Below are 72,089 nucleotides of genomic sequence, written 5' to 3'. Positions count from 1 at the left end.
ACACCTCTGCGAGGGTGGCCTCCCTGCCTCCCCCGTGTGCCCTGGCCAGGCCTGCGGCAGGAGGGAGCGTGGTGTGAAGGGAGGCTCGCCTGCCGCACCATGACAGATGATTGACTCGAAACAATATCTAAGGCGATCAGGATAAAGTGCTGGCCATTTCAAGGCTCAGCAGAATTCAGATTCTAATTAGACTTCTCACCACATTCCAAATAAAAATGGTTCCCCTGGTATCCTCTTTGCCTATCAGGTGTCTCTCCCTGATCGCTGGAACAAAACGCATAAAGAAAGTGATTAAAGCCATAACAAAGGCATAAAATTGGAATTATCGCTGCCACCACATCTGGGAGCATGGAGTGTCACCACACCGCCCCCTCCTCCCCAAACTCGTGCACACGGAGAAGTGCTGCCCCACCACGGCTCCTGGCTGGGCACCCTGCAATGACAGCCATCAGATGGGTGAGGAGTCCCTGGATAGGGTCTCAGGGGTGGGGGCCTGCCTGGGATGAAACGAGGGGGTCCAAGGAACCAGACATTGGAAATAATGAGGTAAATGAGGGGGTTCAGCCTGGAGAACAAGGGTTGAGTGCAACAAGGAGTTAGGGATAGGACCAGATAATGGTCACTGTCCTAAATGTCATTTACTAATTGGGAGGTGACTTGGGGCTCTTACATACACACACACACACACACACACACACACACACACACACACGTGTGCAGTTCACAACATGTTATAAATATTCTCATGTGGTATATATATGTCTGTTAGGAGACCCCCCTCCTGCCAACTGACCAAAAGTCTCCAACTGACCCATTGCCCAGGTCACTGGACTCTGTTCATTTTTAATCCTCTTTCCCAGCCTACTTGCAACAGGGGGCACCTGTCTCTATAGACTACCAAGTATTGGTCCCCTACCTATGCATGTACTGCCAGCACACAATCCGGAGACCTCAGTCCCCTACAATACACATTTGCACACATGCACACACATGCATATACACACCAGGCCTATGACAATACCCTCAAACAGTGCACACACTCTGGAATATAGCAAAGGTCCCCCATCTCAGAGGTGTCCCCTGACCAGAGGGGTCTTTCTGGCCTCTCCAGCGCTCCTGCCTTCCTGCTGCAACCCGCATTGGCCCCCCACAGCCAGCCCCGTACCAGGTACCAGGCAGCCTTGTTCCCTGTGTGGGGCGGGTAGGCGGGCGGGAGGTCCAGAGGAGGGTGAAGGAGTGGGAGCGGGGCTCTGAGCGGGGACGATATAAAATTAAAAGGTAAAAAGCAGGAACGCAAATGGAGGGTGCTTTCAGCTTTCACATTATTAATGACTCTTCAAAAAATCGGCGAGTTTTCCAATCTTCTCTGAGAAGCGCTTGAAGGAGCTCACAGATGAAACTGACCTTCAAAATGTTCTTTGGTCTTTAGTTAAGAAATTCGCTCGCCATTATGGCATCATTAGGGAAACAAGGATAAAATTACTCCATGGTTAATGACCTATAGTATCTCCCCACCAAAATTTGTTTCAGATCTAATAAAACTGTGCTTAACACACTCGGATGAGTTATGAGGACTGTTCTGCAGGGTATTAAAATGTGGAAAATAGATTTTCCGAAGCTGGGGGGACTGGACTTTTTGAATCAGATAGCAGAATGGAATTTTCTGGGCAATAAATTCTTCCATGTCTCAATTTCATCTCGCGCTCTCTCTCTCCTGCCTGGCTCTGCCCCTCTCTCTCTTTCTCTCTCTCTCTGCCTCACACATACACACACACACACTCTCCCTTCTCTCTGTCTCCCTCTGTCTCTCTTTTCTTAACATCCTGAAGCAACACAGAAACCTTTAGAATTTGAAGCCTACCTAAACTTTGAAAAAGCAGAGTGGCAAAGGCCATCTGTGTGTGCCAGTGGCAGACTACAGATGTGCACACACGTGTTTGTGACCCACCTGTCTCAAGAGAGTGGGGGCAAGGAAGTGACCTCCTCCACTGCCTCACTCAGGTGACTCTACACATACCCAAGGTGGGAGCGACACCCTCTGTCTCTCAATTGCTGGCTGAGCTGGAAGGTCTCACCCTCTGCCCCCAAACAAGGACACACCCATGCTAGTGACCCTTCCTAGCACATTCCTCCCTCCATCCATGACTTTAATACACACCCATGCCAGGTGTCAGCTGGAGAATACACCTGTTCCTGTCCACCCCAAACTTCATGGTGATGGGAGTGGGTGGCTCCAATGGCCTTGTGAAGGGTCAGAGCTGCCCTGTTTTGCACACATGCACGCACATGAGCACATGCTAACACTAGCAATGGGGCACACCCACATGCCCCAGCCAGCCAGGCTGGAGGAGGCTGAGACCTGAGCCCCGGGCCCAAGCAGTGGCCGGAGGTTTTCGGGGGCTGGATACTGCCGCGGAGAGAGGTGGCTGGCGAGGTAATGGCATTTTGCTCTCTTTAAACTTTAATCTTTCCTATTAATTCCCTGCAACTGGAGAATGTGTGAGAGTTAATGTTCCGTGAACGTGTTTCGCACTCGGCAGTCTCTTCGAGCTAATTACCTTCAGGTGCTAAATGGAGGGAAATTGCAATCCATTTGGATGTGAAAAAATTTCGCCTTCCCGTCCCCTGTGAGACATCCTTTTTCCTGAGTGCTGCAGAAAGAATGCTCTCTGGGTGGGAGTTTTTTTCCTAATGTTTTTTTTCTTCGGCCCTCTCCCCCGCCCCCTTTCTCCAAGAGTCTGGGTTTTGCGGGATGATGGTGGTTGGAGACGGGAGGAGGCTGGGCCTGGGCACAAGGTCTGATTCTGGGTGGAGGCCAGGTGGGAAGGGACTTGCATGTAGGGGAGACACCCCAGCTGAGAATCTGGCCCCCGCCCCTTGGAGGCCCTGGAGTGGAAGTGTATTTACACGCTTAATAACACGCTTATTACCAGTGTTTCTCAGCTGCTAGGTTTTGAATACAGATATAATAGAATTTTACAAGCCACATAAAAGCTGTCCTTCTCTTGGACCCTGATCTGGGATGGCTGGTAGGGTAGAGGGCAAGGAATGGAGAATAGATATGAGCAGGGGCCTTGAGGAGGGAAGGAATGAAAATGGGCCAGAGGATGACAGGAGAGGAAGATGATCTGGATGGGAGGAAGATGGGTCTAGGCACGGGCTGTATGAAGAAGACCAGGAGGGAGGTTCAGACCGCGACTCCAAGCCACAGAATGCCTGGAGCACCTAGTGACCAGGCACTAAGACTGGGGGAGTTGTCTCTTGAAGTACTTTGGGTCTCAAGAGAGTACACCGGTCTTCCCTTCAGCCCCACCCTTGACCTCTAATGTTGGAACCTCCACTTGAACAAAGTTTCACAAAAAAGGACATCTCATCTGACCACCTCCCTCAGCCCTGGACCAACCCACTAGCCTTTGTAAACACATTCCTTAGCCTAAGTCGGCTTCTCCCACCCAACAAGGAAATAGTCTGGCTTTAAACATATTAAATCCCTCCCACATAAGTGGCACTGCACTTGAAAGAGGAGTTGGACCTTCATGGTGGCCCTCTGTTTTACCCTTCCCTTGGTTTTTTTCTCTCTCACTTCACATGTGCCCTATACGTGAGGGGACAGCCACACAATAAAAGAGGCTTTATTATTTTCAGCAATAAAGAGGCTACTTCCAAAGAATATATCTAGAAAATATCAAAGGGGTTTGGGTTTATTTATTTTTATAAGCTTAAATTCTAAATTTCAAATATGCATCTTTATTTTTTTTAATTGTGTTGTCCTATCACCTAACTTTAGTAATTATCAACATGTGGCAGATTTTATTTCACCTACTGCCTCTGCTTCCTCTTCCAGGATAATTTGGAGGCAAATCACAGACACCAAATCAGTTCATCAATAAATATTTCAATATATTTCTAAAATTTAAGCCCTTCAACCACAAATAATATCATCTTACTTAGTGAAAAGTAACTATAATTTCTTACCCTTATCAAATAGCCATTCAGTGTTCTAATTTCCCTAAATCAAATTCTAATCAAGGTCCACCCAGTGTATATGATTGATGTTGCTAATTTTCTTTTATAAGCCAGGTTATACTTTTTTCTTCTTCTCTCTTTCTTTCTTCTCCCCCCCACCCCCCTTTTTTTTTTTTTTTTGATGAGGATTGTTCTTGTTTTTTGCCCAGGTTGACCTTGAACTCCTGAACTCCTGGACTTGAGTGATCCTTTTGCCCTAGCCTCCCAAGCAGCTGGGACTGTAACCTACCTCACTCAGCTTCTTTCTTTTTTTCTTGCAATTTATTGAAGAAAGTGTGAGCCATTTGTCCTGTGGAATTTTCTTCATTATTGATTTTGCCAATGGCAACCCTGTGGTATATTTAATGTTTCTCTGTCCGTTCAAATCAGTAGATCCTAGAATTGCTTGGCTTTAGGTTTGAATTTTTTGGCAAGAATATTTTACAGTGTTGTGAACTTCCTATTTCATCACCTCAGGACCACTGAATTTCTCATTGTGTTTCTTTTTTTTTTCATTGTCTTTTTTTTTTTATCATATTAGGATTAATCAGTGATTCAGACTGATCTATCCATTATAAAGTTCCCTTCAGTTTTTTCCCTCCATCAGCTTTTCACCTAATGATTTGAACAGCCATTTACTATCACTGACTGCTAGATCTATTATTATTTTATTATGGGTTGTTGAATTTGCTTTAAAACTGTTTTTTCCCTAACTTATTATTTTGAGAAACTTTAAACCTACAGAACAGCTCATTGCTTAATGAAATACCTGTGTACTATGCTATGACTCACTAATTTATACCTATTGCCCACATTTATTTTATTTCTCCCTTTCTGTTTCTGAAACATTCCTGTGTTAATTGCTGACAAAATGACATTTCACCTCTAAATACATTAGCATTTATCTTTTAAGAACAAGGACATTCTTCTATGCTGCATAGTGCAATTATCACTTTCAGGAAGTTAACATTTATCAAATATAGAGTCCCTATTCAGAATCCCTTGATTATCACAGTAACATCCTTTATAGCTACCCCAACCCTATTCCAAGATGTTGTAATGCATTTAGTTATGTTGTCTATTTAAACTGCTTTATTCTAAAATAGTTCCTCAGTTTTTTTTTCTTTCATGAATTTGGTAATTTTAGAAAGTCCAGGCAGAATATCCCCAGTTTGGACTTTTCTGATATTTCCTCATGATTCAATTCAGGCTAAATATTTCTGGTAGGACTATCATCACATTAGAGATGTGTCCTTCTTAGCTATCACACTGGGGGCACATGATGTCAGTTTCTGCCACTATTGGTGAAGATAAATCTGATCATTTTTAACTAGATGTCTCCATCGTAAAGGTACTTTTACCCCTTTGTGGTTAAGACATTCTCTGTTGGCGGGGGGGCAGGATTTGGATGCTGCAGGAATACCCTATTTTCTAAGCATCTTTCATCCAGTTGTTTTAGCATCATCCATGGATGATCTTGCTTGGATCAGTTATGATTCCAGTGTTTACAAATTTTCTAATTCTATAACTGCTTCTGCTTTTATTGGTTGACATTTTTTCTTGTATTGGTATTTATTTTTAATAAGGGAGGCTGGTTCCCATGTAGAAGACTTGATAAGAATGGGGAAGCTGTGCTGTCAGGCCCAGGCAAAACTATGGACTCTGAGGTACCATGTTCACAGAAATAATGCCACCGACCAACAGCCAAGGTATACCAGTGGCCAAGTATACCTATGGTCTGTAGGGGACCCCACCCAATATAACCTGATGGTTTCTGGTTTATTGCAAAACAACCTGCAGGATCTGATATATCCAGGGTCAATGAGAATACCACCTAAAATAACAAGTAAACTCATGCTACACACAGGTAGAATTCAGGATCAGGTACACCAAAAGTGCCCAAGGAATACAGCTGTACAGGATCAAGTATAGCCAGTGTCCTCAGAGAGCACTGCCCCTGGATGCAGCTCCAAAATGCATAAAAATAATTATGTTCTTGCTCTGATTCCTCAGTTAGTTATTTCAACATATTTTAAATCCTGAAGTGGTTACCAGTTGCCTGCCTGGCCTGAAGCTGTTAATGGGACACTTTGGTGAATCTACTGCCTCTGGTTTAGGAGTACAAGCTGCCTGTTAGGCAGGGAATGCTCAGGTCAGAACCTTCTAGCTACTGCTCCTGGGATGAGGGAAGATAGTCCTACTCAATGGATGATGGGCAGACTCAGTATCTGCATTGGGGTGAGCTGAATTGCTGCCATATTGGAGCCCTTAGTTCACAGTGAACCAGAGCTTCTGAATGGTAAGTGTTTGAATCAACAGGTGAGACAATTTTACTGAAGAGGAGATACCTTCTTTAACTAAGCCATGCTAATAAAACTGTAATTGGGCAAAAGCAACTTGAGCTATCTTAAGCTTGAAGGGATATTTACTGACACTATCTATGAATATTTTATACATCTAGGTTTGGGAAGAACAAAAACCAAATCCTATTGGCTTCTCCTTCATGATGCTGTTAATGTCACTCTGCTTGCAAGTATCTAGGTCTCTTCCCTGTCAATTTAAATTCCCAACTCCCCGGAGTGGCAATCTGATTGGTTCACTTTGTATAAAGTATCTGATGTTAATTCAATCAATGTGACCAGATGTGGCAGTTACCCCAAAAGGTTCATGACATAGAAATAAACACAGATTCTCCAAAGGATGTGCAGATAGAAGCTCTTGAGAAGAACAGCTCCATTATCAAGAACAAGGCCTTGGCCCTAGGGTGTTTTGGCCAGAGTTGAAGGAGGAAACCAATAAGACCACGTTGCCAAGTTCCATGGATAAATCACAGTGTGATAGTCCTGGAAGGACAATGATATACAAAGGGAGATGTGTTCAGAAGGTACACATCTGAGTGACTGGTTAAATAGAGGTTCTGATCCATCTTCACAAATAGGTACTTCTGTGAATAGTAAGCCTCATCTAGTTCCTGCCACATTGCTTTCCTGTCACCTGATCCACTAAAAGATATACACCAAACTCTCCACTTTGACTCAAATCCCAGAGTTCCTTAAGTCTCTCCTACTCACAGAAGTGAGTTTGAGAAAAATATCAGGACTCATCAGTGGTATTGGACATTTTTAAGAAAGAAGGTTCAGTTCTTTCCCAACTCAAGTTGTTACCTTTGCCCATTATTGGGGTCCTCTGGTTAGTAGTTTCATCTTTTTACCCTCAGACTTTACAAAATCCAAATATTAAAAGCATGCAGTAAATGTGTACTTAGACCACACAACAATTATAAGCCATACATGAGAAAAACAGCATATTCACTCCAGCAGTGCACTGTCTTGGTACTCACAAGATGGGCTGGGCATACTCCGCTCCAGCAGGTACAAGCCAATGTCAATGCGACCAGGACAGAAAGCAGTCACTCAGCTCTGCAGCCATGGCAGAGGCAACTGCCCTGGCTGGACTCAGGATGCTGAGGCAGGATCTCCCCATTTTGGTGATCAATAAATCTTCTTATTGAATTGTTCCTTTTATAATAAATAATGTCCCACTTTATCCTTATTAATGCTTTTGCTCTTAAATTCTTGTCTGATATTAACATTGCTAGTCCAATATCCTCTGTTTAATATTTACCTAGCATATCTTTTTATCTTCGTTTCCTCCCCCTTCTGTTATTTCATGTTTTATGCAAGACTTTTGTGAACAGCCTAGACCTGGATTTTTAAATTCCAATTTGAAAGTCTTCTGTAATGAAGTTCCATATGTCTATATTTATTATGATTAATGCATTTGGACTTAACTGCTGTCATTTTTTTTTTGGTGTATATGTTTTCTATTTACCATGCTTTTTATTTTGCTTTCCTTCTTCCCCTCTGATTTTTTCCCTCTCTCATTTTTTCTATAGTGTTGATAAGATTTTCTTTATTCTTGCTTTTTAAAATATTTTTTAGTTATACATGAGCACAATATCTTTAATTAATTAATTTATTTTTTTGTGGTGCTGAGGATCGAACCCAGTGCCTCACATGTGCGAGGCAAGTGCTCTGCCACTGAGCCACAACCCCAGCCCCTAGTTTATCTTTCTTTATCTTCTTGTCTACTAGTTTGAAAGTTAAACACATTATTTCTAGAGAAACGGGTTATATTTACTTTTAAAAACATGCATATTTTATTTAACAAAGACTTGTCAGTCTGTATTTCTGTTCTTTTAAACAGTAGAAGGATCTTTCCATCTTTTTGTTACTTATTGGTTAATATTTTAATTCCATATTAGTACTCTTTCAAAATAGTCATAATCATTATTATTATTCAGATGCATGTACATATTTACCAATATCTTTATTAGTACTCTTTCAAAATAGTCATAATCATTATTATTATTCAGATGCATGTACATATTTACCAATATCTTTGCTTATGGTTGTTTCTAATAACCCAGCTTTTCTCTTTGGACTCAATTTTTTTTAAATTAAAAAATTTTTTTTCAGTTGTTGATAGACCTTTATTTATATGTGGTGCTGAGAATCGAGCCCAGTGCCTCACACATGCCAGGCAAGTGCGCTACCGCTGAGCCACAGCCCCGGCCCTCAGTTTTCTTTTTGCTGAAGTACATGTGTTAGAAATTCTTGGAACAAAGAAATTCTTTGAACAAAATAGTAAACTCTACTTCATTAGTGTCTGAAATTGCCTTTATTCCATGTTTAATTAATAATTATCTTGGTTTTGGACTTTTAGTAGTTCTTTTTCTTCAGCATTCTGAGGCTGTATTTATATATCTTCTGGTTTCCCTAGCTCCTAATGGGAAACCTGCTGCCTGTCTCATTGTCATTATGCAGGAGCTGTGAAGTCTTTTGTCTTTGATGTCTGTAGTCTCACTTCAAGGTGTCTAGGTGTAAGCCTATTTTAATTTATTCTGCTCAGATACCTAATTGTGTTCCTACTTACTGAGGATTAATTTCTGCTTTCAGTACTGTTAAATTCTCACTCATTCTGTCTTCATATATTTCTTCTTTCTTTGTTCTCTTCTTCTGGAACTTAGTCCTTCTTATTTATCCTTCATGACTCAACTTCTTCATGTTTTCCACAACTTTAACTCTGTGAGTTGTATTTTGGCTACATTCCAATATATCTTCCAATTCACTAATCTTCTCTAAGTAGTATGGTCAGCTATTAAATCCTTCTAGTAGGTTGTTGTTATTTAAAACATCTGTTTTGTTCTAGAAATTCTATTTGGTTCTTTTTCTACTCTGCTTTTTCTCCCCCATTATGTCTTATTCTTGCTTTTTGGATTTATTCTTTCCTTTGTTTTGGGGAATACTTTTAATATATTTATTTTGAACCAGCAATCCATTGCTGGGTATGCATCTAAAGGAAATAAAATAAATATATCAAAGAGATAATGATAATCCTATGTTTCTTGCAGCACTATTTCTAATAGCTAAAAATGCAATTAACATAAGTATCCATCCACAAATAAATAGATAAAGAAAATATGGGATATATATATACACAATAAAATACAATTCAGCCATGAAAAAGAAGGAAATCTTGTTATCTTCAACAACATGGATGAACCTGGAGAACATATGTTAAGTAAAATAAGCCAGATATAGAAAGACAAATACCTCATGATCTCACTCATATGTGGAATCTAAAAAAAAAAATTGATCTCATAGAAGCAGAGAGTAGATGGTGATTATCAGAGGCTAAAGAGCAGAGTGGGGAGTGGGTCTTGGGAAGTTGGTTAACAAGTATTAAGTTACAGTTAGGAGGAATAGTTTTAGTGTCTATTGCACAGCAGGTGACTATTGTTAACAATAATGTATTGTAGAATTCAAAATAGCTATATGAGAGGGGTTTTCCCCCATATTTTTAAATTGGTGCATTACAGCTGTACATAATGGTGGGATTTGTCGTTACATATTCATACATGCACACAATATAACAATATAATTTGCAGATGAGAGGGTTTTAGAATATTCTTACCACAAAGAAATGATAAATGTTTGAAGTGATGGATATGCCAATTACCCTGATTTGATCACGACACAATGTATACATGCTTCAATACATCACATTATGCTCCATAGATATATGCAGTTATTATCTGTCCAAAATAAAATAAAACTTAAAAATACTTGCATATATTTGTTTTCACCTACATAGTAATTTGAGTTCTCCAGTATATTGTTTCTTTTTCTTTTTTTGGTACCAGGGATTGAACCCAGGGGTGCTTAAACATTGAGCCACATCCCCAGCCTTTAAATTTTTTTTTTTAGTTGTAGAAGGACACAATATCTTTATTTTATTTCTATGTAGTGCTAAGGATCAAACCCAGTGCCTCACACATGCCAGGCAAGTGCCCTACCACTAAGACACAACCCTAGCTCTAGCCCTTTTTATTTTTTTATTTTGAGACAGGGTCTTTCTTGGTTGCTTAGGGTCTCACTAAGTTGTTGAGGCTGACTTTTAACTCATGATCCTCCTGTCTCAGCCTCCTGAAATTACAGGTGTGTGCCCTGAACCCTGCTCAGTATATTGTTTCTGCAGACTCTTTCTCTCATACCGGCTCATTTCCTTTTGTAGTTTTCAGCATTCAGTTGTGAATTTATCTCCAGCAGGACTTAGTTCTTTGGGAGACTTACATGCTATTAGCGATGGAGGAGGCACTGTGTTCAGCAGTTTGGCATCTGCTGAGACCTCTGGGTTCAATCATTTCTGGACCAGTTTATTTTCTATTTTCTTGAATTGAGGTTCCCACACCTTGTGAGTAGTGCATATTTTCACTCATGTTTGGTACCCACAGGCCTGAGGCTCAGGGTGACTTTTCATTCTCAGGCCCAGAAAGATGCCTAGCTTCTCTACTGAATCCCATTGGTGAGTAGAGTTTTCTGTTCCTTTGCATGGATAGGTAACACTTCATGGCTCCTAGTTTTAAGAAGGGAGCCCAGCTCTATTTCCCCAACATGCAAACCCTAGGGCTCACTCTTCAGCCCTCATCATTGTTAAAGTCTAGATCTTATGACATTATTGACTCCTAGGCCTGTGAGCTCCCCTTAAGCACTTTGTCTTTTAGTTTTATTTTCATTCCTGGGACTTAGAAACTTCCACTTCTGGGGGCTGGGGTGATGGCTCAGTGGTAGAGTGCTCGCCTAGCATGCATGAGGCACTGGGATGAGGCACTGGGATGACGCACTGGTTTCGATCCTGGCCACCACATGAAAAAACAAACTAATGTATCCACCTAAAACTAAAGATACATAAATAAATAAATATTTTTTAAAAATAAACTTCTACTTCTTGCTTTAGAATGTGGTTATATGCTTTTCAATTATTGTATTTTATATTTTAAAATTTATCACATATAATTATTTGAAGTTTATATTTCTAGAGGGGGATGTATCCTGTAACAGCTAAGTCTGCTACAATACCTGAAATCTCCTCATACTTTTGTGTTTATTATCTAGCCTATCTCTCCCACTAGATTATAAACTATAAGGACAGAATGTTTTCTATTCATATTTTTTTTAATTCCAAACAAGCACCTAAATCAGTTCTCTGTACTAACTAGGATAGTTAATGTTGCTAGTCTTCATGATGTTTTGTTTTTACTGGTTTCAACCTCAGTGTTAAGAGGTGACAGAAAATCAGATTCTGGATCTGCTAGGAGCTTTTAAAGAATACAGTCAGGCTGTTCAGTCTTTGACATTACTCATCTGAATTTCATTATTCATGAACAACATCTTCCTCAATCACCTTCAAGGACAAGTCATCATCTATTAGACCAATGTGTCTCAAAGTACAGGTTGCAATCCATTAGTGGGTCTTGAAATCAATTTAATGAAATATAATAAAATAGAAAATAAAATACCAGTCTGCAACACATGTGTAAGTATAGGTACTACTTAATGAAACCTTGTTTCAGGTGTGTGTGTGTGCACTCATGTGCACTTGCTAGGTCACCATGCAGCATGTATTTCAGGCTGTGGGCCCAGGTAAAAATGTTTGAGAGTCACTAATTAGATATTAGTCCACTTTCCCCTGAGATCCCCATTCAACCCACCACCCATTTCTTTGAGATCAAAGGTTACTTAGAAAACCAGGAAAACTCAAGATCTATCTCTTCCATGAGAAGTTCTTAGAGTACATTTAAGCTCCAAAGCAGATAGAGAGTCCCACAAAGGTCTACACTTCCTTAATTTGGAAGCCCACAAGTGGTTCAGTGATGCTCAGTGGGTCCCAGGATTCATAGACACATTCCCTGTGCTCTGGGCTTCTGTACTTTACCCTAATACTCCTCTGTAAAGTCTCCCAGGACAAGGCTTTCAGCTGATGTTTAGCAGGCCTTTGAGACTCTTAAATGCTGCTTCCCCAGGGTCTTGGCCTCTGGACAGCTCCTTGATTGTGACTCTCAAGACTGCCATATAATATCCAGTGGGAGGACACCCGGGCAATCACTCCCTTGCTCTTATCTCCTGGGAAATTATCACCTTCAGAACACCCCTACACAGTCTAGAAGGTAGAAGTGTCAGCTTTAAAGACTTCATTTTGAACATGAACATTGTTATTGAGAAGAACCCTATTACTTGTCCTCCTCTACACCATCTTGAATGTCTGAAAAATGCACGAGGATGTGACACATTCATATATAACCAACTCTGGTATGAACGGACTTGAGTCTTATTTAACTTCCACATTTAGTGTATCCAAAATTTCCAAAATAAAAGAAAGCCTATTGTAGCTCTTCAAAAATTGAAATACATTACCAGGCATGGTGGAGCACAGCTGTAATTCCAGCAGCTCAGGAGGCTGAGGCAGGATGATCGTAAGTTCAAAGCCAGCCTCAGCAACTTAGTGAGGCCTTAAGCAATGTATGAGACTGTGTCTCAAAATAAAAAATAAAATGACTGAGGAAGTTGCTCAGTGGTAAAGCACCTCTAGGTTCAATCATTGGCACAAAAAAAGTTGGAATATATTGACATTTGTTGAGTTCCTACTATGTGTCAGTCACTTTGACATACATTATCTTGTTCGATTATTACAGCAATCATATGAAGTTAGTATGATTGTCCCAATTCACAGTGAGAAGGTCAAAGAGGTTAAGTAACTTGCTGAGAGTCACCTAACTGATAAATGATTTTCAAGCTGGGGTTTGAACTTCAAGTGGGGCAGGCTCTTGACCTGGGCACTTAACCATGATCTCCTACAATCAGTGTGTTCTCTGCATGACTGGCGTAAACAGGGAAACTGTCATGGTGTGGATGCCTGCTTCTTGGCTGGTTTACTGTGTGTCCTTGGGCAAACCACTCACCTCCCTGAGCCTCAGATTACCCATATGTACCAATAATTGGGCCCTCAGAGAGCTGCTGCAAGGGAGACACTGGATAATAATGAAGAAGCATTTTGTAAAGCGTAAAGCGCTATGTCAACAAAACAACTTATTATAAAAATCCATAATTAATTAAATGACTGTGCCTACATTTTCCCTGTTAGATTGGGATTTTCTTCATTTGCTCCCATTGTTCTTAGGATAAAACTGAAAATGTCAACTTGACCTGCAAGCCCAGAATGATATATATGGCTTTTGTTCACTGCCCCTTCCTTCTTGTGTTCCAACTTTATTGGCTCCTCTGTTCCTGCCACAGGACCTTCACTTATGCTGTTTTCTTTGCCTGGGACATTTACCATCTCTACCACAGCCCTCACTTTGTCTGATTAGTTGCTCATTCTGTGAGTGGCAGATTAATTTCCTCAGAGTGCCCTTTCATGACTAGGTTAGGTCACCTTATTACACACTCTTATAGCCTACCCTGTGCTTTTCTTCCTTAGCACTTTGTAATTCTTTTACTTTGTCTGCATAGTGGGGATGGCTTTTATAATTTAATGTGTGTCTTCCCAAGCTTCAGCACCAGGCAGAGCACTTGGCACAAAATAAGGGTTCCACAAACATTTAACACACTTTTTAAAAAAGCCAATAAATGTGAGCAGAGACCGCTTTACTCATACTTTATCACTTACTAAATGTGCAACAAAAGCATGCTATGCTATTACCAACTCCAGATTGGCATTTCTGAGCACAAGACTTGCTATGGCTTGAATGTGTGCCCCAAAGATCACGTGTTGGAATCTTTATTTCCGGCATGGTGATGGGAGATGGGGCCTGATGGGAGGTTTTGGGTCTTGGGAGTACGGCCCTGGTGGGCAGACGAGTGCTTCTCTAGCGTGGGCAAGTTTGTTACCACTCCCACGCCTGCTGCCACCTCTCTCTCTCGCACCTTCTCTTTGCCATTCCACCATGGATGGCCAAAGCAAGTAAGGCCCTGGCAGATGACGGCCCCTTGATCTTAGACTTTCCCATCTTCAGAATCATAAGCCAGTAAATTTCTGTTCACTATAAATTATCCAGTCTGTGGTATTCTGTTACAGAGGCATAAAATAGACTAAGACAAGGCCCAAAGGATGAGCTCTGGTCTGAATGACTGTGTGCCCCCAAGTTCATATACGTTGAAACCTACACCCCCAGTGCAATTATATTAAGGGGCAGAGCTTTGGGGGAGTGATGTGGGCATGAGGGCTTCTCCTCATGCATGGGATTAGCATCCTTGTAAAAGAAGTTTAAGGAGCTGCCTTGCTTCTTCTGCCGTGTGAGGACATAGCAAGAAAGCATGATCTTTGAAGCACAGAGAGCAGGTTCTCTTTCTGACACTAACTTGTTGGCACATTGATCTTAGACCCCTTCGCCTCCAGAACTGTAAGCAAATAAATTTATATTGCTTAAAAATTACCCAGACTAAGGTATTTTTTTATAGCAACCTGGATGGACTAAGGCAAGATATAAATAATGATTATGCAAGAAAAGGGGTCTGTGGCCAAATAATTGGGGAAACAGAAGATTAAACAAATGTGAACAGGTTTTTAAACTTTATTTTTAAACCAAAGGACTTCTGAAGCAGTGTCTGGGTCTCTGAGAGATGACAGTGCAAAGAAGCCCAACCATGTGAGAAATAAACATTCTTTGCCTTAAACCACTGAGATTGGAGGTTGTTATAGCTACATAACCCTGTCTGTCCAGATGTGTACATTGTCTATATGGAGTATTTTTGATATAGAAAAGTTGGGGCTGGAGTTGTGGCTCAGTGGTACTCTTACCTGGCATGTGTGAGGCCCTGGGTTCAATCCTCAGCACCATATAAAAATAAATTAAAAATCCACTGACAATTAAAAAATATTAAAAAAAGAAAAGTCCTTCAAAACAGAAGAAGTTTAATCATTTGTTGATTAATATATGAAAATTTTAAACAAGTTTATCAATCACCTATTATACAGCAAACACTGTTAAGTGCTGTATAATAGGGGACATATCAGTAAACAAGACATAGATTCTCAGAATTCAGAACCCAGAGTGCACTATCACACCTGACCCTAGTTGTAATTTTTAAATGATAATTACAAAATGAAGGGAAAACAACAAAGAGACACTCTGAATGTCTGGACTAATGACCTCAACATAGTAACAACTGAACCTCAGAGCATCTAGACTGCCAAGGCTTATGTCAAACCTTCCCATTTCAATTTCTTACCTCAACCTTGAGTGGATCAAGCACGGTAGATTCAGACTGGCCCTGTGGCTGGGTTGGGGGAGCCTCTGGCCCCAGACTTCCTTCTGAGTTGCACTTTCTGGGTATCTGCCCTCTGAGCAGGTGCACACCCTCTACCTCAGTGCTGTCCAGGGGGAGAACCATCAGGGGCTGAGCCATCCTATGTTGGATTTGCAGTGCTTACCCTCCTCCCATTGCCTCCCTTCTCCCAGTCCAACCTCACTTCACTTCCCATGCCTCCTGGATGACTCTTAGCCACGAAAGAAATGCTCTACCCCTTGAGTCTAGTTTCCCCTGCCCTATTAAACCCTGTTACCTGAAGCACACCTACTTTCCAAGGTTTAAGCTGGGTTTCTAGGAGAGCCTGACTTCCTCCCTCAGTGAAGTTTGGGTAGTCTCCTCTGTCCTGTACCTTGAATATGACACTATTTTCCCTAGAGCTTCACAATGTTCTGTTAGGTCCCTCTAAAGGCCTGGAGCAGATTCCTCATCTCCTGTAAGTTGTTCTTTCTACCCAGAATTGTCTTCCTTACCTTTCTTATCTGACTACTTTCAAATATCCTCTGGATCATAGCTTAGATGTAACCTCTTCCAGGAGCTCTCCAATCTTACATCTGTGTTGGGTCTTTTTTAGTTCTTAAAACTCTATACTGAAATTAACTCCTTACTGATATGCCTCCCACCTCAGGCTCATCCCAGTGACTCAGGAGGCTTGAGGCAGGAGGATCACAAATTCAAGGTCATCCTGGGCAATTTAGTGAGCCCTTGTCTTAAAATGAACAAAATAAAAATGGTTGGTCAGTTGTACAGCACCCCTGGGTTCAATCCCCGCCCCCACCGCAAAAAAAAAAAAAAACCAAATTCAGTTGAAATGAATTTCAACTGAAAGAAGATGGGACTGAACTAAAGGGAGGTCACTGGTGATCATGATCAGAAGTCTGGAATAGGTATAAGAGATGGAATGACGTGTCCTAGCAGCAGGTATGGGCTTCCTCCATCACCTTCTTTAGGCACTCCACCCCCTCCAAGCCCCTCTAAGAATATCCAACCATTTCCATGGGTACTCCTTTCACTTCAGGAAACTGCTGAGAATTAACCAGACTGACCTGACTTTCAAGCCTTTCCCTATCTTCAGAATACTTGCCTATATTCATTCATTTGTTCATCAATAGACAAACACTAGATACAATATGGTGTAGTACATAAAAGGACTGATTTTGGAATCAGACAGACTTAGCTCTACTGTCTAGTAACTCTGAGACCTTAGCAAAGGTATAAAACTTTTTTTGAGCTTCAGTTTTCCTTACCTATAAAATGGAGATGATAATATGTTCTTCAAGTAATGATTCATTGAGATATGTACACGAGCATTCAGCATGGTGCCTGGCACAAAATAAGAACTCCATAAGTTTCAGTCATTATTACTGATATTAAGAGAGAACTTTTAAAACAACTTGCACTTACCTGGCTCGCTGGCTTAAGTGACATCATCAATCCTTTGTAAAACATACTGACTTACACTCATGGCTCATCAAATGTTCACTGCTAGGATGCCATGCACCCGTGCTCACCCCATTTGGTTGAATTGCCTGCTTACCAAGAGTCATTTGTTTTTAACTCAGCCTGTTTATGCCAGCTGCACATATTATTCTTATATAATTTAACTAAATGTTACATAAACCAATAAAATATGAGTGAAAAACTAATGTTGCTGTTTGGAAAGATTCCATAACAGTATGTTGCTTACAAAATTTTGTTATCAAGTTACGTGTTAGTAAGACAACTGGAAAATAAGAGGGGTCAATCTTAGAAAATCTAGGACTCTACACTCAGATTGTTTCTTCAATAAAATTCTGTTCTCAATACATTGTAAGGAAATTGAAGCTAAAAACAGCAGACAAGGCATTCTGGATCTAGAAAGAGAGATGATGGTGGAATACCACCAACGTATACATAAAAGAGGGTCCTTTCATTTTGTAACAATGTTTAAAAAATTCCAACCAAATCCAGTCAAAATAAAAGAGGAAAGGACTGAACTAAAGAGGGGTCACTGGTGATCAGGACCAGAAGTGTGAAATAGATGTAGGTCATGGAGCGACATGTCCCAGCACCAAGGGTAGAATTTGGGAAGAACTATGCAAAGAAAGGGCTTGGCCCAAAATGTGAAGAATAAATATTGCTTTATCTTTTTTAAGCTAAGACAAAAAAATATCTGTGAGGACAGGATATAACTCAGAGGTAGAGCCCTTGTTTAGCATGTATTAAAACTAAATCAAAACAAAAACCACCCAAAACGTTTATGACCATTGGAAGGCAAACTTAGAAGTGATTCCAGTCCTCAAGAAACATAGTTTAGAGACAAGTGAGTTATTTATCCTTGTGGATTATAATGCAAATTAACAGAGCAGATAGGAGAGCTAAACTTGGGTAACTGTGCAGAGGATTGCTGAAGTCTGTGGCTCCTGAACTGGCTCAGCCTCCCCTCATATTCATCCCTCAAGTCCTTTCAAACTTTCTTTCAGCATAAAATCCTGAGACTTAGTTGAGGTTCCTCTTACTCTTTTTTGTTTTTGTTTTTTCTCATGGATATTCACTTGCTCCAGTCATTTGTTGAAAAGATCATCTTTTTTGCTGGGTGCAGGTGGCATGTGCCTGTAATCCCAGGGACACAGAAGGCCAAGTCAGGAGGATCATGAGTTTGAAGTCAGCCTCAGCAACTCAGGGACCCTTCTCATAATAAAATATAAAAGGGCTGTGGAGAATGGTGTGAAACTACTTTGTGTACAACCAGAGACTTGAAAAATTGTGCTCTATATGTGTAATCTGAATTGAATTGCATTCTTCCATCATATATAACTAATTAGAATAAATAAATAATTTTAAAAAGGCTGTGGTAAAGCTCTCCTGGGTTCAATTCTCAGTATTCCTCCCCATCTCTGCCCCCCTTCCAAAAAAAAAGAAAGAAAGAAAAGATCATCTTTTTGTACTTATGTCAAAAATTAGTTGGCATTACTTATGTAAGCCTATTTCTGAGTTTTCTATTCTGTTCCATTAATCTATACATCTGTATCTCTACTAACATCATACAATCTTGGCTACTATAGTGAAATAAATCTTGAAATTGTATAGACTGATTCCTTCTACTTTATCAATCTTTTTCAAAATTGTTTTTAGTTATTTTCACTCCTTTGCCTTTCCATATAAATTTACAATAATCTTACCTATAAACTTACAAAATATCATGCCAACATTTTCATAGGAATTTTGTTAATGCTATGATTTAGATCTGAAATGTTTCCCCATAGCCTCATGTGTTGAAAGCATGATCCCCAAGGTATAGGATTCAAAGGTGGGGGATTTACACAATGATTAGGGCTCTGATCTCACCAACAGATTAATCCATTAACTAAGTTAATCCATTGATAGTTGATTGAACTACTGGGTGGTAATTATAGGTGGGGTGGGGGTGTGACTAGAAGAAGTAGATCATTGGAGGCATGGCCTTGGGAACTATAGTGTCTCTGGCCCCTTCCTGACTTTCTCTCTGAGCTTCTGAATGCCACAAACTGAGCAGCTTTCTTCTCCTACACTCTTCCACCAAGATGTTCTGCCTCACTTCAGGCATGGAGCAATGGAGTTGGCTAATAATGGACTGAGACCTCTGAAAACATGAGCCACAAATAAAATTTTCCTCTTCTAAGTTGTTCTTGTCATGTATTTTGGCCACAGAGACAGAAAGCTAATACACTGTGTGTCACCTTGAAAAGAATCGACATCTTTATTGAGTCTTCTGCTTTGTGGGCATGGTATGTCTCTTTTTTATATTTATTCAATAACTTACTATATCTACTTTGATTTCTTTCATCAGAATTTTGTAGTTTTCAGCATATAAGTCCTGCATATGTTTTGTTAAATTTATACCTGAGTATTTTATTTTTTAATATTTGTAAATGATATTTAATTATTAATTTGACTGTCAATGTACTCATTGCTAGTATATAGAAATAAAATAGATGATACAACTGATGCTTCTATATACTTATCTTGCATCCTTCAACCTTTTCAACTTGCTCAATTTACTTATTAGTTATTTATTTATTTTTTTGTTGTTGTTCATTTGCTTTTATTTTTATATTCTTTGGAATTTTTCCTCCTCCCTCCTTCCTTCCTCCCTTCCTTTCTTCCTTCCCTCCCTCCCTCCCTCCCTCTCAGTACTGGAGATTGGGCATTTGACTGGGGTGCTCTACCACTGAGCTACATTCCTAACTCCTTTTTTTATTTTTTATTTTGAGACAGATTCTCACTAAGTTGCTGAGGCTGGCCTTAAACTTTTTTTTTTTTTTTTGGCCTTAAACTTTTGATCCTCCTGCCTTAATCTCCTGAATAGCTGGGATTATATGCATGCACTGCCATGCCTTGCTAGATTCCTTGTGATCTTCTATGTAAAAATAATGTCTTTCTTTCTGATTTGTTTGCCTTTTATTTCCCTTTCTCATCTAATGACCCTGGCTAGAACTTCCAGTTGAATTTTGTCATATGCTTTTTCTATACCAATTGATATGATCATATGGTTCTATTTTAGTCTACTAATTGGGTAGAAAACATTAAATTAAATTTAAAATATTGAATCAGCTTTTCATTGCTAGAAAAAAACTCTTGTTTTTATTATATAATATATATTCTTTTTATATATTGCTGAATTGTTTTACAAGTATTCTGTTGAGGATTTCTATATCTATATTCATGATATTGGCCTGTAACCCTTTTTTTGGGGGGGAGGGTGGTGCATATTATGTTTGCCTGATGGTATCTGGGTAATATCAGTTCATAAAGTTGGGAATTATTCCATCCTCTTCTATTTTCTGGAAGAGATTATGTAACACTGCTATTCATTCTTCTTTCAACATTTGGTTGGATTCTTCCATAAAACCATCTGATCCTGAAAATCTGAAAATGATTTTCATTTTAAAAGTCTTGAAATTATGAACTCAATTTTCTTAATAGTTAGAGGGTTATTCAAGTTACCTATTTCATATTGGGCAAGTCATGGTCATTTATGTTTTTTTAAGGAATTTGTCCATTTCATTTAAATTGTTAAATTTATGTGTGTAGAGTTTTTCATGGCATGTTCTTACTCATTTGATGTCTTCAGGATCTATAGTGATAACCCTTATTTCAATCCTGATATTAGTATTTGTTTCTCTTTTTCTTTGTTAATTTTTCAAGAGCATTGTCAATTTTATTGATATTTCAAAGAACCAATCTTTTGTTTCACTGATTTTCTCAATTGTTTTTTATTTTCAGTACCATAGATTTTTTGCTCATCTTTATTCTTTCTTCTGCTTGCTTTAGATTTATTTCACTCTTTCTAAATTCTTGAGTAATAGTTTAGATTTTTTATTTGAGATTTTCTTCTTTTTTAATGCATGAATCTAGTGCTATAAATTTCCCTGTCACCACTGCTTTAGCTGTGGCCCCCAAATTTTGACATATTGTATTATCATTTGTATCTAGCCCAGTATATTTTTAAATTTCGTTTGCAACTTCCCCTTTGACCCATGGATTATTTACAGTTGTGTTATCTTGTTTCCAAGTAGTTAAAAATTTTTCTGATATCTTTCTGTTATCAAATCCATGTTTTAAAAATTCCATTTGTAGCTGGATAATATGCTCCATATGATTTCAATTCTTTTACAATTTGTTGAGTTTGCTTAATGGTCCAGGGTATGTTCCATCTTGGTATATGTTCTCTAGGACATTGAAAACAATGCATAGCCAGCTGTTGTTGAATGGAGTGCTCGATAAATGTCGATTAGACTTGTTGGTTGAGGGTATTGTTGAATTCCGGTTTTCTGTCTAGTTCTTCTATCAGTTGTTGAGAGGCGGCTGTTGAAGTCTTCAATTATAATTGTATATTTGTCTGTTTCTGCTTTCAGTTACACTGGGTTTTGCTTCACATATTTTGCTTGGTACATAGACATTTAGGATTGTTATGTCTTTTTTGGTGAATAGACACTTTTATTATTATTATATCATGTCTCTCTCTGTCTGCTATTTTTCTTTGTTTCTGAAGTCTCTTTATCTGATATTAAGGTAGCCACTTTTGCCCTTTTTTGACTAATGTTTGTATGATATATGTTTTCCCATTCTTTTGCTTTAAGCCTGACTATATTTTTGTAATTGAGGTGAATCTGTTGTAGATATCTTTTAGTTGGATCATAATTTTATTTTATTTTGTTTTTTGCTTTGCAGTGATGGGGATCAAATCCAGGGCTTTGTGTTTATTAGGCAAGAACTCTATTACAGAGCTCCTCAGTCATAATTTTTATTTTTTTTCTCTTTTTTAATATGTTTATTTTTTAGTTGTAGTTGGACATAATACCTTTATTTTTATTTATTTATATGTGGTGCTGAGGATCGAACCCAGGGCCTCATACGTGCTAGGCGAGGGCTTTACCTCTGAGCCACAACCCCATCCACCATAATTTTTAATAAATTCTGCCAAGCTCTGTTTTTTAACTTATATATATAGACTATTTACATTTAAAGTAATTATTGATATGAAGGACTAAGTCCCTGTTTTATTTTTTTGTTTGTGTGTTCTTTCTGCTTTTCATTTGCTTTCTTTTTCCTGATATTCTGTAGGCTATTTGCATATTTTTAAGAATTATGCTCATTTTTATATAGGTTTTTTTTAGTGCATCTCTTTACAAAATTTTTTAAAATTTTTTTTATTGGTTGTTAAAAACATTACAAAGCTCTTGACATATCATATTTCATACATTAGATTCAAGTGGGTTATGAACTCCCATTTTTACCCCAAATACAGATTGCAGAATCACATCGGTTACACATCCACATTTTTACATAATGCCATATTAGTAACTGTTGTATTCTGCTACCTTTCCTATCCTCTACTATACCCCCTCCCCTGCAAAGTTTTTTTTTTTTAATACTAGGAATTAAATTTAGGGGCAGAGCACTCTACCATTAAAGCCCCATCCCTTTTTATTTTGTAAATTTTGAGACAGGATCTTGCTAACTTCTCTAGGCTACTTTTGAATTGTTGATTCTCCTGCCTCAGCCTCCTAAGTAGCTGGGATTACAGATGTGTGCCACCATGCCCAGCTGTATAAATTTTTTAGTTCTTCCCTTAGGTCTCTCTATCTATCTATCTATATACTTTTATACACACACACACACACACTCGTGAATCCACATATATGATACATGTCACATAAATGATATATAACATATATCATATAATTTTACCAGTTAAAGTGAAATATAGAAACCTTGTCTTCCTTAACATCCCTTTATTCGTGTGCATTTATAATTGTCTTAAATATTGCCTTATATAACATAACATCATATATAAATATAACATCAGATAGTGTTATAAGTTTGTTTTGGCAGTGAAATATAATTTGAAATAATTAAGAGAAGAAAAGCCTATTGAATTTACCCATATTTTAACTCATTATGTTATTTATTCTTTCCTAATATTCCAAGGTTCCTTTTCTTTTTTTAATATTTTATTTTTTAGTTGGACACAATACCTTTATTTATTTTTATGTGGTGCTGAGGATCGAACCCAGGGTCTTGTATGTGCTAGGCGAGCGCTCTACTGCTGAGCCACATCCCCAGCCCCTCAAGGTTCCTTTTCTTATCAGTAGTCATTTCTTTTCTTTTTGGTACTGGGTATTGAATCCAGGGCCTCATGCTTGCTAGGCAAGCTCTCTACCACTGAACTACACCCACAAGTCTTATTTTTGAGTTAGTGACTTACTGAGTTGCCCAGGCTAGGCTTGAACTTGTGATCCTTGCCTCAGCCTCTGAAGTAACTGGGATTACAGGCATGCACCATCACGCATAGCCCTTTAGCCATTCTTTTAAGGTAGGTCTGATGGTAATACATTCTCTTAGTTTTCCTTCATCTTTTTAAAGAGTTTTTTAGTTATAGTTGAACACAATAAATTTATTTTATTTGTTTATTTTTATGTGGTGCTGAGGATCAAACCCAGGGCTCACACATGCTAGGCGAGTGCTCTACCGCTGAACCACAACCCCAGCCCAGTTTTCCTTCATCTTAATATCTCCATCATAACTGCCCCCACGCCCTCTCACTTTCTCTCTCTCTCTTTCTGATTGATAAGTCTGTACATACACACTATTGTCAACAAAAGAACATCATTTACATTAGGGGTCGCTCTTGGTGTTGAATATTCTGTGAGTTTGGACAAATGTATAATGTGAGTGCCCTTATAGTGTTGTATAGAATATTTTCACTTCCCTAAAAATCCTTTGTTCTCTCCCTATTCATCCCTCCCTCCTCCTAGCCCTTGGCAACCAGTCATCTTTTTACTATCTTCATAGTTTTACCTTTTACTAGAATGTCAAATGGTGGAAATTTGACACTATGAAGGCTCTTCAGATTGACTTCTTTCATGTATTAATTTGCACTTAAGTGCCCTTCATATCTTTCCATGGCTTAATAGCTCTTTTTTAGTGAAGAATAACATTTTATTGCCAACATTCAATTATATGTAAGTTTGTAAGTTTATTCATTCTCTTGCTATAAAACATCTTGGTTACTTCCAAGTTTTGACAATTAATATTAAAGTCATTATAAACATTTGATGTAAGTTTTTGTGTGACCCTAAGTTTTCAACTCCTCTGGGTAAACAGAAGAGTGTGATTGCTGTAACACATAGTAACAGTATGTTTAGTATTGTAAGAAACTTCAAAACCGTTTTCCATAGTGGATTTAGCCTCTTTATTTCTGAAATATTTTCACCATATTTGCTAGATTGACCACTTTTTTCTTTCAGAAAAATGTTGTGCATGTCCTTCTGACCTCTGTGGTTTCTGATGAGAAATCCATGCCATTTAAATTGCTTTTACTCTATAAATAAGGTGTCATTTCTCTCTTGTTGCTTCCAAGAATTTTTCTTTATATTCATTGGAAGTTTGACTATGCTACTCTTTATTGGTGTGGATTTCTTTGAGTTTTCTCTTTGGGGGGGGCGTTATTCAGTTTCTTGAATCTTTAGATTTATATCTTTTGCCAAATATTGGAAACTTTGGGCCATTTTTTTTCTTTGAGTACCTTTTCTGTCCTGCTCTCTTTCTTTTTTCCTTCTGAAACTCCACAAATATTAGATCTTCATTATTGCCCTACAGTCTATTTTCAGTGTATTTTCTCTCTGTTGTTCAGATTGGATAATTTCTATTTCTATCATCTGATTCACTGATTCCTTCCTCTATCCTTTCCACTCTAATTTTGAGCTCATTCATTAAAATTTTTACTTCTGTTATTGCATTTCATTAATTCAAATTTTTCATTTGATTTCTCTTTGTTTTCATTTCTTTGTTGAGACTGTCCTTATTTTCTCTGTTGTTTCAAGTGAGTTCATAATTTTTTGGTTGCTTTAAAATCATTGTTGGGTAATTCTAATGTCTTTGTCATGTCAGTGTTGGCATCTGTTGACTGTCTTTCACTCAATTTGAGATCTTCCTGGTTCTTTGTATGAAGAGTGATTCTCAGTTGAAACGTGGATATCTTGGGGATTATGTTATGAGACTTTTGATCTTATAAGCTTTCTTTTTTAGCTGAGTTCCTTTTACACTGCTCTGGCAAGTGAAGGGGTAGATCACCATCTTATTTTTTTTTTTTGAAATTTGATGATTTTATTATAGTAATGGATATAAAATACCTCTAGTATGTCAATATAAATTATTGATAAAATTTCATCAATCTTGAAATCAGAGGGTGTTTCATCCCTTGACAAAAAGCATCTATGACAGTCCTCCAGCAATGTTTTTACTTAAATTTGATACATTAAATGGTTTCTTTCTATAATCAAATAGATGTTCAATGGATTAGACAAAGGGGAATGGAGGAAAGGGAGAGGGTATAGGAAAAGGAAAAACAGTGAAATGAATCTGATGTAACTTTCCTGTTTATGAAAAAAAAGTTTGTTCTCACCACTTCTATTCAACCCTTTAATAAAGGTTAGACAAAGTACAACAAGGCAAAGAAAACTCTCCCTACTAAAAAATGAAACTCTCTCTACTAAAAACATTATTATTCTAATGAATTGACCAAAAGTAAAAATAAAAGCTACAAAAACTGAGAAGTTCTGAAAAGGCACAGTATACACTGCCAATACAAAAGTCAACTGATTTCTGTAAACTAGTATAGAAGAATTAGAAATTATTCTTTAAAAAACAGTAACATTAGCAACAAAATATTAATAAGAGCAACAAGTGTGAAATATATTAGGATAAACCTGCAACTGATATGTAAAACTGTACACTGTGGATGAAATTTCTCATGAAAGAAAGTCAAGGAGATTGGAAATGTTTTCTCCTTTGGTTGGCTTTTTCTTTATTGTAGTTCTTCCCTTTGCAGATTTTCATTGTTGTTTTTCATTTCCTCCTTTTGGAATATTTTGTCAAGACTGTTCTGTAGGCTTTCTTGCTGTAAATTCTTTTAGCTTTTGTTTATCATGAAAGGTTTTTATCTCATCATCAAATTTGAAGCTTAATTTTGCTGGATATAAGATTCTTCGTTGGCATCCATGATCTTTTAGAGCTTGGAATGTTTTGTTCCAGGATCTCATGGCTTTGAGAGTCTGGGTTGAAAAATCTGCTGAGATCCAAACTGGTCTTCCCTTATAGGTAATCTAATTTTTCTCTCTTGTGGCCTTTAAAATTCTATCCTTATTCTGTATGCTAGGCATTTTCATTATAGTATGTCTTGGTGTAGATCTGTTATAATTTTGTACATTTGGTGTTCTATAGGCCTCTTGTATTTGATTTTCCAACTCATTCTTCATGCTTGGGAAATTTCTGATATTATTTCATTGAAGAGATTGTGCATTCTTTTGGTTTGAATTTCTGAACCTTCCTCTATCCCAATAGTCCTAAATTTGGTCTTTTGATGGTATCCCATAATTCTCAGATATTCTGTTTATGGTTTCTTACTGTCTTCACTATGAGGTCAACTTTATTTTCAAGATTGTATATTTTGTCTTCATTTTCTGAGGTCCTGTCTTCCAAGTGATCTAGTCTGTTGGTGATGCTATCTATTGAATTTTTAAATTGGCTTATTGTTTCATTCATTTCAGGGATTTCTGTTTGTTTTTTTTTTCAGTATCTCTCTTTCTTGAAGCAATCTCTTGCAACCTGTATTTGCTCTCTTATCACTTTGTTGGCATAATCGATAGTTGCCTGTATTTGTTCTCTTATCTCTTTGTTGGAGTGATTGATTTTTGCCTGTATCTGCTCACTTAGGTCGTCCTTTAATTCTCAAATCATTTTAGTTATGTATATTCTGAACTCCTTCTCTGACATTTCACCTACTGCACTCTCTGTGGATTCTGTTGTTGTAGTATCTTGGTTTGTTTGGGGCACTTTCCTCCCTTGTTTTTTCATGATGTCTATGTGTCTTCCTCTCTTGCAATGTAGAGCCAAGGCATTATAGTTTCTGTAATATCTTCTGTCTTATAGTGTCCCTATAGGTTACCAATACCTCACTTTTAAGGGAGAGACCAATATTACAACACTCAATGTACCCAATGTGCAGCCACATATCAGTTAGCTTCTACTTTTACTTTTATACTTTTGTCACTATAATCAGAAATGTTGAGTTTGGTTATCTTCTACCATATAGTCAATAGGTTTGCTTAATGGTTTACAGTTTCTAATGGTAGAAGGGGAGTCTGGGGGCTTGGCTGAGATGTTTATGAGGTAGGATGTGAGAATATGGAGGTATTAGATTATATGACTAGTGAGAGGGTAATCATAAGAAGTTGACTTTTAGTATGAGTAACAGGAGATAGGCAACCTCATGCAAGACTCCCTGTTACCTCAGCAACAGGATAACTGTTAGTACCCCTAGTAGAGAAACCTCTGGTGCAGCCAGGCCCACAGGAACCTTGGTGATGTCTTACCAGGTCCTTATTGTTGTCCCTTGGTAGAAGTGGTGATATCCCAGTTTTGTGGCCATGGCAGCCTCAAGCCTATATATACCCTGATGTTGGGCTGGGGAGCCACTATTTGGTGAATAAGGAACCCCAGTGCAGGTGGCTCTCTGAGCAGGTGCAGGGTGGCTCTCCGAGCGGGCGCAGGGTGGCTCTCCGCACCAGCTCAGGGTGGGCCTCTCCTCCGGATCTCTGGGCTGTGAGATGTCGAGGCACGATCATCATCTTATTATTGAAAGTGAGATAGAAGTTCAGTTTTCCCATTTGTCTTCCCTCTAGTTACTGCTATATGAATGTGGGAGTTCCAGCTCCTTACTAGGCCTCTAATGACACCACCTAGCTGTAAGGTGTATCAGTGCTTGGTTACTGACACCCACATGATCTCCACTGGAGGGGGTGTAAAATTCCTGAGTCTGATAGGCCTCCTCTGACATCTCAATATAGAGATGAAGGGGTGCCTCATTACTGCTGGTTGGGAGTGAAGTCCAGCCTTCCCAAATAATCTTCATTAACATTCTACTAGCAGAGATGGACATCCGAGCTCTCTACTTGATGTTCTCTGACTACACTATAGGTATCCTTATTACAACCTGGTGAAGGTGGAAGTTTGGGCTCACCTCCAAGCCTTTTAGGCTACTCATTTTTTAATCATTTGGAGAGAGAGAGAGAGAGAGAGAGAGAGAGAGAGAGAGAGAGAAGATTTTTTTTTGTTTTGGTACTGGGGATTGAACTCAGGGATACTTAACCACTGAGCCACATCCCCCAGCCCTTTTCAGTATTTTATGTTTTATTTTGAGACAGGGTCTTTCTGAGTTGCTTAGGCCCTTGCTAACTTGCTGAGGCTGGCTTCAAACTTGCAATCCTCCTGCCTCAGCTTCCAAAGCCACTGGGATTATAGGTGTGTGCCATCATGCCCAGCTGAGAGAAGGTATTTTAGAGAGGCTGATTTTGTTTGTGTTTTGTTTTGGTCTGCACTTGGTATTTTCAGGGGCTGGCTTCTTTAGCTTCAAACTGGGGATATTGAAGTTTGTTTTTTTTTTTTAAACATTTTTTTAAGAGAGAGAGGGAGGGGGGGAGAGAGAGAGAGAGAGAGAGAGAGAGAATTTTAATATTTTATTTTTTAGTTATCGGCGGACACAACATCTTTGTTTGTATGTGGTGCTGAGGATCGAACCCGGGCCGCACGCATGCAAGGCGAGTGCGCTACCGCTGAGCCACATCTCCAGCCCGATATTGAAGTTAAGACAAAAAGAAAACTCAGTTAACTCACCATCATATTGTTTCTTAGGTTCTGGGGTAGCTAGCTGGTCTGCATTCTTCTGTCCACATTTGAAGTCTTATGTCTGTTTTATATATAGTGTCCAGGGGTTTTAATTGTAATTTGCAGAAAGACTATATTTATCAGATGGAAATTTCTTTTTTAAGATTATTATTTTGATGCCAACATTCTGCTGAGCCTTCAGGATATAGCAAACACTATGTAGGCTCTGCAGGGTAAAAAGAAACAAATAGATCATGGTTTCTATTTATTTATGCCAGGGTCTCATCACTTTGTGGGACAGACAAATATGTCTCATATAGCCTGGCACATGATTAAGAATATAACTTAGAATCAGACAAAACTGATTCCAATTCTAGCTCGGCCTCTTCCAAGCTCTGTGACCCTGGATAAGTTAGTTAAGCCCTCTGAATCTCATAACTCTCATTTGTAAAATAGGGGAAAGATCAGTACCAATCTCATAAGCTGCTGGTGGATTAAATAAAATAGTGCATGTAAAATCACTTTGCATGGCGTCAGCACATAGCAAGTGCTTAGTAAATATTAGTTGTTGTTGTTCTTACAAAGCAGGCTGTGCCAAGTGTAATAATTCTCCCTTAGCTTTGTCCTTTCTGGACAGGCAGTCTCTTGACTTTGTGCCTACTGCCTCCCTCTTTTCTGCGATCAATTGTAGAAATATTCTCAACCTGCAGTTTATTTGGAGGGGTTGAGATAGATGGATGCACAGGATGAGGAACTACAGAATGTTCACTGTTCACATTCCTTCCTTCCTTCCTTTTTTTATTCATGTATTACTCTAGCAAATCCTTATTGAACACTAAACCTGCAGTTGATGTCATGAAGAGTGCTTATAATCTAGCAGAATAGGCATCTATGGAATGATAATTTGGAGTTGATTCCATATATATTCAAAATATTCTGAGTTCAGAAGAGGGAGAAACTGCATTTGGGTAGAGAAATCAAGAAAGGATTCATGGAAAAGAGGGCATCTGACTTTGACATCAGTTGTAGACATGGAGAAATGTCATGAGATGAGCAAAAAAATAGAGGTAAATTTAACCATTTGTCCTTAGAAAACAGAAAATGAATGGTTCAGTTTGACTAAAATATAATATCTTTGAAGGGGGTTAATAAGAGAGGAAACTGAAAAGTAGGCTATGGATAATATTAAGATCTTTACACATCATGTATATCAGCCGAGATTAGAGTTGACTGCAAACAATCAAATTACAGGAGCTTAAACATATAAGGTTTATTTTTCTGTAAGTAAAATAATTTCAGAGTTTGACAATCTGGGATTTGAATGACAGCTCTGCTATCACTGTGGACTCAGTGATATATCCTCGGCAAGTGCTTCCTCTTTAAGGTGGACTCATAAACTAATTTGCTTACTGGAGTTCCAGCATAACAGGCATGGGGGGAAAAAGAAAGAAAGAATAATCAGTCCATCTAGTTATCTGCCCTCTATGAAACCTTTAAGGAATCCTCCGGGAAGTGGCACCCAACAACTTCTGTTTATATCTTAATAAAACTTAATCAGTGGCCAATTAACTGCGTGGTGTAATGAAAAAAAATGATTAAAAAAAAATTTCGGCATATTGCTTCCCAGATATATGGATAAGATATAAGTTCTAGTACAAAAAAGGGGGAGGGCCTGGAGTTGTTACTCAGTCTTAGGGCCCTTGCCTAGCATGTGTAAGGCACTGGGTTCGATCCTTAGCACCATATAAAAATAAATAAACATAAAAATAAATAAATAAATAAAGGTATTCTCTCTCTCTCTCTCTCTCTCTCTCTCTCTCTCTATATATATATATATATATATATATATATGTATATATACATATATGTATGTATATATATAAATGGATACTGAGTAGGCAGGCAACTAGAAGTCTCTTCAACATCAGTCTAAAGAGTTTAAATTTAATTCAGTTGTTAGTAGGAAGCCTGTGGTGAAATTTTTTTTTTTTAAGCAGGAGACAAGCACAATTCAAGTTGTTGATAAAAAATGATCAGTCTGGAGGGCTGGGGATATAGCTCAGATGGTAGAGTGCTTGCCTTGTATGCACAAAGCCCTGGGTTCAATCTCCAGCACCACAAAAAAAAAAAAAAAAATCAACAAAACAAACAAACAAACAAAAAAAACCCCACAAAACCCTGGGTTCAATCTCCAGCACCACAAAAAAAAAAAAAAAAAGAAAAAGAAAAAGAAAAAAATATTAGTCTTGGAATGAGGAGCACAGATTGTAGCAGAAAGAAATTAGAGACAAAGAGATCAGTTGGCAGATGATTTCATTGGCAAGGAGGGAAGAGATGAACACATGAAGATATGACAATAGAAAGTGAGAAGAAAAAGACATGGGGTGAGACATATTTTAGGAATATATTATTAGAGTGGTAGCTGATTGAATATGAAAGAGTTAAAGTAAATTTACAATTTTTTAGTGGGAAACTTCAGATAGTTTACCAATGGACATGAAATTGGATGACGGGACCATTTCAAGAAAGAGAAAAATCAGAAGAGTTTTTGGGGGACCAGGTGATAAGCTTGGTTTAGAACAGGAGGTTCAGCCAGAACATTTTTGTCAATGGGTCACAAACTATGGTCCCCAGACAAACAGCATAAACATCACCTGGAAATCTTGTTAAAAGTACAAATTCTTAGACAAAAATCTAGTCTTACTGAGTCATAATCTGTGGAATAGGGACTGAGCAATCTGTGTTTTTACAAATACAGATTTTATTTATATATATTAGACTTAAACAATAAGAAAGACCCAAATAAATTGAGAAATATTGTTTTATGTCTCAGAAGGCTAAATATTGTTAAGATATAAATAATCCCCAGATTGATGTATAGATTTAATGTAATCTCAAAGTCTCAGCAGGTTTTTTATGTGTAGAAATTGATGCATTTCTATAAAATATATATGGAAATGCTAAAGTCTTGGAATAGCCAAAACAACTTTGGAAAGAAACAAAGTTGAAAGGTTTACAACTATTTGATATCAATACTTATAAAGAGATAGTAATACAGTATGATATTGGCATAAACACAGATAAACAAATCAATGGAACAGAATAGAGTTCAGAAATAGACCTTGCATAGTCAATTGATTCTTGACAAAAGTATCATGACAATTAAATGAGGAAAGGATTATCTTTTTCAACAAATGATGCTGGAACAATTGGATAGTCACATGCCAATAACAACAAAACCCCAAACCCTAACCCTTACCTTACACCATATTGAAAATTAACTTCAAAACATCACAGGTCTAGGGCTAGGGTTGTAGCTTAGTGGTAGAGTGCTTGCCTAGCATGTGTGAGGCACTGGTTCAATTCTCAGCACTGCAAATAAATAAATAAATAAATGTCCATTGACAACTAAAAAATGTATTTAAAAAAGATCACAGTCTAATATGAGAGCAAAACCCATAAAACTTCTGTAAGAAACCATTGGAGAAAATCTTAGTGACTTGGGTTTAGCAAAGACTTCTTAAATAAAGGCAAAAAGAGCACAGACTGTTTTTTAAAAATCAGCAAACTGGATTTAATCAAATTAAAAATGTTTGCTCTTCAAGAGATATTGTTATTAAAAATGAAAAGGCAATCCATGTACAAGGAGAAACTTTTTGTAAAACATATGTCCAACGAAGTTCTAGAATATAAAAAGAATGCAATGGAATAGTTAAGAAGACAGCATCCAATTTTTAAAATATGAAAAAGATTTGACAGACAATCTAAGATAAATTGATGGTAAATAACAACAGAAAAACCTTCTCAACATGGTCAGACATTCAAAAAATGAGAAGTTCATGGACACTCTCATGTAAGTGAAATAAGCCAGTTCCAAAAAACCAAAGGCCAAATGTTCTCTCTGACATGTGAATGCTAACACACATTGTGTGTGTGTGTGGTGGGGGGAGGATCAGGAAAAATGTAAGTACTTGAATTAGACAAAGGGGAATGAAGGGGGAATGGGAATAGGAAGACAGTAGAATGAATCAGACATAACTTTCCTAAGTTTATATATGAATACATAACCAGTGTAACTCCACATCATATAAAATCACAAGAATGGGAAGTTATACTCCATGTATAATATGTCAAAATACACTCTACTGTCATGTATAACTAAAAAGAACAAATAAAAAATGAGAAGTTCAAAATATGTTTTATATATATATATATATATATACATACACACACACACACACACACACACACACACACACACACATATATATATACACATACTGCAAAAATAAAATCCAATTGTCTGCATAATTAAAATGCACTAATAAGAAAGGAAAAGAAAACACAAAGTAAATCACAATGATATACCACTACACTCCCACTGCAATGGCTAAAATTAAAAAGACTGACCATACTAGATGTGGGCAAGAACGTGGAGCATTTAGAATTTCATACATTGATGGTAAGTGTATAAAATGGATCAATTTGGAAAACAGTCTGGCAGTTTTCTATAAAGTTAAATATACACTTACTAGTGGTTTAGCCATTCCACTCCCAAGAGAAAGAAAAACACAGATTTTAACAGCTTTATTTGTGATAGCCCCAAACTGGAAACAATCCAAATGTCCATCGACAAGTGAATGAAGAAGCAAATCATTGTAAATTCATACAATGGACTACTACTCAGTAATAAAAAGGAATGAGCCATTGACCCACGCAACATGTGGATGAATCTCAAAATAATTATGTTGAGTGAAATAAGCCAGAAACAATAAATAGTACATATCATATGATTCCATTCACACAAAATTCTAGAAAATGCAAACTAATCTATTGTGCCAGAAACAAATTCATGGTTGCCTAGGGATGGGGCTGGATGTTGAGGGGAGGGAAAAAGGGATCATAAATAAGGAAAAGGAGACATGGAGGGTGGGAATGGAAATGTTCATTATCTTGATTGTTGTGTTGGTTTCATAGATGTGCTCACATCTCAAAACTTATCAAATTGCTTACTTTAAATATTTGTGGTTTGTTGTATGTCAGTTATATCTTTCTTTTTTTTTGAGGGGGGGTAGGTGGGATTGAACTCAGGGGCACTTGACCACTGAGCCATATCCCAAGCTCTATATTGTATTTTATTTAGAGGAAGGGTCTCACTGAGTTGCTTAGTGCCTCGCTATGTTGCTGAGGTTGGCTCTTGCCGCAGTCTGGCTGGGCACAAAATCACGAGCCACTCACACCTTGTAGATTCAAACAGCAACTCTTTATTCTCGAACTGTCACCGGCACTCTACACACACGTTCTGGGGAAATCCACACTCTCCACCGGGCTCTGAATCCCAAATACTCTCTGAATCCCTCGAGAACTCAACGGGAACTCAAGGCATGCCTGAGGCAGCAGGATACGCCCTATTCCCAGCAGGGTACACCTTAAACCTGGAACCGCCCTAAACCCAAGGAGCGGGATACTCCCTATTCCCAGCAGGATACACCCTAAACCTGGATCCGCCCTGGTCCTTGAGCAAGGTCACCTTTCATGAAAAGTCACTGCAAATGACCTGGGTCCACAATGGAGAGTCCTTCCTCTAAGCAACATGGGGTAGGCTGACAAAGAAATTGCCATGTGTCATTCCTACTTGGCAATGGCTCTCAGCAGGCTCTGAACTTGTGATCCTTCTGTCTCAGCTTCCCAAGCCACCAGGATTATAGGCATGTGCCACCAGGCCCAGTATCAGTTATAGCTTAATAATGCTATAAAAATTTCCTCATCTCCACCCCAGGGCTACTGGCCTAAATCAGAAATTTGGACCCCAAAATCTGTTTGACAAATGTTCCAGGTGATTCTGATGCACAATAAAGTCTGAAAGCCATGGATTTCAGTGATTAAACTCCCAGAAAGGTGTTGAAACAAGACTCTGGACTAGTATACAGATTTGAGAGTCATCTGTTGGAGGTCAGAGGTTAAAGTTGCAGAAAGTTGAAGTTGTAGGAAGAGGGAATTTAGAGAGCAAAGGACAAAAAGAGGTGGAAGCGGGGCTGGTGATGTGGCTCAAGCGGTAGCGCGCTCGCCTAGCGTGCGTGCGGCCCGGGTTTGATCCTCAGCACCACATACAAACGAAGATGTTGTGTCCGCCAAGAACTAAGAAAAAATAAATAAATGTTAAAATTCTCTCTCTCTCTCTCTCTCTCTCTCTCTCTCTCTCTCTCTCTCTCTGTCCCCCTCTCTCTCTCTCTGTCCCCCTCTCTCTCTCATTCTCTCTAAAAAAAAAAAAAAAAGAGGTGGAAGCTTAAAGAAAACCTACTCTCAGGAGATGTGAAGAAACAGGAAGAGGTGCCAGAAATAAGGAAGCAGCAGCCTGAAGATGGGAAGAAAAATATAACAGATGCCAAAAAAAGGATTTCAAGATACAGAGTGATCAATAATGATGACACCAACATGGTACCTTCTGTTTGTATAAGTGCTTTCCAGTTTCCAACCAGTTTTCATGTCCACCAGTGCACGACCATGCCAGGGCAGGCAGGCAGACATGGACATTGTTATACCTGGTAGGCACACAGTCTACTCAGCACAGAGCCCAGGCTGTGGGTGGAGCTTGCTCCTTCATTTCTTTCCCATTCCCTCTCTCCCTTTCTCCCTTCCATTTGCTTTGTAGTACTGGGGGTTGAACCCAGGCCTTTCAGGCACTCTACCACTAAGCAACATCCCCAGCCCCTTATTATTATTATTTTTTTAAATTTTAAGACAGGGTCTCTATAAGTTGCCCATGTTTGCTATGAATTTGTGGTCCTCCTGCCTCAGCCTCCCGAGTTGCTGGGATTACAGATGTGTGTCACCATACCTGCCTGGTCAAGTTTGTTGAACTAAGTCTCCTTTTCCCTATTTTCAAAATGAGGATAAACCCTACCTACTAACAGGGTAGAATCTTTTTTTTTTTTTTTTGTATTTTTACAAATATTTATTTATTTATTAGTTATAGTTGTTAATAATTTTATTTTATTTGTTTATTCTTATGTAATGCTGAGGATTGAACCCAGGGTGAGCACTCTACCACTGAACCACGACCCTAGCCCCTAACAAAGTAGAATCTTTATGGTACATAAAATACCTGCACAGATGAGTTGCAAGGTTGTTAGTTTCCTTATGCTTTCCATCTCTACCTTGTGACTCCTCATCTTACAGATAAATACATTGAGGCCCCAGAGATAAGTGATGTACAATTTCACAGGACTGGTAAATACTCCACATTTGGAAGCACATTCTTGACTCAGAATCTATGGACCACTGGGCAGGTCTGTGGATGTGCCTCAGGGTTTCTGTGAAACTCCTGAAATCATTTGCTGACTGGATAAAAATGTGTTTTTCTTTCCTGGAGCAAGTGTCCATTATATACTTTGGCATCTCCAAGGGGTAAGGTATTCTCAGCCATCCCTCTTCCCATCACACATCTTCTAGAACATAGTTTCGTGACTCCTGTTGCTGACTGGCCAGTCTGCACAGCAGGAAATTTTATGGTCTCACCCTGGATCATTAATTCACTCTATCAGCAAATGCTAATCACCTCAGATCCAGTCGGTACCATACTTGGCATGGGGATGAACCCAAATGTGGATGCAGATCCTTTCTTGAAGGAGCTTTCAGTCTGGTAGAGGAGGTAGGGTAGGAACACAGAGATAACATTGGTAGATACAAGGCCAACTGTGGCTGGAAACACAAGAGAAGGAACACAAGCAAAGACCATTTGGAAAGACTGCATTTGGACTGGTCCCAGCATTGCTCCTGTGAATCTCTTGGCCTATATTATGTACTCAGAAATGGGCAATCTTCAGCTTCATCTTCTTTCTCCAAACCATCACAACCTGCCTTCCACTAACCGCTTTGATAAAGGTGCTCTCCTCAAGCTCAACCCCCAGGAACCTCTTGCCCTCTTCAGCAGACTCTGCCACCTTTCTCTTTCTTGCTGTCTGTGGCCCTGAGCTATGCTGGCTGGTACCTCACTGGGTCTCCTTTTTCTTTTGGCATTCATGACAGCAGCATCTTTTTGTGTCCTCTTATAGCTCCCTTACATGATCTCCATAATGACAGTGTTTGTCAGAGTTCCGCCTACAGCCCACAACTCTCCCTTCTCCACATGCTGGCCCTGATGATCGCATCCAGGCCCATGGCTCCCCTTCCCACTTTCACACAAATAATCCCTATACTTCATTTTTCATTCAGACCTCTTTCAGAGCTCAGCAGCTAACAACTGACCAGCATCCCCCACTGGAAGTCCCTCAGGAGTCTCATTTCAGCTCACAATGAACTTATCACCTCACCTGACCCCAAATCTGTCAGTGTATTCCTTGAAGTAGTCAAGGAATCAGAAACCTGGGGTCACTATGAATGCCCTCTATTTCATTCCCTCCTTCACCCAAGCAATCACTAAGTCCTGTGAGTTTGCCTCTTAAAAGCTTCTAAACTGACTTCTACTGTTTCTGCCCTATCATTCTTCAATACCTGCAGTAGCCAGTCATTTCCTCCTATCCCAACCCAGCCTGTGACAGCTAATCATAATAGCTAATCTTCACAGAGGACTCCCATGTGCCAGCCTGTCCTATATTATCTCACTTCATTCTTACACTAATCTTACGATGCAGGTGCTATTATCATCATCTTCATTTTACCTATAAGGATACTGAGGTATAGAGCAGTTGAGTGACTTATTGGCAATACAGCTAGAAAGAAAGTGGCAGCTTTAGGATTATTCCAAAATGCATCTTTCAATTATGTCCTACATTGTCCTAAAATCCTTTACAAGGATCCCCATCCCCTTAATTAAAACTCAACTCATCAGCATGACAGAGCAGAGCAGACCTTCAGATCTGGTCCTGTCCCTTTTCAGAGTCATCATTATGCCCCACTGCTGACTTGTTTGAGTTTCTCTAAACTCAATCCAGGCATTGTCTCATGCTGTCTTCTTTGCCTTGACCTCCTTGTTTGGGAAGATGCCCATGGTGGACACTATAATGGGCCACTCCGATCCCCTCTAATGAGGGATGTATCCTAGTTGCTCAGAGTCACAGTCCTCAGCTGTCAGCTCCCTGGGAAAACGATTTCAGCTAAGACAGCTTACCTTACCCAAGGTTCCCCACTTCCTGGGGCTACTGTGTCCTGTGACCACCTGTGTGGGGGTGTAAAGCTAAGCCCTCTGTCCCCAGTTCTGGAGACAACTGAATAGTCACTCCAGCTCCATTGTACCTTGGCCTAACTGATTCCTTTTGCTCCCTCCCACAGGTTTCTATTCTAAGAGCTCCCTGTACATTAATCTCTATCTCAGAATCTGCTCCCTGGGGAATCCCCAGAGCTTTTGTCACCCCAGGTAGGCTCTGAGCTCCTGAAGACTTAGCAATCCAGAACTGGGACACTATTGAGAAAGGCAGCCATTTCTCATGAGCCCCAGCCCCAGGAGTGCAATGTGGGTGATAAACCACAAAACCCTCGGTCTCCATTGATCCACAAGGTCATGGTTTCTTAACCAGATAATTCATCTCCAGGTGGCCCTGGACTTCCTGGTCCCAGGTGACTCATTAATTTGGTGAATGTTGTTGTCCTCCAGTACTCACCTGACCCCACTCCCAGTCCACACACCCCATCATCAGACTGAGGCCAGAGCACTGATTTGAGAAAGTAGGAGATCGGGATATAAGGAAGTGAGATTGTGACACCTGTCACATGCTTTGATGACTAGGAAAAAAAAGTTACTATACTCAAACTGCTTTCAGTCAAAATAAGGCAGACACCTAAAGCACTAGCACTCAGTCTTACCTCCTTGAATTACAAACTCTGAATCCCTGTACCCTGATTATCAAATCAGAGAAATAGCACTATGTCTTAGAAAAGGCAAAGTTTGGAATCAAAGGAGTCTAAATTAAATCCCTGGATCTTCCACCTGTTGGCCATAAGAACTTGAGCAAGTCTAAAACCACCAGAAGCCCTCACTTTATCTTCCATGGAAGAGAAGTGACTAGAGCCCCTTCTCTCAGGTTTGGTTTAGTTTTAGTGATACACCATAGATAAGATACTCAGTCTTTTTCCCTCTAAACTTGAGAATCCTGAATGCCAGATCCAGGAGAATAGAATAGTAACTCTTACTTTCATAGTATGAACTATTTTCCAGGGATTATTCTAAGTACCCTTCTATACCAACTCAATCTTCTCAACAGTCTTGTGAGATCTTTCAGTTATTAACCTCATCTTGCAGAGGAGGAAATGGGACACAGAGAAATTAACTAGTTTTCCTGAGGTCACACAACTGGGAAGAGGTAGAGGCAAAATTAAAACTCAGGTAGCCTGGTTCCTGAGTCTGTTCTAGGTGTGGGAGGGGCATACCCTGCACACAATAGGCTCTCAAGGAAACTGGTTGATGTTGAGGAGGAGGAAGAGGAAAGGCAGGGAAGGAGAGGAAGGAAGGTAATGAGGAAGGTCGAGGGAACAGACCAGGGCCAATGACACACCAGGGTTTCAAATGAGAGCATAGAACCCAGAATATGAGAGTCTGGGGTGAGCCTCCCATGAGCCTGGTGACTTGAAGGCTCAAGACATGGCTTTGGAACTTCTTGCCGCTCAGGGAAGGTAGCCAGTCACGAAAGTTTGTCGGGGGTGGGAGTGGGGAGTTGGGATGACACGGGGCAGACCTCTGGATGCCTCACTGGGTCATCTTTGTCAGTGGGGTGTGGCTCAGAGTAATGCTTCATGAAGAGTAATCAGGCAGCATGAGATGAGGTGAGGCAAAGGTGAGGCAGGAGGCTCCCACAGCCTGCAGGGATGTTGTGGGGTTCACCTGCCTGCATCTGTGTGAAATCTTCTCATTCTTTCCCCTAGTCTGGGGCAGATTGGTTATCCTGGGAAAAAGGAGAAGGGGAGTGCCAGAGAGTCATCATCCCTGGTGGGACAGTGCTTGGAAAGGGCCTGATTCTGCTGCATGGTGAGTGGGAGCTGGAGGCTGCTGGTGCAGGGAGGAGTGGAGTGATAGAAGGCAGAGCTGGACAAAGGAGGGAAGACCACACACATGGCAGACAGTGGACACTGCAAGCATATTCCTTGACCAGTGGACAAAATAAAGAGATACCCAAAGAGAGATCCACGTAAAGGGAAGAAGTAAAAGGAGAAACTTCCAGAAGGGGGATTGTCTTACTTGCCATTTGTTTCCTGTAGCACAAGGCAGTACCTGGCATACAGAGAGCTCAAAAGTTATTTGCTGAATTGAGAGACTCAAAGGAGATTGGCCAAGTGACCAAGAACTGAGATGGACACAAAATGAAGAGAAGTAGGTTTTTGACGGGGAATTTGGTGGCCTCGGTCCCTGGTGCCCTCTATATCTGCTTCCACTTCCACGCCCTGTTAGAACAAAAGCCAGTGTCTGATTTCTGCCCTGGAAGGTGAACAGATCTGAGAGTGATTTACTTTCAAGTCTAGCCCCAAGTTCTTGGAATCTTGACAGGAAGAAAAGAAGGAGGGGTGGTTAGGACAGGACTTACTTGTTGAATTTTGGGGAAAGATGGCCTGGAGTCACCCAAAGTAGAGGTGGACAGAAGTTCTCTGTCTTATGGTTCCCAGGCTCCTCTCCATTTCAAATGCAGGCCCTGCTCAGGCAGTCCCTGTCACACAAATAACACACCTTATCATGGAGACACAGTATGAGCCATAGGTATGGGAACACTTAGAGACAGAAGCAGGTAAGGAGCACGGAGGAGGAGGCAATGGGGAAAAGGAGAGAGGGAGATAGTTTTTTCAAGACAAGAAGTAACACTAAGAAAACTACATAGTCCATGAAATTAAGATCTAACATGTGATAAACATAAACATTGGAATCTCTTAGTTATCTTTCCAACTCTCATCTCCCTAGTTCATCTGTTTATCTCTCTGCCCATCAATGTATCCATCCATTCATGTACCCATTTCTCCTAATATATGGTCTAACTAGCCATATATGTACAATACTAGGTTTGACTACATGACTGTCTTTGTCTACCTGCCCATTTATTTTTTGTCCTGTTTTTGATCTATCTAACCATCTGGCTGGCCATCCATTTCTCCTCCATCCATCCATAATTCACCGGCCTGCCCATTAGTAATCTATTCATCCTTATGCATTCTCATTCTCTCCCCCTTCCCCATCCCCTCCCCCTCCCCCTTCTCCCCCCATGCTCTCCCACACATGCACAGAGTTGGTTTATCTGCACACTGATCATTCTGTTTCTCTGTTCGTCTGTCTGAAATAGGCATGCTGCTGCACACATGGACCTGCTATCAATCTGTCTCCCTGTTGGCCTGTCAAACTATTTGCCAAATTATCTGTCCATTTATCTATCTGTATAATGTTTTGTTCACCTCCTTATTATTTGTCCCTCCTGCCTCCCTTTCTTCCTTCTGTCCCTTCCTCCTTCCATCTTCATCCATTCATTCAAAATATAAATTATTATTGAGCATTTTCTGTTGAGTTCAGTTCTGTGCTGGTCTGGGGATATTAAAAGTTGGGAAGATGGAATTTCTGTCTCCAAGGAACTTGTGAACTGGGAATTATCATAAATAAGAGTGAAAAAGAAGTCAATTTTCACCACCCCATGGATTAGAGCTGAGATAGTGTTATGTACAGGCAGTCATGGGAACACTGAGAAGGGGAGTCCCCATCAGGCTGACCGTTTCCTGGAGACAGTGTCAGTGCCTGTGTGTCTACCTGTGTCTTCATCTGTCAGTCCTTCCATTTGTGCCTCCATGTTCCAATCCATTTTCTGTTTGTCTAATTCACCTTAGCCAATCTGTCTGCTTATCTACTATCTACCATACTGTCCTGTCAGTTAAATAATTGGTTTATTATTGTTATTGTCAATCTATTAGTCTATTATTGGTCATTTTTCTATGTGAATATCTATTTGTTTGTCCCTCCATTTGTCCATCTCTCCATTTCTGCATTATTTGTCAGATTGTCAGTTGATCTGTATAGCAATAAAATGCTTTTGGCCACAAGCAACAGATGATCCTACCAATAGGGGCTCAGATGATAATATGTTCTCTAATACAACAAGATATCTGGGGACAGGAAGATTCCCCAATTGATTAATGTGGCCAAGTGGCATCAGCAGCACCTAGATTCTTTTCACATCTCTTCTCTGCTGCCCTTGGCACAGGCTGAACCTCAAGATATCAAAAAGTCTGCAACTGCTAAATATATTACATCTTAACATAGCAACATATAAAATCCAAAAGATGAGGGGCACACATTTTCCATGTGACCCCCCTACTTTTTTGGTACTGGGGATTGAACTTAGGGGCACTTCACCACTGAGTCACATCCCCAGCCCTATTCTGTATTTCATTTAGAGGCAGGGTCTCATTGAGTGGCTTAGTGCCTCACTTTTGCTGAGGCTGACTTTGAACTCGCGATCCTCCTGCCTTAGCCTCCAGAGCCACTGGAATTACAGGTGTATACCACTGCACCCACTCTCCAAATGACCCTTTTTAGATTAAGGTAAATTTTCTCAAAAGACTCCTTCATAGACCACTTCCCACATTTCAACAGTTAGGATTTTATTTCATGTCCATTCCTGAATTGATGCCAAGCAAGGAAATTGGCATTAACTATGGTTTTTGGAGAATATTACAACTCACCTCTGGGGTAATGGAGGGGTTCAACCTTTCCTATAGCACTTGGGCTCCAAATACCAAACTAAAGTGGGTTCCATTGGCAAGGAGAAGGGTGGAATGTGGGATATGGCTATTGGGTAAGCCACTAACAGAGTCTGCTGTATTCTATATACCAAACTATACATCCATCTTGTCTGTGCAATCAGCTGTCCATCTATCTGTCTGTCTATTGATTGGTCTGCCTATCTGTTGGTCTGTCAGGCACTCCCTGGGTTTGTCTACTTGCCTGCCTATTCATGTCAGTCTGTGTCTATCTTTACATCTATTTATCTGCATCTCTATTTGTCTTTTAGTCTATCTAAAAATAAATCTACTCGTCAGTTTTGTATTTAGTCAGTATGTCTATCCATCTTGAGTTTCTGTGCACTATTGCCCTTTTCTCACTTTCCTGTCACAAGTGTAACAAATGGATAGCTCTTGTTTCTCCCCACCACCACCACAGAATAGTTTGAAATAACTCATGAAACTCATTATTACCCTAGACAATGTACACACTACAGGGCCCACAACAAAAAGGATGGCAGTGTAGATTGCCAGAGCTGCCACCCTGCCCCATGGTGTCTCCCTGCTTCGCAGATCTTGTCCAGAAGCTAGACTGCTCATGGTCTCTTCAGTGGTAGTCAGGCTCTCCCAAGTAGAGCTCCCATAGCTGAGTCCTCAGAATGATTCTGCTCATTTATTCATTCTTGAACAAGTATTTATTGGGTATACACTATGTACCAAGCCCTTTGTTAGGTGATAGGGAACAAGACAGGCCTCTATGGGCCTTATAGTCCATGCATAGACATGTCTACACATGACCACACTCATACAGCCTTTTATACTAATATGTATGTTCCCATGTGTGTGCACAAAGATCCTCAAATACACATTTACAGATATACCATCTTCCAGCCTTTGCAAACATTTGTTGGAACTAATACACGGCTGTTGCTTAAGCCAGTGCTGCGCTCTCTCTCTCTCTCTCTCTCTCTCTCTCTCATGCATGCACACACACACACACACACACACACACACACACACACACACACATGCACGCACGCACATGCACACACACACAGTTTATTGGCCTGGGGCCCTAATAGCAGGGCACAGGGAAGTGACATAGGATTCTTTATTTGTTTTTACCTCTAACCTTGACTTTTTGCATGACCTTGAGTAACCACTTCCTGACTACATGTAGGGTTTCCTGGTACAAAATGGGGCAATACCTGGCCCAGGGAAGATCAGACATCCTCTCATTCTCTTGAACTACTCTATTCATATTCCTTTATGGTATAAAAGTTACTTCTAGTCTGTCTCTTACTGAGAACATGTCTCTTTCCTTCCTCCTACCTCTGGCTGTATGATTTCTTTGTGTTTCCAGAAGATCTCCCCTAACCGGTCCAGTTTTGTTTCACTTGAGTGTAACTGTGTCTCTGGGAATGGGTCTCTGTCACTGAATGGTGTTTTAGTATTGGGAAACAATGTTTGAGGTCAAATCTGAGTATATATTCGAGCTGCTGTGTTTGTATGTCTGTCTGCTGTGGGTCTCTGTGTGTTTTTTATCCAAGTGTGTGTGAGAGCATGCACACACGCGCGCTTGGCTCCCCTAATATGCTGAACGGGCCATTACACTTCTTGCATGTGGGGCTGGGGGTGGGTGGGTGGGGGACAGAAGAGGCAGCAGGATTCTGTAAGAACATTAAATCCCAAATAAAGTAGAAAATATTTTTTAAAATTACTGACTTCCCGTTTTCTCCGAAATGGAGTGAAACGAGGCTGGTCCCGAGGCGGGGGCTCCGCAGGGCCAGCCATTGGAAAGGGGCAGCGCTTTATTTTTTATTTTTGTAATAAGAGGAACTGAATTAGAAAAAACGGGGAAGGAAGAGCAGAGTCAGATTGTTAAAGGATTCAATGAGCTGTGGCCAATGTATTCGAAAGGTGCTTAAGGCAGCAGAGCCGCTCACCAAACACACACTCGCACACACGCACACACACTGTCACACACACAGTCACACGCAGCCACACCAAGGCATTACACCCCGCCATCACACACGACCGAGACAAAGGCACATTCAGTCAGGCTCACATTGGGACATATAACCAGATATCCACACTGGACACAAAGATACACCAATCCTGTCCTTACACATCCCCACATGGCCAGCATACACTCCAGGAAACACACATCCATCTAGGGCTCCACGGCAACTCATATGTGCCCCAAGAGACACAAAAGAACCTAGTGCAAGCAGACACACACAGTAACAAGGGCGTGCACACTCAGTCACAGGCCATCCCTCAGCACCCTCCACCCCACAGACATGTTCATATACCTCAGCATGATGCCCACATGTCCATCTTCCCAGTTCACACTCACCAGACTCATTGCAAAGAGAGCTCACACTTATGAACTTCTGATTCTCTTGGCCAGACACCCACTGTGACTCATTCATAAAGACCCTCAGGCCCCCAGACATCCCTACTCCATCACCCATAGTCACCCAACACACTTCACATGCAATTATTAACAACAATACTGCATACCTATCGGGTGACTCGCAGTGGGACATTTCCATTTATTTAAGCCTCATGATCATCCTGTGAAACAGGATACCCTCTTCTCTGCCTTAGAGATGATGCAACACAGCTGAAGGAGGTTGAATGTCCTGCCCAAAGCCAAGGCCAAGTCAGGACCAAAGTCCCTGTTTTAAAATTTAAATTCCCACACAGAAAGCTGAACCCAAACACACACATGGTCTCACTGACACAGTTCCATGAACTCAGACTCAAATGCATTTATTTACTCAGGTTCAAATGCAAACCCCCAGATAGTAACCTGCATGCGTATGTGGGCATGTGTGCACACCCACATCCCACAGAGCCATCTCTTCCCGCCTCCCTTTCTGCTCATCTGATTTCCCAGTGCTTCCCTACCCTGCCTCCTCTAGACAGATTGAGAGAGGGCAATGTGGAGGTGGGGAGGGGACAGGGGCAGAAGCCAGGCTCTTCCTCTCAGTTCCAGGAGGAGCTGCATTCCTCCCACCCAGCCTGGGCTGCCCCAGCCCCCTCCTTTGGGGCCTGGGAAAGGTGAGCTCCAGCTTCCCTCGCCCCACTCCTCCCACACATTCTAACCAGGGGACATTAAAAAGTGCTGACAGGGCAGGGGAGAGGCCACCTGCCTGCCTGCCACTTTCATCTCAGCCGCCTCCTGCTACAGCCACCTGCCCTGGCCTTCCCTCCCACAGGTCCTTTTTTATTAATCTGGCCCCATCTGGCTGTTCTGGCCCCAACCAGTCGCCCCCATTTCCCCTTTCCCCCCAGCATCCATGGAGGAGGCTCCCACTCCCCAACATCCCAGAGCTGCCAGGCAGAGGCTCCACTCTCTGCATTAATCACCCCAGGGGCCCTGGAGAAGGCCTCCAACAGTCCAAGGAAGCTCATTCTCCTCTGGATTTATAACATCCAGGCGACAGGGTCTTCCACACCACCCGCAGACACATGGACACATCACATCAACCAAGGTCAGTGTTTCACCAAGTGGGGGTACAAGTGCACACCGAGGGTCCTGCATTCACACTGCACAATAACAAACTCAACTACCACCTCAGCCATACCTGATGTTGTCATGTGGAGTTACACAGAATACCCACAATGACAGCCACACATCATGACACCTAGAGGAGACTTATACCAACAAACATACAGCTACCCATAGGGGCAGTCACTTAGAGCATCCTGTCAACTCATGTACATGCATAATAACACAATGCACCAACTCACACAGGACACATATCACTAGTGATATTGGTTGACTATAATGATAATGGAACAGTACCTGACTCGGTAGCACTTAATAACTTAATATTTATTGAATAAATGATACAGTGGCAATACAATCGCACACTATGATGCACACAAGCACACCTTGGGTCAAAATATATATACCACAAAAAGTGGAAACTACTCCAGCTGAGAACACCCTAAGTAGCATGTAACTGAAGTCAGAAAAGCCGACACAAGGTGGAAATGGAATGAAAGGAACCTAGCTCAGGCAGGGTTGGGGACAGGACATTTAGCTACCCTTTGCAACAATAGATATTGTTTTGAAACACAAATCTAAATCTACAGTAAAGTCCCAGCAGTCCTTAACAGCCAGCACAGCCCTGTCTAGTAGGTGGCCCTGTCTGCCCATCAAGCCATGGCTCCCCAGGCTCCAGCCACACTGGCCTTTTCTTACTCCCTTACCCTGTCCCATGCCTTCCTGTCACAAGGACTTGGCATTTCCTTCTTCTGTCACCAATATCATTCTGCTTTCCTCTGTTCTCTTAGTTTACCTTTAGCTCTCAGCTCCAGGTCACTCTCTAACTAGGTTAAATCCTCCCCTGACAAGCCATCTTAGTATACCACTGATCTTTCCTTGATAACATGTCTCACATGTAGTTTTACTGCCCACTACGCCTGAACAGAAAGCCCCTATGAAGGCAGGTGTGTCTGCTTTTGCTGCCCATTGACTCCTAGGACTGGCACCCTAGGAACCCCAAGGGCTTACTGTATACCTAGAAGATAGTGTGTTACAAATGTTACATGAATAAATGACAAACACAAAGTCCTAGAATGCTGGAATTGAGAGGAATATGGGAGAATCCTGAGTTTTAACTCAGGATTACTTGCAGTGTGACCTTCAGCAAGTTCCTTCTTCTCTCTGGGCTTCAGTTTTCTTGTCTGTCAATAAAAGACATAGACTTTCAGTGTGTGCTCTGTGAAGCTCTAGGGGTTCTCAGGGTTGCTATGTAAGGACTGGGGTGAGGATGAACAAGTACTTATGTTCTTTTATGCACTTGGAATCAAATAAAAGATTCTAAGGTAAAAATATCCTTTGAAACTCCTAGACTAGGTGATCTCTATAGTTTCCTTCTGGAATATTACAATACAATAGAAGCAAGAATAGTTCCCACACCATTCAGTCGGATGCCAGAGCACTTGTTGCTTTTTATCAGCAAAGTTATCTAAGTGGACCCCTGTCTGCAGACTACACAGAGTAAAAAAGCAATAAGAACTGAATGAGCCCAGTTGGAGAAGGACTCCTCGGAGAGGAGCTTTCAACATCCAATACTTTGGTAATGGCCTCAAACAGGCTAGGACCTGAGCAGAGAGGGCACCACTTCCCAGAAGGGACAGTGATCAAAGCCATAACCAAAAGGGCAGTGGGCCTGAACAGGAACAGCGGAAGACCCTAGGCAGGGGGATGGGGAGGTGAGCTATTTGAAAAGCCCACACACACTGAGGATGGCAGATAGGAAAACACTCATGTCGACTTAGGAAGCTGAACTTCATCCTGTTTTGAAAGAGAGGGTTGAGGGCTGAGAAATCAGGGAATTGAGTCTGGAGGCCAGGTAGGAAAGTCAGACAGATGAAAGACACAGGACACAGGCTATTTTTCTTGGTGTTCCTTGAGGTGTGGGCAGAGGAAATAGCCTCAAGCTGAGAGTTAAGTGTGTGTGGTGGTAGGGGTGTCAGAGAAGAGAGGTGGGAGAAACCCACTACTTTGTACCTTAGCTTAGGGAAGAATCCCCTCTCTGGCTCCCTGCCCTTCCCTCAGCCTCAGCATCTGCCTCTGTCATAGACAATCCATCTTCGACCTGCCTTTGAGGCACAGCTCCATCCTTGCCTTGAACTCCCAAACTTCTCCAGCCAGCAGCCATCTTCCCCCACTGCCCACCTCTCTCCTCGGCCCTGGCTCTTCTTTCCTTCCCCCACCCGCCACTCTCCCAAGTTACTTGCTCTGGAACAGCCAATTCCTAGGCTCTTTCCCTGCAGAAACTGGTGTTGTCCACCCCTGGAGCTCCTGCCTTCTCCTAGGCCTCCAGCCTCTCTGACGAGCTCCCGGGGCAGCTCTTCTCCATCCTCTACATGCAGACGGGTGAGTGGCAGTCAGAAGGTACCCAGAATTTCCCCTTCCACACTCTCTCCCTTGACAAACTATCTACAAGCAAGACTTCAAATTTAACTAGCAACCCCATAGGAATGACCCTCAAAGGGGCCCTATTTTATGTATTGTGCATGGGGGTATTCAATGAATGTGGATTGATGACTCCCAAATCAGTACTTCAGTTCTGGTTTCCAACTGGCAGTGCAAGCTCCTCACTGGACATCTCCTCCTAGAGTCCTCATCATCACCTTAAATTCACTGTGATCACCTTGAGTGCCAAACCAGCCTGCCTTTCTCTGAACCACCCCCATCCCAGGTCATGCACCTGCTAGACCCAGCCCAACCTACTCTATTCATTCACTTGTCCTCACACTGGGCATCTTCCTCAAAATACCCATCATTGTCTCTATTTGCCCATGCACCAAACCCCAGACCAGCCCATGCAACTTTATGGCTAGAGTTTGTTCTGACTGGCCCCTGGTGGGTTCCCGATTCACCCCCTCCCACCCCATCTTTTTCCTGGCTGTGTGGGTGATCTTCCATCACATCCCTTATCCAGAATTCAGGGCTCACCACTTCTGTGCAGTGGCCCCCACCTGTGTTCACAGCTTTATCTTTCCTCCTCTCCAGGAAGCCTGACCTTCTACAGGGTACAATTCTCTCTAGCCCCTCACAGACCCCCAAATTTCATTTTGATGCCAATACCTGTACAAGCTGCTCCAATCACAGACTGATTGATACTCTTCCATGGAGTTAATGTCTCAGCACCCTTTCCAGCTGTTTTTCCTGCACATCTCAACTGAGGTATGGATGATCACTATTAACACTCTTGGATTCCACCCCAAAAAACTCCTCTAGGTCATTCCGATAATAAAAGTATCCCTGGTTGGGAACCACGGCTGGGTGCTATTCTTTCACCTTTCCCCTCCCCAACAATGCCAACATTCCTTGAATAGTGGTTCCTCCATACTAGACACTGCTTTAAGTCCTCTACATATATTAATCCATTTAATCCTCATAACAACCCTATGAGATAATATTAGTATTATCCTTGTTTTTCAGATGAGGAAATTGGGGAAGAAATTAAGTAACTTGCTCAAGATCATCTACCTAGTCAGTTGTTGACTAAAAACACAAAGCAGGAAGCAGATTTGAGAGTTGAGGAAAAAATCTTTCAAATACCAACTCTGATTTTGACCAAGTTATAGTCTCTCTCTGAACCTCAATTTCCTCATTTGTAAAATGGTGATAACAAAGTAGCACCTAGTTCTTCAGGGGGTTTATGAAAATTAGTTAACAAGGAATACTCTGAGCACAAAACAGGTGCTCCCTTTCTATGCTTCCTTCCCACCTAGAGCCTGCCTCAGATATTTGAAGATAGTAAGATAGTGTTCACGAGTTCACATTTAAACTCAGGCTCCAGGGTCCAGGCCATACTGCATGGCCAGCCATAGACTCTTCTTTTCTCCCAGTGAGGCTCCTCACTATAACTCAGGCTGCTACTCAGCTCGTTGTGATCAGGTCAGACCATGTTTGCTTCATGGTGCTCTCAGCTGCAGAGGGTTAGCCTAGTCCCAGGTATATCCTAGCCTGGCTCCACAGCACCCCAACCCTCCTGGACAACATGGTAGATGTTTAGATCACTCCTCTGACCCCCAAATTTTCCACAATAGGAATTCTACCTTCCTCAGTGTCCCTCCATTCCAGTCACACTGGTCACCTGACTAGAAGTAGTTGACCAACTTTGATTCCTTTTAAGAAATCAGAACTTGGGCACCATGACTTTGCCTCTTTCTTATTATTTTTGAGGCTTTAGTCTCTTCCAGGGCCTGGCTTTCTATCTCTCCTTCCCTTTCTAGAACTTTGTTCTTCTAAGCAAAGTTTCCCTCTCTTCCTCTCGTATGGCTTCTCCTTCTCTCCCTATGGCTGATAAAGATTGGCTGCACATCATTCTCAAAATACCAACCCATCTCCAGCTCTCTATGCACTTTCCAAAGGATAACCGGCAGCTGTTATACTTGCTATCTCCATTTCCCTCTCTAACCCCTTTCATTCTGCTGACTTTACTTACCAACTCTAGTGACCTTCCTGGGTTGCTCAGCATATCTCTTGCACCCTAATTCCTCTTCAGAGTTGAACTGGGTGACCAGACCACCTATCTCCTTTCTCCCTCCACCTCAGCGACCTCCATACTTGTAGTTCCATTTCTACTTACTGGAAAATGTTCTCTGGCGTGTTCGCACCTACCCCTGAAGCCCCCTCCTTTTCTCCTTGGGTGCTCTTACCTGCCAAATCCTTGTTGTCCCTACTAAGTTGAGGCCAACTCTAAGTTTCTTTTCTTGGGCCTCAGAACCATAGTTTCTGCTGCAGCCAGACCCATAGGCTCTTCTCTCAATCTGCCCCAACAGTGGTCCCTGCCTTCTAACCAACCTTCACTGTCCTCCAAGCCTCAGATAAATTGAGGCTGTTGTAATTTAGCTCCCTTGTAGATCAACATGTCACATTCTTCCATCTCAGTGATGTTTTCTTCATTTTTCATAAAGTCATAAGCAGATAAAAACACTTTAAAAAAGTCTTTCCCATTTTAAGGTGCATGTTTAGCTGCCCTTCTCTAGGAAGCTTCTTTTTTAGGGTCTGATTGACCTCTGGCCTCCTAGATGTTTGCCAGCAGAACCTCATGTCTAACTCTACTTGACTATGGTGTCTCCTCTCTCACACCAGACTTGGGATCCTCAGACCTTAGAAAACTGAGTGTTCACACAGGTATCTACTTCCCTAGGACAGAGCTGGGGGAGATTGGTATCACATGATGTGCAAGTTCTCTTCTAGCTCTAGTTCTCTAATCTAGTTCAAGGATTTGGAATTTGAGGATTCCTTCCAGAATGGTCCTCTGGGAAGATCTTCAGAGTTCCTTGGAGGTGTCTTCACATACTGCAGACAACAATGTGTTCATAAGCTGCTTAGAGGGACACCCCCACTTCTGGGAAGTTGAGACTCAGCAGAAACCAAATGATATTTGTTGAGTCAAATGATATTTTGTGTGTGGAGGTAGAGTCGAGGATGGTGTCCTGGAGACTGACTCCCTCTCCTCAAGTTCATCAGGAAATCCAGGACCGATTTTTGAAAATCTCCTCACATAAGGTAACTTTCCTGTATATACACACATTAGCTCCACTTATAGTTGAACTATGAAAGTTCCCCTAGAAGCTTTTGAGAAGCATCTCTCTCTCCTCTTAATCTAAAATAGAATAGTCAGTATCCTGGGCTCTGTTTCTCACCACAAATCACAAGGCATGGCTGCCCCCACGGGGCTTCATTGAGCATCGCAGTCTCCATTTCCTGCCCTCTTGTCCCCATCATGATATAGCAAACCTCCATCTTCAGCCCTCCAAAACACTCCAATGTTCTTCCTGTCTTTGACCAGCTGTTTCCCCTTCCCTCTATCCACCTGTTACACTCCAAGCCCATTCCAACAACTCATTATATTCAACACTAATATTCCGACACCTCCCACTATCAGATGACACCTGAACCCCTTTATGACCTTCTGTTATGTTCCAATCCCCAGGGCTCAAGCATCCATTGGGAGATTATTGTATCCTCATCTCCAGATGACCCCTCCCCACCACCCTGGCTAGTCATCTGGAGTGCAAACCTGTGTACTCTTGTCAGGCCAGATCCATGATGGCCACACTGTCTAAGCATGGGCTCTGAGGTAGAAAACTAATGTATGCTGGGTAGCCTTCTACTTTCTAGATTAGTTTCTCAAAATATGATCAGAGAGATGTGGAAAACAGAATCATCAGGGGAAACTGGTTAAAAATATCCTGGGTCCCACCCAGAAATGACTTTCATGGTGGGACTAGAAGTTTGCATTTCCAACTGACTTCTCTGGTGATTCCTACACTTCAGAATCATTGCCCTAGATGTCTGATCTTTCTAACAACTCTGTGAACTTGACAGTATTCTTTTACTTCAGTTAAGAAACAAAACAGAAAGATCTTAGGTAAACTGGTGACAGCCACACAGTCAGTGGCAGAGACCAGTATTCTGGCTCTTTCGTGACCCCACAGCAATGGAGCTCTTGGTGGTGGTATCCCTTCTGTCACAAAAGTGGTCCATTGCACCAATAGGTCAGCATCAGGGCAGAGAGGACACGTGCAAAGTAGCTCAGAAGGGGATGTGTGGACTCAACAGGAGCCACATCTGGATTCCACGAGTGTTTGGACTGCGGGAGAGCTTCTCCATATCTCTGGTCTTGCTACACCAGTTCCTGGCCCGCACTACCTGTGCAGAGTGGGCCCGCGGGCTCCCCACAGTGGGGAGTGTGGGAAGTGTAGCTGTGGGCCGACCGCCCACTCCGCTCCCGTGATTGGCTCAGGATCGCTGCGTGGAGCATGTGCGCCACATTGTGGCCGCTTCAGGAGAGGCATATCCCAGGGGAGCAGGTGGAAAGATGGGCTTGAGATCCAAATATTCAGTTTTACCTCCCACCGTACTGCCTCGTTTTCTTCTCACCCCTACTCTCTAAGATCCATACTAGACTTTAATTTCTAATCCAACTCAGGACCGCCAGGGACAGGATCCACAGGCCAGTGCTATGGTCACCCACAGCAAGTGAGGTAATGTAGACCCCCATATTTCACCTAAATCCCAGAAAAGTGCTTCTTATCACTCTTGCCTGGGGTCAGATTATAGACTTACATCTTTCATTCCAGAAATCTCAACAATCTCTGGCAAATGGCTCACAGTGTTCACACCTACTGCCATGCTGACTATCAAACATTCTCTGACTTTTAATTAAAAAACAAAAAACCTCGAATTGAACCCAGTACTCCAAGGTGGCCTGACCATCTCAGAAAGCAGTTAGGGTAAACACCTCCCTTGATCTGGCTGCTCTGTTTTGGTTAATGCAACACATGACTGTATTAGGGTTTTAGCAGTCACATCACATAGTTGACTCATATTGAGCTTGCAGTCAACTAAACCCCCCAGGTCTTTCCTCCATGAACTGCTGTCAAGCTGGGCCCAGCACCCCCACCCGGTACTTATGTCATTGATTTTGTTTTAACCTAAGTGCAGGACTCTACATTTATCCCTGTTAAATTTAATCTTGTTGGTTCCAGCCCAGTGTTCCAGCCTGTTGAAATCATTTTGAATCCTGACTCTTTCATGCAAAGTATTAACTGCCCCTCCTAGCTCTATCACCTGCAAACTTGATGAGCCTGCTGCCTCCATCAGTTGTCAATAAAAATGTCAGACAGAACACAGGCCCAGACTGAGCCCTAAGGCATACTGCTGGAGACTTCCCTCTAGTCTAGGCTGACATGGATCCATTAATCAACCCTCACTGGGTCTGGCTCTTCACCAAGCTTCATAGCCATTTGGTTCAGATGTTTCTGCCTCGTCTACAGATGAGAGGCTATGTCAGCTGCTTTGCTGAAAATTTCTCTTGCACTCAGCTGTGGTCCAGGGTCACACCTAGCCTTTCTCTGTCCTCAAACATCCAGCATCTTTTTTTTTTCCCTAACAGTAGCTTTAGGAGACTATAGGTTTTCAATAGTATCCCCTCCTGCATGACTAGAGGTAATGTTTCTTAGCCTTCCTGGGTATATCTCTGCTGTTTCAAATTCTATCACACAGTGGCTTCTCTGAGATGTTATTCTCTCTTTAAATTCTTTCTCTTCTTTAGGCTTCTCTGCCTACAGTTGTATAGTGGCCTTCCTTGCCTAAAAAGCTTTCAGTAGCCAATTTAAACTGTAGTTGGCTTCTGCCTCCATCCTTCTCTTTTAATCCCAAAACTTCCAAACTCACTTCCTACTTTGTTTAAACCTTCAGCAATCTGGCTTCCATTCCTCGACTCAATAACCACATTGACCAGGCAATGTGGTCACTGTGGGGATGTATGCAGGTGGGGATGGATGCAGCAGATTCACAGCCAAGACAGAAAGATCAGATGTGGGAGCTTTATAAATTGAGTTTAGAACCCCTTAGAGACCAAAGTCAGGCAGTCATCAAACTAAGCAAGTGATCAAGCTCACAAGAACTGACCAGGAAGTTCACAGGGCTTAGGTAAAGTGTCTCGTAAGATAAGAGCAACAAACATTAAGTCCAGCCTGGGAACTTTCATTTTTCCTATAGGGTCAGGTATCAGTCCTCAAGGCAGGTCGGTTGGGAAGGCAGCCCAGCTGGAGTGGGGATGCTAAGAGCATACAGGAGGGCAGGGTCTGCCCTTTTCTTGGGTACTTATCCTAGGTTACACAGCATCAGCTGTTAGGAATCCCTAAGAACCTTGAAGTGAAGAGGTTACATACGCAAACATCTTTGTGGGCCAGACAGGCATAAGGTCCAATAATGAGTGGAGACTGTGACTAACTGGAAGGAACATGAACAGAGGGACAGCTGCTACTCAGCTCCAACCAATTATTGTCATATGGGAAATGTGATTCATTATTGCCAGAGAAGTCAGAAATCTCTTCAGATGAAAGTTTTTGACCTTTAGTACTGTTAATTAATTTTAAAAAATCTTCAGAAACATCTATTGGCCAAACAAAAACATGTTTGTGGCTGATTTGGCTAGTGTGGGGAATCCTTTGGCTACTGCTGTTGTCTAGTTCTTGAAAAGGCTAAGTGACCGCAGTGGAATCACCCATGAGGGTGACGTTTATGTTCTATAGAAATAATTACTCATCAATTACTTTGGGTTTAAAAACATACTCAATTTTTCAAAGTTACAAACCCCAAATCCTAGTTCTTAAGTTTTTAAATTTAGCTTCCAAGTCATATTTTTATTTCATATTGGTCAAAGGTAAACTCTTATAATCACTTAGATGCTATTTTAAGTTTTCATTTATTTGATCAAAACAAACCTTCCCAAATACTTGAATATTTCTATCCCCAATAAATTGTTTATAAATAAGTAAATCTTAAGTTACTTATTTGCATGTGTGTGTGTGTTCTGCCACTAAGCCAAATCCCAGCCTTCTGAAACATTTTGAGACAGGGTCTAAGTTGCCCAGGCTGGCCTCACACTTGCAATACTCTTGCCTCAGCCTTCCAAGTAGTTGGAATTAATAGGCATGCACTGACTAGCCCCGCCTTAAGTTATTTTAAATGTTCTAAAACTCTATTAATAAACTTGGCAAAATTTAACTTAAAATTCAAGTATAAATACTAAACAATTTTTAGTTGGCATTACAAGGCAAACCTGTTAGGTTTTTTTTCATTTATTTCTTTTTGTTATATAGTAGACTGCGAACTGTAATTCTAACAAATTCTCTTCCATGTGAAGGACTCAGAATAGTAATTGCATAAATTCCTTAAAGCAGAGTAATGATGTGGGTCTGACAAGCATACTTATTCTTTGTTCTAAGACCTCCATCATTAAAAATACCACCAAGGAAAGAATCAATGCCATACCATCTATTTTTGGGTTACCTTCTCAGATGGCTTAAGCTGCAAAACAACCAGAAACACTGGTTGAGCCACTGACAAGATTGTGATAGGATCCAAGAATATCTGTTTATAACCCCATAAAGCCCTATGACAGGGCTTCCATTATGTATCAAGGTAGTGGGTCAGCTCATATTCTGGTTTGATGCTTTTCAGCACCTATCTGTGCTTTCTCATAGACACTTAGAACCTCTTGACTGTCACATACCTTGACTAGGTAGTACATTCCCTTGGCTCTGAAAAATAATTAAAATGTCTTATCGTTGTGATGATCTTTGCTTTTCTTCCCCTTTCTACATGGTCCATTATCCTTAGAGGTTTTAAGATGATACCTGGCAGAATGCAGCATTTCTCACAGCTTTGAATCATGGTTACAGTTCCTAAGGTTCTGTTGACAGAACTCTGGTCTCCTCACCCTTACCTTGGTGTCCTGTCCCTGTCTGGCTTTTCCCTCAGGCACTCATAATTCACCTTCTCTCTTAAGACTACACCTCTCAGAATCATCGTCTGCACTCCACTCCCATGTTGACTAGATGACCACTCTATGCCCACTACCGTGGAGTCCACCTGACTCCCCACCTACACACTTCCCTAGGGCCATTGATCTCACCCTAAAAAAGTGGGGAAGCCTGGTATGTTTCACACTAAGACATGGACAACTGAGTCCTCCCTTTTATGCTAGGTAAAGGAATGCTTCCTAAGGAGAAAAGAACATAAGAAAGGAAAATAACATTTACTGAGCACTTTAATGGGCACTAGGCACTGAGTTAACTGTTTCACTTAAGTTGTCTCATTCATTCCCAACAGCCACATGAGGAGACCTGTTAAGAAATCCAAGCTCAGAGACATTAAGTAATTTGACAGTCTCACTGTTAGGAATAGGCAAAACCAAGATTCAAACCTAGTCCTTGAAGCTTCAAAACTCACTCTCTTGATCACACTATTGCTTTTCCTTCTTAAATTAAAACCTTACTAGTCAAATACTAGCAGAGTGATAGTATTTTACCAAGACCATGAGAGGCTTTAATCTGGAAACTGGTATAAGTTTCCTAACCTCTCTGTAAAAGCTCTACCAAACCCCCACTCCCAATAACAATCCAACAACTGACATTTATATAGTGCTTAGTTTACATAGCATTTTCACATATATAGCCCCACAAAGCCTGGGAGGAAGGTAGTATTATTAACTTTAAAGTTGAGGGGACTGAGGCATAGCGAGACGAACACACCTGAAGTCACCCAGCCTGTGCAAAGTACATCTATGTTCCACACTGAGGTTCACTGCACCCAAACCTTATGTTCTTTCCATCCAGCAGTTGTGTCCTGCACAGGCACCCTCCCACTCTGTTCCTCTTGTTCTTCTGGGGACAAAATTGCATTCCAGAGCCTAGATCTCCCTTCATTCCTGTTCAAGATCCTACACTAGCAGAACTGTTCCCAGCCCTGTCCTTCCAGTCCCTTCCATGTCTTTTTATCTTTTGTTTTGCTTCCCCCACCGCAAGTCACTCTTCTGTGATTCTACTTTTAACATTGTATCCTGAGGGTTAGAAAGGCCCTGCTTCTAGCAGTTTCTACTTTTGCACTGACAAAACCTGTTCAGTCTTCATGATAAACCTGTTTCCCAAATGCCTACCCTGATCCAAGGGTTTAAAAACATTCTCACAAACCCTCATAACAATGTTGCAAACTACATGCAACCACCTATCCCTCACAGGAAAGGTGGGGAGACTCAGTGATGTTAACTTAACATGAAGTGACAGAATTAGGGAGTGTCAAGTGGGGATTCAAAGCCAGGAGTCATCTCCAAACTTAGTTCTTGTTAGTGAATCACAAATCCTTGTGAGAACAATGGCCATGCCAACTACAACGTGGCTGGGGTTTTGCTCAAATAACATGGTCAGAAGTGAAAATTCAAAAATTTGCAAAGGTACCATTCCCAAACCTTTGGTCCTCTGCTTCTAGACTAGCATGGACATCTATGTCAATCCCATCTCCTGCATCTCACATGGTGCATGCTGTACACATCCCAGGGTCTCCTTCCTGCCCTCTACCTGCCACTGCTACCTCACACAAACCTTCAGTGCCTGTTTAGGGAACTAAACTAGCAGAGTGATAGTATTTTACCAAGACCATGAGAGGCTTTAATCTGGAAACTGGTATAAATTTCCTAACCTCTCTATAAAAGCTCTACCAAACCCCCACTCCCAATAACAATCCAACAACTGACATTTATATAGTGCTTAGTCTACTCTCTCTGATGTCTTTTGTTTTCATTAAATGTGTTTCAGATATTTTTAATATTGTTGAAAAGAAATTTTATTAGATCATTCCCCAGACAGCAGTGGTGACAGTGTCCTTGCAAGTCATCAGTCAACAAAGGGTAGGGACTGGTACCATGTGCAGGCAGGAGTGATGCTCAGGAGCTGATCAATGTCTCATGGTGTGAGGAGGCAACAGCTTCTCCAGGTGGAATGGGGGAGTTGCTCAGTTGCCTGCTGCAGCCCGACACTCAGAAGAGCTCAGACCCAACTGCTCCACGCCCAGGATCCAGGATGCTGTGTACAGCAGTCTGAGTCTGAGTCTGGCTGAGCAGGCTGAAAGGCAACTTACACTTCTTTAGGATGGGTTTAGGTACCGAGACTCTTTTGTCTCTAACTCAATGCAGCATGCTTCTCAGGCACATTTCTCCCTATTCTTCCTATGCTTATTTCAAAAGGGAAGGAATCACTGGAAATTTGTTTAAATATCACCAAAACCAAGTCTCACAGTAAGTCACATAATAAATGTAACCACCACCACCACCACCACCACCACAGCTGTTTATTAAGTGCTTGCCAGGCACTGTGCTAAAGCTTTACAGACATTGTTTCAGTTAATCCAACAACCCTGAGGTAGATATTTTCAGTGGCTCCCTACCCCCACCCCCATATATCATTAGAGTTGAGGAAACTGAGGCTCAGAGAGGTTAAGTAAATCAACTGAGGTCAAATTCAGCTAGTAAGTAGCAAAGCTAGTAATCTGAACACACCTGACTCCAAAACCCATGCTTTTAAACACTATGCTAGATTTTTCCCATTGAAAGGAAAAGGGCACATGCTCCTTCTCAAAATATTAGAGAGATTTTTGGTGGGGAATGGGGAGTGTTTTTAACTCCCTAAATCAGCTCTTGTATTCAATTCTTGGAGGAATGGAGAATAGTCTGGGGATAAGCTAACCACTGGGCCCCTTTCTCCTGTTTCCCACCCTCTAGGGCTGTTCTCATCTGACACCTCCCCATTCTTGACGCCAGACTACTCAATATGCTATTTTCCTTCCAGCAACTACTAAAATACCAAGGTCAGCCAAACTTGGTGACACTGGGCCAAAGACCTGAGAGAATTTAAGAAACATTCACAAAATGCCCCTCATCCCTGAACTGCTGGACCCTAAGGCACACAGATGCATTTAGATGGAAACACAAATTTCCTTCCCCCCCCCCCCCCCCCCCCCCCGGCTTTCCAAGCCCAGCGCTATTCTGGGAATCTCCTGACTAATCTCTCCCACCCTTTAGGTCCATCCCCTAACCCATCCTGGAGGCCTCACTGATCATAAACTGGTGAGCTTATGGCTGACAATTTCTGAGAGAAATGTTCCCCAAAGTGCTCTGCAGGGATCCTTTGACCTATAAGGATTAGGCAGAGCTGGCCGAAGGACAAGAAGAAAGAACTTCAAGTGTGAGACAAGATAAAAGTAAACCAGGATATACAAAAAGAGGACAGAGCAGACAGAACAAAGAGGGACTAACCAGGGGTAAATCAACAGAGCTACCTGAGGTCAGAAACAGAAGATGGACCCAAGAGGAACAGGAATGACCCCAGAGAGAGGGATCCTAGAGACGATCTATCCAAACACAAAACCAGTGGAGTTTCTGAGGGAAGGACAATTGGGAAAAACGCTTTGGTGAAGGGGCCACTGGAGAGCGTGGGCAGAAAGAAGCTGAGTAGAAACTAGGGGAAAGCTCTGGAAAAGGAAGCTGGAACATTCCTTTAGAACATGCAATCTGAGAAGACACAAAAGGTAAGTGAGCAGGGACAGAGGACAAACAGCTGGAGGTCTCAAAGAAGGGGGACATGCATTGAAAGGCAAGAACTTCTCAAACTCCCTCAGTTACAACCAGGCACACCCCACTATCCACCCCATTTATTTACAACTGGTAACTGAGGGTCATTAACAGCAGCCCTTGTTAAATTCTGCACCAGATGTTGAAGGGTAGAAGAGCCACAGGTGAGGAACTTATGGAGGAGATACAGCCTAATTGTTGGCAACTTCACTTTCTGAGAGACCCACTGCCTTCACTTGAGGGAGCCTCTGATCTAAGGAACTTTCTGAGGAACAAATACCACTTGGTGCCAATTACTAATGTCCTTGAAGTTTGAAGGGACAGAGAAGAGAGGTGAGATGAGGTAACAGACATGAAAAGATCTTGTTAGGATTCTCCATACCCTAAAACTGAGCAGTTAACCTCACTATTAGGTCACAGGTTTGAGCCAGGGATTTCAGTGCTCTCCACACAGCCACAGCTGTGTGTGTTAGGGGGGATCAATGTTGATGGGAGAGGTCTGGGATGAGGTCCCTACCTGGAGAGTCCAGAGCTTCAAGGAACCTAGAAAGCTGTTCTCTCTACCCATCTTCCTCCTCTCTCCACATTGGTGTACAACACATATGGTTGAGAACCTTTGCTTCTCTCATGTGGTTTCCTCTCCAACTAAGCAGAAATTCCTGGAGTTTCATAAAGAGCAGGTTTTATTCACACACCCTGACGTGCTGGAATATGGCAAATACTTATCACAGGTGGGGGGATCAAGAGTATTGACTACTATAGAAAACATCTCCCACAAACAAAAAACTCACTGTTATTCTTTACCCTAAGGCTTCTATGGGACACCCATCTATCTCTATCTCTGTTGGCTCAAACCCAAAGATGTCTGTTTCTGTATCCATCTCAGGCTGAGAAACAGGCCCCTAGTCTGTTAAGAAATACAATCTCTGCCCACTTGTGGTAACACTGAAAGGGTATTTGGCTCAGAAATCTCTGGGGGACAGAGGGAGTGTCTCCCCACACTGGGCTGGCCTACTGGTAAGGATCCTTCCCCTCTCTGTCTTCTAACAGATTCAGATTAATGATCGCTCATTCCTAATTGTCAAATTTCTTTTCCTTCATCCTGTGTCTAATCACCAGTGACAGAAACCATTACGCAAATGAGAGCAGACGACTTCCCCCAACTGTTCGCGTTGGTAAAAACCTTGTAATTTAGAGCTCTGATTTGTAGGGGAAGCTGGTCTCCCCCAGGCATCCTGGGCATCTGCTCAACTGATGCCCAGAACAGCCCTTCCTCCACCCCCAAACTCCAACCCCCCAACAAATATTTGACTTTGCAAAACAGTATTCCCTCTCTACCTATTGGTGTAAAAATGAGAGCTTGCTGCATGGCTGACCTCTAGAGAGGCCCCAGTCCTCCTTTTCCTTGGTATGTGGCTTCCTGTGCTACTGGCTGGGATGGGGGCAACAATGTAGCAGTAATGTTTCATCTGCTAACAAAACTTGAATCTAAATAGTCCTACTCTAGGTGAGTAAAGGGAAGAGCCCCCATGTCTTTCCCGTGGGTAGGGGAGCAGCAGACTATGAATCAAAACTATGGATCATCTAGAATTAGAGCTTCAATTCTATGATGCAGAAGCACACTGGGAAGGCCTATGGAACCTATTCAAGGACATACTGTAACACAATAGAAAACAGAGCTCATTCCCCCATAGCTGCTCCTAGTATTCCTAACCTGTAATATGGCTTCCCAAGCAGTTTTCCCATGTCTTTAGCTATAGTCTATATAGGGATTTCACCCCAAGCTGGATCTTCACCCCCTTGGACTGCACCTGCAAGCAGCCACTAGAAGGTAAGGCCTAGGGGCAGGGCTGTGGCACAAGGGAATAAAGGTGGAAGAATCAACAATTTGGTGGAAAGGAAGGAGCAAGGGTTTGCAGCCAAACAGACTAGGTTTCAATCTTGATTGCCACTAATAACTTAATCTCTTTGAGCCCATTTCTTCATCTGTAAAGTGAGAATACCTACCTTGCAGGATAGTGAGGAACAAAGATCAAAGCACTAGGCACATATTAGGTGTCTAAAAATCAGGGTGGCTATTATAATTTCTCAAGGATCAGGAACAATCCTGCAAAGGTTCTCTCCCTCTTAACCACCTAGGTCAGACCTGTGTTAGAACAGCACCCTGCGAGGACCAACCAGGTGGCACCTGATGCCCTGCTTCATCTCATCCACCTCTTTGAGGGATGAGCCAGGAATGCAGCAAACCTGCTGAGGAGAATGAAAATAATCTGCTCTTTCCAAGTGTGATTATGGTCAAGTTTATCCTCTGCCTTTCTCTTGCTGCACTCCTCTTTCCCCAGAGAGATGGAGGCATGGAGTTCACTGCAATCACATTTCCCAGCATTGGCTGTATTTGAAAGGGCTATACTTGAGAAGGTACCATGTCTGCACAACCATACTGTATCAGAAAACCCCAGGATGGCATACTAAAATGAACACCCTCCCCAAAATACACACATAGGTGCGCACATGCACACATATATCTTCTCAGTCCATCAGGGCACTGTAAACTGAGTTTCAGGAGTGGGAGCCACAGCTCAGACACTGGAAGTAAAACCTTTGGCCGAAAAAATAAAAATGGTGGGAGGCAATAAAATCAGAGACTTCCAATTTCCTCTTCCCTTCCAAAAAGAAAAGGATGTCAAAGATGGAACTGGAAGTAAGTAGACTCTTACTACCACTCTGCCCAATTCCAAGGGCCCCACTTCCACTGAATAGATGTGAATGATGGCCCTTTGACTTGTGTAATACTCTGCTGCCCTGCTGTAAATGCAGCCCTGAGAGGGGTTCCCATGAGTAGCTACTAATAGAAAATGAAATTCTACTTCCATGCTCTACCAATTACCCTACTGAGGGTATCAGGGAACATTACAGCGGGGTCTGGCAGAGGCGCTGGCTTAAACAGGCAAGGCTACATTTTTTGCCCTTGCCCTGAGGTGAATGACAGGTAGTGAGTTAGCTGCCTAAGCTTGACCCCATTTCATCTACTCAGCCAGGAAGCTCAGCAGTAGAGAATATGGCCTGGACAGGGAGGGACATAAGACCCAGAGGCTTTAGCCAGTCAGCCTCAGGTAGGTTGTAGTGAGACTGAACCAACATATGATGGCTAAAATCCGAGTTAAAAAGCTGCAGGCTGTCAGGTAGTACTTCTGGGGGCTCACACTGTATTATCACACTGGAAAAGGTAAGCTGTAGAGAACCTTAGTAAACAGGGAGGCTGGCCAGTGTGTACACATGCATACCAGTGTGTAAAGAAGTATATGCATGAGTGTGCGCATACAGGCGCACACACATACACACAAGCTTGTACCCCTAGAGCCTAGAGAAGCCACAGCTAGAACCCCCGCTGATACCTAGCAGAGGGGCAAGAGCTGGTGCTGAAAGAGAAAAATTGTGTTTATAATTTGGAACGTATACACAATGTTAGGTTCTTATGTTCCAAGGTTCCTTTCTATGTATGGCTTAAGCTTGGTGGTCCCAGCTGGAACCCTATCTAATCCTCTCCCACTGGAAGGCTATTTATATTTAGGCTCTCAAAGGCAAGCCTCCCTTTCAATCTCCCCCTTAGAGTACCAGTAGCCATTCCTACCCAGCCTAGAGCCTGACTGCAAAAACTGGCAGGAGACAGATTGGCCTAAGAGTTGGACTCTGTCCCTACAGCCCAGTTGCAGTGGAGCTCCAAGAGCATCTCCTCTCTCAGGCTGAGGCACTGAGGTTACAGGAGATAGGGCTGAGAGCCAGACCCAGAAGAAGAGAACGAGGAACAGAAACATTATGTGTGTGCATGCACACATACACACACACACATACACCCTGAAGTTGACAGACTAACAAACACAGACGTGATGACAACCAGAAGCTGGGACTCCACACACTGAATGCAGAACTTTAGGGGGTCAGAGAGGGAGAGTGATGGGGCACAAGAGGCAAGGGTGAGAAGTTCCTCCAAATGGGAGTGGAGTGCCAACCACCCTGCCTTGCCCCAAACACCTGCCTCCAGGGCCATGGCAAGAGTCCAGTCCATTAAGTGCAGCGTGCAATACTAGTGCTTGGAGTCTCCTGTCCTCATCAACGAAGCGGTGTGGACGGGATAGCAGTAACCTGGCAGGAGGCCTGGACCCCTGGCAGGCTAATTGTATCGGCCCTTGATCATTGTGTTCAACAAAGGTCCCACCTGTAAAGAGATAGGAGGAGCCAATCAGAATTGTCTGTCCTCTAGTCCTAGAAATTGAATTAGGAATTTCTAGTGATATTAAATATTCAGCCAAGGAAAGGGACAAAGTTTTCATTCAATTCTGTGAACCCTCTAAACAACCTTCCTAAAGGTCAACCCAATATTGTAGACATGACCCATCTTGGAGAGCCATCTTGTATTACCTTCCCTATCAAAACATCCTGTATCTGTAAGCAGCACCAACAGACAAGAGAAGGTCAAAAGAACTAATAATTTCCAAACACCCAAGAGCAATTCTGCATATTTCTCCAATGTGCCTAAAGGATGCTGAATGTAGCCAGGCCTGTGACACACACCTGTAATCCTAGCAACTCAAGAGGCTGAGGCAGGAGGATTACAAGTTCAAGGCCAGCCTTAGCAACTTGGTGAGATCCTGTCTCAAAATAAAAATAAAAAGAACAGGGATATATTTCAGTAATAAAGTGACCCAGGATTCAATGCCCAGTACAAAGAAAACAGCTAAATGCTTCTGTATCTTCAACAAAAGGCCATGTAATTGGGTCTGGTGCCATCTCCCTACTCCACAGGCATCTGTGGATGCCAAGGTTACCCACAGGAAGGAGGTGAGAGCATTACAAATACAAACTTCCCCCATTTACCCAATAGGCCAGTGGTGTACCTGCGTGGGAAGCAGGTTTCAACACTACCTAGAGCAGCCTTGGCCAGCTGGAAGAGCACACGGAGATGCTTTACTGCACGCTTTCCGTTCCAGAAGAATCCTCTCAGGGGTCCCCAGCTGGCACACAATCCCCATGGGGAACATTACTACTAGCATGGAACAGATTATAATTGATCCGCCAGTCAAGCCCAGCCCTTACCAGAAAACAGGATTTTTAAAACACACCCATAACCTCTATGGAGACAGAGGACATCAGATACTGAGCGGAGTTATGTTGAGAATGTCACACCAACTCTGACTTACCTCTTGTGGGTTCCCCAAAGCCTCTCCAAGCATCTTTTCAATGTTTCTCATTATGGCAACTTTCTGATGAGCTTTGAGAGGATATTCAATTCTCTTAGGGGTAGGTGCCCCCTACAAAGAAAGCAGCAGCTCAGGAAATGCCTTTAGCAGTAGGCACCAGTGTCACCCACTCCTATACCATTCTCCCTTCCAAGAAACTAATTCAATCTTATTCCTCTTCATCTCCCCCAAAGACCTGGAGAATCACCTCCAGGAACAGCCAACAACTTCACAGAAGCCCCCAAACCATTTATTATACCTACCTCACCCCAGCCTCAGTTTCATCTGGGGGGAAAAAAAGAAACCAACCATATTCACCTTATACCAGAAGTTCACAGTGATGGTAATTCCCCCATTAAGTAATGACTCTATGTGATGCCACCTGCAAGAAAACAAACAAGCTCCTGTTTACTTTTCAGATGAAGGATAGAAAATTAGATACGAGACCAGTTAAAGGAAACAGCAAAGATGTAATTTTTATGCTCATCCTATAAAACACATGGGCTACAGGCAGTAGTGTTCAGTTTCTAAACACCAAAAAGGCAAGAACAGTTTCTTCAGCCAAAAGCCCTGGGATCTCTTTAGATTTGAGGAATGGTCCTCTTTTCCTGGAGATAGGATTGTCATTTCCCCCATGGTCAATATGCTCACATTTGGATATGCCAATGGTCCTCTAGACCACATAAGAGCAATCCTGCCACAACTTAATAGACATAAATAAATAAAGCTTTCTAGGGAATGAGGAAGTTCCCAAGAGGCACCCATCCCTAGCCACTTCCTCACCAGTACATTGGGATGTAAAGAACATCACCAGGGCCAACCACTGTTTCATAACCAACCACGTTTTGGAAATTGGGGAACCTCTCGTAGTCAGGATTGTCAAAGTCCACCTAAGAGGTTCAAAACAAAAGAAAAAAGAGCAGTCAGTCAACAGTTTCTACAAGTAATCACTATATACTAGTTACTTTGGTACTTAAAAAAAGAAGTAAAAGATGCCTTTAAAAAAGTTTTTAGAATTTATATCTAGCAGAAGACACAATGCACATTAAACTCTCTTTCAGAGAACAACATAAGGTAGCCCATCCTTGAATGTTGAATGATAAAAAATTCTAAGCTTCAGTGCTTCTGAGATCCAAAGACCTGTAAGGAATTAGGACTCATCTGTCAACAACCCTTCAGAAACTTTTCCCCAAAGAACAAATTCTAATCAGCAAAGACTCCATGAAGTAGCAAGGCAACTTTCTCCTCAAAAAGGAAAGGATGTCTGTAGCTGGCCACAAAGGCAAACACAAGCCTTACTTAGGTCCAGGAAACATAGTGACGTAGCTCAATTCTAGTCATCCTTCTCTGTATCAAAAAGAAATAGCATATGTGACAAAAATAACAATTAAATCCAATGGAGGTATATGCATTTTATTCCATGAACTTGTATGCCCATCAGAGTAACCAGAGCCCACCAGCGTCACTGATGGGGTCTGCCTCTGAGAACTAGCTCCATGGGCTATTTTTACTTGTAAACATCTGAGGACCAGCATAGAAGCCTGAATTATGTGAGCTGTACTATGAAATTATCCTCAGGGCTTATAGGTAAGAAATGATCAACCTGTAAACCAAACCTGCTACTGGGAAGGAGAAAGACATTCCCACCATTTAATTTCAAAGGCATTCCTAGAATCTAGAGTTCTACACCCTTCTCAGACCACACAAGCTCACCTGGCTCTGTCTGTCACATGGGTGATGAACAGGATATGGATAGAGGCACTCAAACTGATCCGGAGGGAATAAGATGCATCGCTTATGGCCTTTTATCTGGGCAAAGAAGTTCTGTTGCTCATCATAGTGAGCAGGTGTCACATTTCCTGCAGGACGAAGGACATTTTCTTACCTAGAGTACTGGTTCTAGTGTACAGGCTAAACAGAAAGCTCAGGGCTGGAGAGAAACTCAGCCTACCCTCCCAGTTAAGGGTCCCAATCAAATTTTAGACAGAATCAGGGAAATTACAATGCCAATCTTAGCAAATTAGATGTTACATTTTTATAGATAGTAAATCTAGAAAACATCACAGGTAAGGGTCCACCATCAGCTAGCAAAGTAGATATTTCTAAATGATGGTTGCTGTCTATACTGTAAGCAAGATCAAAATGTTCCAGTCTGGCAGGGTAAGATACTACGTATACTTGTACCTTCTTGACTATGTCAAGAATTCAAGGGAAATAAAACAGAAATTACTAGTCAACAATGCATGCATTATCTACTCTAAGGAGTTAACCTGTCATTTTAAGTTGTATGAATAGGTTTTTGCTTTGGATAGCTCTTTTGGGGCCTAGAGATTCTAAGCCTTTGCTCCCACTTCACCATTCATGTGGGATGCAACACTTCTCAATGCAACACTGGGGCTTACCGGGGCAGCTGACTCTCACTAGAAGGAAGCTTATCAGTTCAGTGAAGAGGTTATTGTATAATTTAAATTAGACACATTACTTAAAATGCATAAATTAGTTCTCCCCTAATGTTCTATGTCCCACCTACTCATGTATAATTGGATCACATCTGTATCCTTTGCACAGTCCTTGAGTAGAACACACACATCTACACAGAGTTTAGAAAACACTCCCAGCCCAGCCTGGGTATGCCAAACAGTTGCCTTCTTAACTAATAAGAGTTCACATGCATCCTCAAAGGAAAGGAAAGCAACAGAAAGGTCAGAATCAAGGAAACCAGAAATGGTTCATTCCTGGCAGACCAATTAAGAGCTGGTTTCACAAGCTGTATTGCTGGAAACTTTTTATGCCCACTGTAGCAAAGGATTCAAATCTGAATAAAGGACAATGAAGGGAGAAGAGACTTCAGAGCTCAGTAGTGACTGATGAGTAATGACTCTGCTTCCTTGTTCAACAAAATTTATTTACTATTTGTTAAGTATGGGCATGACACTGAGCTAGTATGGAAATAAAAATGAGAGACAATGATCCTGCCCTATAAATAGTGTTCTTTCTCCTCAATGGAGTTTAAATGTTTCCCTTTTTATTCAAACTTAAACAAAACAAACATACACCAGAAGAATACACTCATGTATTTGCTTGTATGTGTATATAATTTTCTGGCAAGAAACACAAGTGACTAATAACATGCAGTGCCTCCAAGGAGAGAAACTGGGGCAGCTGAGAGACAAAGGTGGAAGACAGACTTATGGCTATGTTCCTATTTATGTAGGTATAAATATCTACCTAAATGGTTGAATTTATATTGGAAAAATAAATTTTCCCAACTTTTGACTGGAATAAAAATCTTCTGAATATAGACAGGTCCAAAAGAGAGTAGCAGCCTTTCAGAGAGGTCCCTAACGTCTTACACAGATGAGGAAGGGCAAAGGGAATTTTTTGTTTTTGTTTTTAGAATGCATGAATCTAGCTTAAAATTTATTCACATTTCATTTTTGTAGCTATAAGATAGTATCATATTCCTTTTGGGGGATGAGGAAGCTGAGGCTTAAAAAAGTTCAGTGACTTGTTCAGAGTCATGGAGGCTGAGGCTGGGGCTGGGGCTGAGCGACAGCGCACTTGCCTGGCATGTGTGAGGCACTGGGTTCAATTCTCAGCACCATATATAAATAAATACAATAAAGGTTCATCAACAACTAAAAAAAATTTAAAATAATAATAATAAAAAAAGAGTGGAGACAGGATTATAAAACAGGTTTGTGTGATTTTAAGCCATGATGCTTTCTGAAAGATTTCTTACCTTCCATGCCAATGAGCAGCAGGTTAGAGGTCAGCTGCCCCCAGCCACGTTTTCCCTGTTGCTTATTAATCCAGTTCCAGTTAAAACCCAAGAAGTCCATGACGATCTTCCTGCCCACAGTGTCATTGAGTGTTTGCTGCAGATACAACCTACATTCCCCAAGAAGAATATTCCATCAGTGCCTACACACACACACACACACACACACACACACACACACACCTGGCATGACCTCCCCATATCTGGAAATACAAACCCAAATCCACACCACACCAGCATCTCCCACAGAAAACAGCTATAATCATGTAATTTTAACCAACATGAGCTGGGTACAGGTACTTGCTTTGGCCAGTGACACATCCAACATTCTGGTTGCTTCCAACCAGAATTTTAAAAAACAGTCTACACTACTCCACATGTGTTTCTGTCACAGCAACTACAAAGTTCCAGGTAGTAGCTACTGGGGCTATTTGGGTCTCAGAGTGAACAAGATAATGTAAGAACAAAATGATGTGACACATGATGAACATAGTAGGAGTAAGAAACTGTTGTTGCATTTCCCTGAGATCTGGCTTGAAACTAGTTTATCTTAACTGATCCAACAGTTATCTGTAACAGCATTCAACAGTTGAAGTACAGAGGACACCTCACTGGGTGCATGCCCCAGGTTCCTAACATACCTGAGGAAAGTCACAAATTACTTAAGGGATATAAAAATGTATGCACATTTGATCAAGTTCCATAAGAAACATTAATAAGAGAGCAAATGTGAAGAAGAGAGAGAAGCAGCTCTGTCCTGGTTCTAAGAATGGCAAGCCCCTCAAGGGCTCAAAGACCTCTCACTGCCTAATATCATAATAGTTAAGGCAATATTAATTAGAAATCTTAGTAAGTTGGAAACACTAGCTACATGGAACCACCAAGACTCAAACACAACCTCAGGGTTCTCCCTAAAGATTATCATGTACATATTTACACAAAAAAAATTTACAAGTAACACTTTGAGTCAGGGACACTCCCCAAACATAAACCTAAACAATATTCCTATTATACTTAAACAACCTGAATGGTTATAGTGAAGTTAGTTGGTGTTAAAAGTCAACTGATAAGGCAAAACCTTATGGTCATTCACCATGAAGTCTCAATGACTGTAACTGCCCAGAGGAAACCTTACAGAGTGAGAATGAAGGCCATCTGGGACCTATAGAAGATGCTATCCTTTTAAGCTGGAATAAAGGCAGAAGAGAAGAATCATTCTCCTGAATGTTTCTTGTGTTTGCTATCTATCACCGATAACTGTGGAACATCAAGTCTCCCTTCCACTCTGATTTTCTGTAAATGAAGAGTTTCCCAATACCCATTTAAACCAGAATCACAACTAACTATACAACTTTTCATCATGAACTGTCCCCAGTCAGCACAATACTTTAGGACAAAGGCTGCAAACTGGCTATCTCAGAGCTAAATCCAATGATAGACATTTTTGTTTGGCCCCTGCAGCTTTTGGTTAAAAAAAAAAAAAAAAAAAGTGAGACTACCGCCTACATTTAAAAGTCAAAAAATTTTAAGCAAATAAAAAAATCCTCATTTTGAACCTCTTTGGAAAAATCAGAATATCTAGTAATCTGCAACTGCCCTCCCAAATGGAAACAAGCACTTCTCACTTGAACAGAGTATGTGTGTGTGTATGTATATATACATATATATACATATATATATATACACACACACACACACACACATATGATGACTTCAGCTTTATTAGTTTCCATCCAGACAACTTCACTCATTTCATTCAGCTGCCTGACTCTATTCTAGACAACTGTGGCTCTCACTGTATGAAGAAGATGAGAAACTATTATAAAGATTCACAGCTTAAGTCTAATCATTTTTTCAACCCTCAGGCTAAAAAACCAGCTGGTTATAGTTCTAAGAACAACTAAACCCCCCACAGGACAGAATAGTCAAATATTCACTTGTCAGATATACAGATATGGAAGATACCAATCTCCACTCCCCCAACTCTACCACATCTTCAAACAAGTTCAGAAAGGAAAAACGGATGCCTCAAATCCAGTGAAAAACCAAGATCTGGGAACTTACCTCTCGTCCCCACCTTGCTGCTGTATATCCTGCAGTTTCTCAACAAATTCATGAAATTTCATTTCCTCCCTGTTGGACCTCGGTTTAAAGTTCTGGAAATTAGCCATCTTCTTCTCATCATAGTACAAGAACTTGTGAGTGCTGGCACTGTACACGGAAAAGTCCCCGTTGCCAATATTCTCTTGTAGGTATTCAAGATCCCATTTTAGAGCAGGATACACAAGATTTGTGTCAGTCAGCACTACAGGTTCCTAAGTGAAAACATTGGATGAAAAGAAAGAAAAGAAATCCCAAGGTGCTAGAGAGCTCTCCTCCCATGATTCCAACTACTTCCCAGCTTCATAACAATCTCTCCCATTAAGGAGTACGAATTCCTTAAATCCATTTTTCCTCTCCATCCCCCTTTAAGTCCTAATCCACAGACCGGCCAGTCCCCACCTCTCTCACCATTCGCCCCTGACCTCTCCTCCCAACTTGGTCTCTTTCCCCTCCCACTTTAGACGCAGCCCCGCCCCCACCTCATTTTCGATGAGCTCCTCCGCCCGGGGGTCGCTCTGACTCAGACGCGGGATGGGCCGGGTCGGGAAGCTATAAGTGCGCAACTGCGATTCATCCCAGGCGGGGCCCAGGGCTTCAGCCTCTTCCTGGGGCTCTCCAGAGCCCGAAGCTGCAGCCTCAGCTGCTGTTGCCGCCATCTCTGCCGCTAGGGACGGCCCCGCCGGAAGCGGAAGCCCCGCCTATTCCGGACAAAACCCACAACGGAAACCATAGAGACGAACTGCAAGAGAGAGCTGTCCAAATACATTCAGGACGCGGCGCGGAGGCCTGGGGGAGCTCCTCCTAAAGGTAACCTATAGATCTGCATCCTAGGCTCCACTCCTGGAAAACTAGAGCTAGGCCTCAGTCCAACGGAATAGGGGTGGTCATCCAGTAAACTAATCCACAAAATATTGTACCTCTGTGTTCCCAGGCCTACATAAGAGACAAAGAAAGAGGAAAGTTTAAGCTTAAACTTTACACG

At 41.6% G+C, this 72,089-nt stretch overlaps 1 protein-coding gene across 1 annotated transcript; it reads right to left on the bottom strand.

The window, feature by feature from the left end:
- Positions 1–58,683: 58,683 nt before the first annotated feature.
- HIF1AN (hypoxia inducible factor 1 subunit alpha inhibitor) lies at positions 58,684–71,867 on the bottom strand. The gene is made up of 8 exons (XM_081268494.1): positions 71,587–71,867; positions 71,069–71,319; positions 68,966–69,114; positions 66,937–67,082; positions 66,007–66,113; positions 65,542–65,605; positions 65,185–65,295; positions 58,684–64,202 (listed from the first exon to the last, which is right to left on the bottom strand). The coding sequence occupies exons 1-8, from the start codon at positions 71,761–71,763 to the stop codon at positions 64,158–64,160; spliced, it is 1,050 nt and encodes a 349-aa protein (XP_081124620.1). The 5' UTR covers positions 71,764–71,867; the 3' UTR covers positions 58,684–64,157.
- Between the last annotated feature and the right edge of the window lie 222 nt (positions 71,868–72,089).

This window comes from Spermophilus citellus (assembly GCF_964194105.1).
Source record: "Spermophilus citellus genome assembly, chromosome: 15".
In the NCBI taxonomy this organism is placed as follows: Eukaryota; Metazoa; Chordata; class Mammalia; order Rodentia; family Sciuridae; genus Spermophilus; species Spermophilus citellus.
The sequence above is the reverse complement of the archived record's forward strand: the minus strand, read 5'-3'. Positions and strand labels throughout refer to the sequence as shown.

Bases quoted from the DNA above. Each gene is read 5' to 3' on its own strand.
- HIF1AN (XM_081268494.1), bottom strand. From the start codon at position 71,763: ATGGCGGCAACAGCAGCTGAGGCTGCAGCTTCGGGCTCTGGAGAGCCC. The intron at 71,320-71,586 runs GTGGGGGCGGGG...GTTTTCACTTAG, and splicing joins AGGAGCTCATCGAAAATGAG to GAACCTGTAGTGCTGACTGA. The intron at 66,114-66,936 runs GTGAGCTTGTGT...TGAACCTCTTAG, and splicing joins CATGTGACAGACAGAGCCAG to GTGGACTTTGACAATCCTGA.